The sequence below is a fragment of the Arachis ipaensis genome, chromosome B9 (assembly GCF_059453495.1).
Source record: "Arachis ipaensis isolate K30076 ecotype BB chromosome B9, ASM5945349v1, whole genome shotgun sequence".
Lineage (NCBI taxonomy): Eukaryota > Viridiplantae > Streptophyta > Magnoliopsida > Fabales > Fabaceae > Arachis > Arachis ipaensis.
In genome coordinates, this window is record NC_142444.1 from 28,529,480 (window position 1) to 28,601,568 (window position 72,089).

A 72,089-nucleotide genomic window follows, 5' to 3' on the forward strand; every position below is an offset into this window, starting at 1 on the left:
ATTTTTATTAATTATAACAATTTTTCATGATTATACGATATTTATTAATATTATTTTTTAATCACACATAGTATATAACAATATAATAGATATAGAATCATCAATTAGTTATTAAAGTTTAAAAAATAATAATAATTTTAATATAAAAAATATCAAAAATATTTCTTATAAATAATATTAAAATTTTATATAATTATTTAATAATAACTGAATTAGCCGATTCAACCAATAATCTACTGGTTAAACAAGTGAACTAGTAAACCAATAATATTACCAACTCAATTACCAGTTCGGTTTTGACAACTATGAATTCGCACATCACACGCACCTCACAGGGTTCACGTGACAAAAACTCACTCTGCTTGATCTTAACGGACTTCACTATTAGATTTAGAAGACCTAATGAATCTCGCAAAGCAAAGATTAAGTTCGCATTGTCACTTGTTCTTTTGATAGGGAAGGCTTAGTCTATTGTAGAAATAAAACTGGCCAGATTGGATATTTACTTCCTATTTTTCATTCACCTTCACAATTCACCATTGCTTGAAAGAACTCTAGAAAATTAGTTACTTAAAAACAATATCAAATCCAAGGCTAAAGAGTTGAGCATCTCTCCTTTGGACTATAATTATATTGTTATCTGTTCTAGTGTCAAGGATGTCGATAGCACCTGTATCTAATACCACATTAATTAAGAAACATAACGCTAAAAATCAGTAGCAAAATTCAATATAATAGGACACTGGATCCTTCCAAAAGGGTTGAATTCCTTCATTGAGGTGGCGGCATCTGGCTATAGGAAGGTGGTGGAGGCATTGAGGGTTGAGGATATGCCATAGGTCGTCCATCGTGTTGTTGTAGCGGCAGTGGTTGTGGTCGCCAAACAGGTGGTTGACTTACCATTCCTGTTGGTGGTGGAAGAGCCGAAACAGCTTGTGGAGGTGGCTGGAATTGCTGAACCTGAGGTGGGGGCATTCCAGGCGGGAGTCTAGGCTGCTGTTGATGCCATGCTGGTTGCCCTGCTCTTGGCATTGGCTGAAATGCTGCTGCTTGAGGGGGGGGTGGTGGTCGGAAGGCAGGAATGGGAGGTGGAGTAACTCCATTAGCAGAGGGGTGAGGAGGCACCAGAACAACAATGGTACCATTAGCCTAAGCAACATTGGCGAGTGTAGGAGGTGCACTAGCGAATCTCGTATGAGGCCTACTCTTCTGGGCTGTGGGATTGCTTGCAGCCAAAACTCTTTCTGGATCATACACAAAACATAAGAAATAGGAGAAACAAAAGAAATATGTTTAATTACAGAATTAAAATTATTACAATTTTATGAACCTAGGTTTGAAGTACACCAAATTCAAACTTCTTTTACTTTTATGTCTTGATTCAAACTGTGACTAATAATTATTTAAAATGTTCATTTATTTTGTGATTTTTGGAGATAATAAATTGGCAAAGTTCAATTTTTTTATGATGTATATAAACTTGTATATTTGATTTTACTAGTTCTATTGGTATTAAAGTTGGTTATGATGGTAATGGTAAAAAGTTATCAAAGTCTAAAGCTTAGCAATATAGAAAATCTTTTTTTTTTGGACAACCCTTGTTTTGATAAAAATGCTGAAGGTGAAAAAAATTATGGAAAGAAGAAAAATTTAGGAACGGAGCACCATTTTAATTTTAAGAGCTGAAACTAATGTATGACTCTTAGATAAAATATTTATCGCTGTGTTTTTCTTTTTTTTTTTTGTATGCTTAATGACATATGAGAATTGTTCTAAAAACTTAACCCATTTGACCTGCCTCTTTATTTAGCATGCGCCTTGTCCTTTTTAAGTATTCATGATCACTATGAATTACTAATTCTTTGGGGAACAAATAATGTTGCTAGTTTTTCATTACGTTCGAAACTCTTATCTCTTTAGTTTAAAGCTGTTTATTTACATTTGTTTAGAAGTGTGTTTTAACTTTACCTAAGATATCACAGAAAATATTTTCAAAAGCTTTTTAATGTCAATTTAAATCTCAGAAAGTATGTTTTAATATTTGTGTATGTCATAATATGTTTTAAAGAAATTAATAAAAAACTTTCGAACTTTCTTTGACATATTCCGCTACATATTTAAGCCTTGAAAAATTTTTAAGTTTTTATTTAAGATTCAAGAAAATTTAAAAAAAAAATGATTCATTACCTCCATCTCATAATCTTATGCGTGTTTACCGATTTCATACCCAACAACTAAATACCTCTTCTTGTAGCAAGTTCGCACTACACAAGTTCTGGGAGATAGTGGCGGTTGGCCAACCGCTCCAAAAGTGTTTAGAAGTTTCCATGTGTTTTGCTTGTTCGAAGCCTTCAAATAGCTGTAAAAGCCAATTGCCCTCCAAAAATGAGGTTCTCATACCTTCTGAAGCATTGTATCTATATCATTAGTTGATGTAGAGAACATCTCCAGTTCCAAAGTACTATCTCACAAAATGGATAACGCTCACAATCTCTATCTGTCATCTCCATCATAATTAATACCCAAAACATTCCCCATGCCTCCTCTACCTTGAAACATGTTCATTTCTACTACCTTTTGCCTTGTTTTCCATTAGGAAACCAGGATTAGGAGCTTGCTGCCTAAAGAGCTTATTTTAAAGCTCTTACTGTCCATAGGTTTCCAAGCCTATGCTAGTTCCAGCTAAGAATCTTCATTGTGACCAGTAGGGCTGCCCCTGCTGCTTCTACTGTAACTGAGTTGAAAATGTTGTGTAGCTTCTTTGATTGAGATTTCTCATGTGCAAAAATGTTGTCACTATCCTTGTCAATCTTCCTTTTACCATGCTTACAGGTACATCATACTGATGTACCTCTTACCTTGCCATCTTTTTCCATTTCTTGAAAGTTCGAACAGACTTTTGGGATTTATGGGGTTTGTCATTGTTGGTCTCTTCGTTGTTCTGCTCTTTTTCTTTTTGGTCAAATTTTTGCTTTTTTGGTTATTCATTCTCGGATTCTTATGATCTGTTGCAACTCTTGATTTTTCTACTTCTCATTAGATCCCATCCTTTATCCCTTTGAACCCTGCCTATAAACATGAAATACATTTGAAAAAGACACAATACAGTAAAATGTGTGCAAATAACTTGATAATAACCTCTATGCTTTTGCGCACTGTAACACCCTACCACACAAAGTCTTATGATTAAGTCATAAAACAGAGGTGGTGAGCCATTACGATCTCTAAAAGTAAAATTATATATATATATAATGTAGTTTGAAAAAGGTTTTATAATTAGGAGCCTTTGAAGAAAAGGGGTAAAGCAAAATCGTTATTTTAAAAAGCGCAACACTCACGAAATGACAGCGTATACAGAGCAAGGTAAGTATAAGCTATCATGGTAACAAACAAAAGAGTTCCAAAATACAGCTAACAAAGCTCAAGACTCGGCTCACGAAGATAAATCGGCCAGAGAACATATTTATATAAGAGGACCCAAAAGAACCCAAAATACAAAGTTTACAGAACCTGTTTCTCCAAAATCACCTCTAAGAGGAAGTTAATACATCATATACATAATTAGTGGAGATAATAAGTAGCTACATATATACATATAACCAAAATAAGCCCTAAAAGCACAAAGATCTTTGAAATCAGATTCCAGCATGCCTCAGCGAGGTGCCTTACGTCCTACATCTGAAAATCACAAAATATGTATGGGGTGAGAAACAAAGGTTCTCAGCATGGTAACAGTGCCCATATATCTAACATATAATGTCTTGGAAAAGCCAAAGGCAATCTTAGAACTTCCGTTATATGAATTAAATCTTATAAATAAAACTAAACCATAAAATAAAATAGGACTAGCTAAGGGTCTTCAGTCAATCTAAAACTCCCCTTTCCAACTCCTCTGAACCTCCCAACCACCACCGAAATCAATTGTTACAAATACAATTATTACATACAAGAAAAATCACAGGTAAAAAGCACATACAGCAAATAAACAGGTAACAAATAGTTTATGCAATCAATTAGGCAATTCAAATAAGGCATACCAAACAAACACATAGATGCATATCATGCATGCCTGTACTATTGGCTGATGAGTCTCATCTGTTGGTTATAAAGCCAACCCGACAAGTTCTAGTAGCTAACCATTGGACTGTCCCTCTTTCGTGTATCCCTAACTCGAGTAATTCTCAATCATAATCATATAACACCCACACTGGTGTTTATCCACGGGGGCGAGCTCATCCGAAACTCTCACAGTGTCCGGCCACACTTACGACATAGGGTCAATAGAGTATCGAGTCTCAACTTAGAGCACGTGGTGGCTAGCCACTGCTTTCACCCAGGAAAACTTATATCTCAGATATTTGGAAGCACAACAATCACATTATCAATCAACAATTATATAGCCATAATTCAATATCAATATAGCCATTCAGCTCATAGCATAATTCATAATCAGCCATAATTCATTACCAACACAGCCATCCGGCCCATATCATAAACAGCACTTCCACCATCATCATCAGTAAACTTTTATGATCAATATCAAGTTACCTTCCTCACTGCCCTCATCATACTTCATTACCCAAAAACAACCTATCAGGCTTTAGAAAGAGAAAATAGGGTTTTAAAAGCTGGAGGAATGTCTTAGAAATCAAAAATTAAAATTTGGAAGAAATTAGGGCTCTGTGTACGCGAACCATGTCACGCATACGCGGGAACACAGTTTTTCTCAAGATGCGTACGCATCCCTTGTCCACATATGCAAGTACACTGGACAGAGACGAATGTCCGCATACACAGCCGTGTGCCCGCGTACGCGAGGTCCCATTTGGCCTATGATGCGTACGCGGCACCTGCCCGCATACGCATGCACACCAAACAGAAACGAATGGCCGTGTAAGATGGGGATTCGCGTACACATGTATAGCAGAAGCTTCAAAAAGCTGTTAAATCCAAGATTTCAGTTTTGTACCCCAAACTTTGATCATGTATAACTTTCTTGTTTCAAAACATTTTTCCTCTGTTCTTCGAACGGCATAAACATCTCGAACCAAAATTTTCTTTCTAAAAAAGTTTGATACAAATCGAAGGTCCAGAGACCAAGTTATGCTCTGCCAAAGTTGGGTCAAAATCATAGTTTTCATAAAACTTAATAAATAAACATACCAATTCCAACCCTTTTAAAATCAACCCCAAACCTTAGCCATTCAGCATCAAACCACTCTCAACTCATATTTTCAACTTTCTTATTCAATCCACAACCCACCAATCCTCCACTTTTAACCAATCTCAAATCAATAATTCAATTTCAAACAACATACCATATCAAACATCATTCCATATCTCAAGTTCTAACAGTACTCAATTTCATCAACCACTATACATACAAATCAATATCACATTCAATTAGATACTCATCAAGAAGATCTTCAGTCGCAACCTCCAAACATTAATCACATAATCAATACAATCCATTTCAACCAACCATCAACATTAACAATTCAATTCCTATCCTAGGGTCACTAGCCTAAGTTTTCACAATACATTATACTTTAGATACGAGAAACCGAAACCATACCTTGGCCGATTCCCTAATCAAACCCAAAACACTTTCAATTCACTTTTTCCTCAAACTTTCAAGGCTCAACATCTCCTAAACATATTTTTCGGTACCAAAAACCCACTCTAAGCTTCCAAGACCTCAATTAAGCTCCAATATCACAAGTTTTGACCTCCAGTTGATTTTCTTACCAACAACATTCAATCTAAACCATATATATCACTATAATTAATCTCTAAACTCAAAATCTCAACAATTTCACAAGAGAGTTAGGGTTCTTACCTTTCCCACAGCTCAAGTGAGTCACACCCAATAAAACTCGCAAGCTAATTCGAACCTAAACACCGAAATTAAACAATTTTTAACATAATTGTTCATTAAATTCAAAATTTAGGGAGGAGGAAACTGAAACACAGAAGTGCTTTCCATACCTTATAATATATTGGGCTTTGTAGAGCTCAACGTTGTGGTCGCGTGGCCATAAACAGTGCGGCGATTGGAGCTCCAGATCAAAAGTTATGTGGATTTAATTATCAAGTGAGGGTTTATGTTTTTGGAAGAGTGTTCTTCCCTTGTATGTATGGTTTCAGCGTGCTTGCTGAATGAGGGAGAGAGTGAGCTGAAGCTCACTAAGTTAAGTGGGTTAGTTGGGCCCACGAGCCCGTTTTGGGCCTGGTTCGACTAATTTGGCCCGTTCGACTCAATTTTGGACCAAATTCTTTAAAAATTAGTGTCAAAATTCTTGTTTTAATTTACTCTATCACATTAAACTATAAAATTCTATTTTCTAATTTTTCTGATTAAATATTTATTAATCAGTCGGGTTTTACATGCAAAAATTGACACGGTAAAATGAAATTTATCAAACCCATTACGGGATGCAGCGTGGTTTGGACAAAGACTAAGGTATACTTAACTCCATTATGTTACGTAGGCATGCCCTCATTTGTTATCCCTAATATTCAAATCATTATATTCGAGTCATAAGTCCATGATAATAAGGTGGTACGACTCTCAAGATGGATTATAATACATAAATATACATATAAGTTGAAAGGAAGTATTAAACTAGAAGCCTAAAAATGAGTAAAATAAAATCACAAATCGAAACACTCATGTATCGATAAAACAGAAGATAAAGCGCGTTTGGAAAGTGATATAGAGATAAAGAAGTAAAGAAGGATAAGATAAAGACATGATATAAATATATAATATAAGTAATTAGCCACTAGTCGCGACCTGCGAAGTTTAGGCCAGCTAGGATACAGAATAAAATCAGTTTGACAACAATATCTCCTATCTCTCCCAAAAGATACATAAAGGCCTCTATAGGCAAGTTTTCAAAAGGCATGAATACATAATATAAGTTTTTCAAAATAAGTACAAGGAGATTATAAACAAAAGTAAAGCAGAATTCAATGATCTTCGTCATCTTTCAGATGAATCACAACTCACTGCTGAGCACCTTGACCTACATCTGAAAAATAAGAGATATATATGGAATGAGAACCACCCCGGATCCATAGGTTCCAAGTATGGTAAAAGTGCCAAATAAATACTGCATAAGTGAAATCTGAAAGGGTCAAAGGGTTTAAGTGCCTGGTCACAACTTGCGTCGAAGGGTCAACAGAATCTCGGATCTCAACAAGGAACAAGTGGAGCCGACCCACTGCATCTACCCAAAGAAATCTGAAACGTAGATAATTTCTCAAATCTCAAATCATTCTCTACCAGGAGCAAGTGAGGGCGAATCTCTGCATCTATCCCAAGAGATTCAAACCAAGTCCGGAGCAAGTGGATCAATGCCTCTGCATCTACCCAGGCCAGTATATCACAATCAGAATCATGTTCAATATCAATCTCACAATCATTATCATTCTTTTTATCAATCTCATCTCAAATCATATTCAATCTTAATTAAACTCATCCATCATCATCCATTCATCTTCACAATCAATCATCGCATTCATTCTCATCATACATCATCTCATAATTTGTTCCTCTCATTCAATTCACTAACTCATCTCATTAATTCTCAATTCTAACTCCTCTATCCTTAATTACATCGGCTCTATACTCTTATCGAGGTTTATAAAGGGTTAGAAGGCTAAAAGAATGGTTAAAAACTAAAAAATTCACTTTTCAGAAAAATTGACAAAGTCGCGTACACATGCACATGCTTGCGTTCGCATGAGTGTAAATTTGACAAAGTCGCGTATGCATGTACATGTTCGCATACGCGGATGGTTTGGGCAATGGGATTCGCTCACGTAGCGTACGACGTCCGTGTACGCAAGTTTGCAATTTTGGCACTTCTGCATACGCATTGCCTCCCTCTGCGTATGTGGGAATCTGGTCAGTGCGCAACTTCCACATCGCGTGGCACATCTGCGTACGCATAATGTTGCATAATTTCAAAATGCTGATAAGTGAAATTTTCAATTTTTGAACCCAATTTTTAAACCTTCATATCTTTTTGTACAAAATTCATTTTTCATCCATTCTTGAACCGTTGGAAAGATCGATAAATAAATTTTCATAAAAATCTAGTTTTGTAAAATTTTCAATATCGAGGACTGAGTTATGGCCCGCCGAAGTTTATGAATAATCTGTTTTTACTAAAAAGTCGAATTTACCAATTTTCCAAAAATTCACAAGCCTCAGCCATTTTCAATCAACAAAATGAACCCAAACCAACTCAATTCACATATTCACACTCAACCAAATTCAAAACCTACATCATTTATTTATTTCAACTCAAATTCTATCCACTTGGCATCTCAATCCTCAATTCCCAATATCCTATCAATAATTCCAACTTTTCATACATTCATGATCAAATTCCATTTAATTTCAAACATCATTCACACAATACATTCAGCAACTTACCATGGCCTCCGGCCAAAAATTCACAACATCTGGTCGAATATTCATCAATTCAACATATATATAACTCATAATTGCATAATTCACTACCCAACACCAATTCCAACAACACATCAACTATGCATCATCACACTATTCTCATCTAAATCATTAATTATCACAACATATTATCCACACATATTAAATCCATAAAAAAACACAATTCAAACGTAATCCTAGGGGCATCTAGCCTAGGATTTCATACTACATTATATGGAACTTAAATGAAACTAAAACCGTACCTCTTTGGAAGTCAAAATCAAAATTTCTACTTGTGAAATTTCACTAAGTCTCCGCTCCAAACTCCACCGAATGCTTCCACAAGCAATTTCCAAGTCCCAAATGTGTACCCAAAAGCACCCAATACTCTAATATACACAATTTCATACATATATCAACTTAGGGTTTATAAAATTCATGAATCACAAGGGTATGAGGATTTCTTAGCTTAACCCACAAAATTGATTAATGAAACTCACCAACGGCACATACTAGAGCACTCATAAACAACCAAAATCACAAAATTTCTCAAAACCCAAAGCTTAAACTCGAAAATATAATATACTGTGAAAATGGGGTATAAGAACTCAAAAATCTTACCAATCTTTTTGGATATAAATGTAGAGGATGACGAGGGTTTCACGTAGCCGTAAACTGTGCGACAATCGGAGCACCATAGAGAAATTTATGGTGGATTGAATGTTTTAAAGGTTAGGGTTTCTCTCTTCTCCCTTCTCTTCATTCATTTTAGCATTGGAACATAAATGAATAGGGTGGTGGTGCTGAAATGGCTTTAGTAAGGGTATATATATGCTGTGCTTTGGCCTAATTTGGGCCCAGTTCATATATATGGCCCGTTGGGTCCAATTTTTTGCCAAAACTTTTAAGATTAGCGTTTTAATGTGAGTTTTAAATATTTTTTTCATCTCAATTACAAATTTTAATTTTTAACCTTTCTCACTCATAATAAATTTTCTCAATTGCAGTACTGGACAAATTTCAGCCGGTAAATTCCCAGTGTGCATTTTTACGCAAAAAAAACAATATTTTCTGACTAAAAAAATTCACTGAGTCCAAATATCATATTTAAATTATCAAATTACGATTGCTAAATTTGCTAACCATTTTGTCCATATTTAATTAATTACATAATTAATTACGATTTGACTGAGTTTTATATCATACCCACCTTATTTAAAATTTTGTCCTCAAAATTTAGTTACCTGTAAATAATTGTGGATAGTCCTTCCTCATATCGACTTCCAACTCCCAAGTATGTTCCTCAATGACTATCGACTCTAAGCTACCTTAACCAAGTGAACTTCTTTTCCACGGAGCTTTTTAACACTCGCATCATCAAAACGTATCAGGGCAATTTGAAAAGTCAAATTCTCTCTCAATTGAACTGATTCGGTCTCCAATACATGAGACGCGTCTGGAGTATACTTCCATAATAGTGAAACGTGGAACATGTCATGCAAGTTCAAAAGATTTGGTGGCAAAGCCACTTGATACACCACGGAACCAACCTTCTTCAAGATTTCAAATGGACTAATGTATCGAAGATTTAACTTCTTTGTTTTAGTTTCTTGTCCAATGCCCGTCGTGAGAGTAACTCTCAAGAAAACATGTTCACCCCTCTTCAAATTCTAACGGCTTTCTTCGTTGATTCGCAGAACTCCTTTGACGATTTTATGCAGTGAGAATTCTACTTCTCATCTTCTTGATTTTCTCCATCATCTCAGCTACCAATTCAGGACCTAGCACACTTGATTCTCCAGGTTCATACTAACCAGTGGCGGAACTTGAAACAAAATTTGAGGGGGGGAGGGCAGATAGAAAATAATTGTCAAAATATTTTTGATATGGACCCCATTTAAGATAAGCTCGTCTAATCTCATCTCCCTGGTTTGGGTGATATTGCCAAATTTAAAGCTGTTTTTCAAGATCTTGTTCCAAAAAGTTAAGGTTAAAGTCATCAGATGTAACTTTTTAAACTTTTGAAGGTTATATCTCACTTTCTTCGTGATTCATTAAAGTAGAAGAACTATCTACAGGTGTTGATATTGTAAAAGTTATATGTTCTCCTTCTTAATCAATTCTTTGATTTTTCATTATTATTTTATATAAAAATTTTAATATATATCCTGTAAAATATGTAAAGAAGAAGTTAGAAGAACAAATATTAAAATTTATAATATTTATTGAATTTTTTTTATCAATTTATACAAATACAATAATATTAATACTTATTGAATATTCTATTTTTTTTATCATATAAAAAATTAAATTAAATAAATAGTAAAATATAAAATAATATTAAATTAAATAAATAAAAAATATCTAATTTTTTATATTTGAACTTAAAGATAGAGAGAGTGTTGTTTATTGAACTTATTAGATAGTTTAAGTCATAGTAAAGTATTTAAGTCAATTGAACTATTTTTTATCTTTTGAAAAAGTACTATTAAGTTTTTTATAAAAAGTTTGGGGCCCCCTTATCTGAACTAAGCTCCGCCACTGGTACTAACACAAAGGTGATTAGCACTTCCCGTCCATGCAACGCTTTATAAGGAGCCATCCCTATGCTCGCGTGATAAGTATTCTTATAGGCAAACTCCACTAATGGCATATACCTATCCCAACTGCCGAGTTGATCCAACACACATGCTCTCAACATATCCTCTAAGGTTTGAATTGTTCTCTCGGATTGTCCATCCGTTTGTGGATGATAAGCGGTACTCAGACACAACCATGTGCCAAACGCCTTGTAAAAGGCTCCTCAAAACCTCAAAGTGAAACCGGGATCACGATCCGATACAATTGTAGTCGGCACATCATGTAATCTCACAATCTCCTTAGTATATACTCTCGCCAATTCATCTAAGGAATACTTCATTCGAATAGGTAAAAAATGAGCTGATTTAGTCAACCAATCTACAATCACCCAAATCGCATCAAATCCAGCTCGTGTCATTGGTAAACTGGTTATGAAATTCATAGTGGTGCCTTCTCATTTCCATTGTGAAACCTCTAATAGTTGTAACATGCCAAACGACTTCTGATGTTCAATTTTCACTTTCTGACACGTCAAACACTTAGCTACATACGCCGCCACGTCACTCTTCATTCCGGGCCACCAAAACATTCTTTTCAAGTCATGATACATTTTAGTAACTCTAGGATGAACGGAAAATCCACTCTTATAAGCCTCAGACAATACTTCATTTCGCAAGTTTTCCACACTTAGTACGCAAATTCTCTCCTTGTACCTCCAAATTCCTTCCTGATCCTTTTTAATCTCTTCCTATTTTCCTTGTCCCACAGTCTTTAACATTTTTTGTAACTCTTCACTCTCTTCTAATTTCTTAATCTCAATCTTAAAGTCACTCGTGATTTGCAAATGGTTCAAACCCACAACTTTGGCCACATCCTCCACTCCTAACCTTAAACTCGCAAACTTACTTAATAATTCCTCTTCCTTGAGCATCATCCATGCCACACTCAAAGACTTCCTACTCAAGGCATCCCCCACCAATTCGCCTTTCCGGGATGATAATTCAAGTCAAAATCGTAGTCTTTCATCAACTCCATCCACCTTCTCTGCCTCATATTCAACTCTTTTTGACAAAAAACATACTTCAAACTCTTGTTGTCAGAGAAGACACTAAACTTTAACCCCTACAAATAGTGTCTCCATATCTTTAAAGCAAACACCACAGCTGCTAGCTCCAAGTCATGCGTCAGATAATTCACTTCATGCAGTCTCACTTGCTGTGAGGCACAAGCCACTACGTTACGATGTTGCATCAACATGCAACCTAAACCCTTTAGTGATGCATCGCAATAAACTTCGAACGGTTCTTCGGCTCGGGTAGGATAAGTACTGGTGCTGAAGTTAATCTTTCTTTCAAGGTCTAAAACTCTCTTCGCACTCCGGCATCTACACAAACGGAACTTCCTTTCGCGTCAACTTTGATCTCGACAAGGCAATTTGTGAAAATCCTTTAATGAACCTCCTATAGTATCAAACAAATCCTAAGAAACTTTTGATCTCAGTTACGGTCGTCGACCTCTTCCACTCAGTCACTGCCTCAATCTTAGATGGATCCACTACAATTCCATCCTTACTTACCACGTGACCTAAGAACTTTACTTCTCTTTTCCAAAATTCACATTTCGAAAGCTTCGCATATAATTTCCTCTCTTTCAAGATTTGCAACACAACTCTCAAATGCCCTTCATGATCCTCTTCAATTTTTGAATACACCAGTATGTCATCTATAAATACTATCACAAATTTATCCAAAAAGGGTCAGAATACCCGGTTCATTTAATCCATGAACACAACAGGGGCATTCGTTATCCCAAAAGACATCACACGTACTTATAGTGACCATAGCGAGTTCGGAACATCGTCTTAGGAATGTCAGCTTCTTTCACTCTAATTTGACCACCTGACCTTAGGTCGATATTTGAAAACAGGCTAGCTCTTTGTAACTGCTCCATCAGATCATTAATTTGTGGTAAAGAGTATTTGTTCTTCACTGTTACATTATTCAACTGTCTGTAATCAATGCATAACCTCATGCCTCCATCCTTCTTTTTCACTAGCAACATAGGCGCTCCCCACAAAAAAACACTTGGTCGAATGAAGTTCTTCTCTATCAAATCTTCTAATTGCTTCTTTAACTCCACCAATTCCAAAGGTGCCATCCGATATGGTGCAATTGACACCGTCCCGGCTCTCGGCTCCCGGCACTAAATATATTGCAAATTCAATCTCCCTCTGTGGTAGAAACTCGAGTATATCCTCATGAAAAGCTTTGGAAAACTCTCACACAATTGGTATTCGATCTAAGCCTTGCTCTTTCCCTAATGAATTTGCAGCCAAAAGGATAAATCCTTGGTACTCTGCCCCACTACAATTCACTTTCACCGCATTCAAGTAATAACTTCACGCAACCACTGGTCTTTCTGATTCCTCAGACATAAACCGAATAGAACGCTCAAAGCAATCCAACAACACCCGAATCATCGATAACTAATCCAAACCCAAAATCAAGTCTAACTCAGTCATTGACAAACAGATAAAATCATGAACAAATTCTCGATTTTCCACCCTAGAAGGAACTTCTTGACATCCTAGTCTAGTCACCACAGTTTTGGAAGTAGGGGTATGCATATGCAAATCAAATGATAATGTCAACACCCTTAATCCTAATATAGCAACCTTATCAAAGTCTATGAATGAATGAAATTCTCCAGTATCATACAAATTAGTTAACACTTTAACACCAATGTCACATTTATTTCTGATCAAATTATCTGACTTAGTAGCATCATCTACCGTGATAGCATACACACGGTCTTGCTATTGGGCTCTACCAGTATTCCAGTTGGTCTTTTCAGGATAGTTCTAGGACATGTGACCAGCTCCTTCATAACTGTAACAAAGCCCCAGTCTAGCTCAATATGAGGTTTTCGGATGATAGCTTCCACATCGTCTACAAGTCAATTCATTTTGAGGTTGCCTTCCGTACCTCCTTCCTTGATAGTTGTTGTTCCCTTGGAAAGTAGCTCAACCACGTTGAGGTTATTGAACATAATCCCTCTCTTGAAGTTTCGGTCCCTGGGAGCAAAGGACCTCGCACCTCCTCGGTTGTAGTAACCACCACGACTAGTACTCGCATTCATATTCTTCCTAGAGAAATCTTCCACCACATGACTTTTGTTCACCAACTCCACAAAACTCTTAATCTCAAGAGGTACCACAGCTCGTATAATATCATCTCTCAAACCGTCCTAGTACTTCATGCACTTTCACTCCTCATACCCTTTAAGAGCTCCCTGACAAACTCTTGAGAAATGACACAGCTCCTCAAACTTACTTGTATAAGCAGACACGGTCATTGTTTCTTGTCTTAGTTGAAGTAGCTCTACCTCCTTGGCTTGTCTCACGGAATTCAGGAAATGCTTCTTGTAAAACTTTTCTCGAAAAACCTTCCAAGTGATCACCTCATTTCTGTTTCCTTGTTGAAGAAGATGGTAAGCTCCTTGCCACCAATGTTGAGCTTTTCCAGCAGTTGATAAGCAGCAAACTCCACCAATTGACCTTCGGATACGTGTTGCGCCTGCAATGCTCTCCCTATTGCTCTAAATCAGTTGTAAGCTTTCGTCAGGTTATTCGATCCTCTGAACATAGAGGGGTTAACCTTCAAAAAGGTTGCCAATGTCATTGGAACTTCAGTTGAGCTTCCTCCAAATTCGTTACCATTTTCATTCATTCTCTCATCGCTTGATTTGTAGTTGCCGCACTAGCTTGTATATTGTTGATAAGTTAGGTCATTGCTGCCAGAAATTCGGCCTTATTGCCAGTAGAAGCAGATCCCTTATTCTCCTTCCGTCCTCAACCCCGTCTATGAGTTACCATTTCGGGTCCTATCCATACAAAACAAATGATATCAAGGTGATCAGTCTCAATATCTCAAGTTAAGTACTTCAATTTTCCAAAAGTATACTCATGAACTTCATGCTAAACATATCAATCAGATATCCTAAATAGCACAAGCATAATTCAGAGTATGCATTGAAGCATAAGCAGTCCATCCCTCTGGCTCATGAGGACAAACTGCTTTGATATCATAATGTAACACCCTAATATTCAAATCCTTATGCGCGAGTCATAAGTCAATAATAATAAGGTGGTACGATTCTCAAGGTGGATTATAATACATAAATATACATCTAAGTTGAAAGGAAGTATTAAACTAGAAGCTTGAAAAAGAGTAAAATAAAATCGCAAATTGAAACACTCACATATCGATAAAATAGAAGATAAAGCACGTTTGAAAAGCGATATAAAGATAAAACAGTAAAGGAAGATAAGATAAAGATATGATATAAATATATAACATAAGTAATTAGCCACTAGTAGCGACCTACGAAGTTTAGGCCGGCTATTGTACAGAATAAAATCAGTTTGACAATAATATCTCCTACCTCTCCCAAAAGATACATAAAAGCCTCTAGAAGCAAGTTTTCAAAAAGCATAAATACATAATATAACTTTTTTAAAACAAGTACGAAGAGATTCTAAACAAAAATGAAGCAGAATTCAATGATCTTCGCCATCTCTCAGATGAATCACAACTCACTGCTGAGTACCTGGACCTGCATATGAAAAATAATAAATATACCCCCATGACCCGTGGGTTTTTAGTACGGTAAAAGTGCCAAATAAATTCGGCATAAGGCAACAGAGAGGGAAGTGAGAAGAAGAGTGATAAACCACTATTTTATGGTTTATCTTGTGCTAATTTGAGTGGTTTTTATCAAGTCTTTGCACACTTATTCACACAATTTGCATGATTTTACAATTCCTTTCCAATTTTGTTCTATGGTTGAAAACTTGCTTCCTAAGCCTTTAAATTGTGTATTTTAATTCCCCTCTATACCATTCGATACCGTGATCTGTGCGTTAAGTGTTTTCAGGCTTTATAGGGTAGGAATGACTTAGAGGAAGCTTGCAAAAATGGAAGGAAGACAAGAAACTAAGGAGACAACCAGCGAGGAGCGACGCGCACGCATGGCTCATACGTGCGTGTAATTTGGAGATTTTTATGGCGACGCGTGCGCGCACCTGACTATCGACACATACACGTGACTGATGCGTACGCGTCACATGCGCCACATGTAGAAAATGCAGAAGACGTTCGGGGTGATTTTGGGCTGAGTTTGGACCCAGTTTTTGGCCCGGAAACACAGACTAGAGCCAGGGGACAAGTAGAGACTCAACACACATTCTCATTCATATAGTTTTTAGTTTTAGATTAGAATCTTAGAGAGAAATAACTACTTCCTCTAGGTTTCTTTACATACACAGTTTTAGAGTTTTATGCTTTTGATTTGGATATTGAGAAGAGTCACTACCTCCGTTGAAGTTTTCATTATTCTAGTTTGTTTCCTTATTCCCTTACTCTTTTAATCGCCCATTAACCCTGTTCAGATACGTATATTTATGATTTTGGGATTTATTAATGCAAAGAACTCTTTTTACCTTTAATTAATTTTCAGTTATTATTTTATTTAGTTTATCATGTCTTCTTTTTATTCCCTTTATATGTCTAGGAAGGTTGTATTCATGTCAATGGAGTAGACTCCCAACTTGACTTGGGAGTTGATTAAAAGGAGACCTTTGAGTTAGAATACTCAAGTGTCAATTGGGAATTAGAAGTTGTTGGTTGGTTCTCTAGTCTCTAACTCTAATTCTTCCTTAGGAGAGGATTAGGAATTAGGAATCATAGCTGGTTAGTTACTTGACTTTCCTTTATTTAGTAAAGGATAACTAAGTAGAAGCAACAACCTATTACCATTACACTTGAAAAATTCAACAAGGATAGAAATTCCAATTAATCTTCTCCTGGTCAAGGCTTTTATTTTAATTATATAAATTCTCTCATTAATTTTCCTTGCTTTAATTAATTATTATTTTAATTTTCCGTTCTCCAGATCTAAAAATTCTCAGAAAAAATTTCTGATTAATAAAATAGCACTCTTTTGTCAACTCGTTGGGAGACGACTTGGGATTTCTACTCCAGTAATTTTGTTCTTAAAATTGTGACACTCTTTCTAAATTTATAAGCGGGATTTTAATCGGTTAAGAACTGTACTTGCAACACTATTTTCACTATAAATTCTTAATCGGCAATTTTCTGCTTGTTCAATGATAAACCCCAATTTTGTGATTTATCTTGTACTTAATTTGGAAAATTTTATCAACTTTTCTCACATTTATTCAATGAAATAGCATGGTTTTGCAATTCTCCCTGAATTTGTGCTTAAGTGTGAAAACATACTTTTTAGGCCTTAAAATAGCTAAATTCAATTCACTTTAATTCCATTTGATGCCTTGATATGTTTGTTGAGTGATTTCAGGTTCATAAGGCAAGTATTGGATGGAAGAAGTGAGGAGAAAAGCATGCAAAGTGGGAGAACTCATGAAGAAATGAAGGAACCGTAAAGCTGTCAAGTCTGACCTCTTCGTACTCAATCGACCATAACTTGAGCTACAGAGGTCCAAATGAGGCGGTTCCAGTTGCGTTGGAAAGCTAACACTCGGGGCTTCTAAATGATATAAAATTTGCCATAGTTTCCTGATGTATAGGGGCGCGCACGCGCACTGTAAGTGTGCGTGCCAATGGAGCATATGGTTCACTAAAGTGAAATCGTGGCCAGCGATTTGTAGCTCATTTTGGGCCCAATCCAACCCATTTCTGATGCTATTTCATGCAGAATTCAAGCTTGGGCAAGGGGGGAGCAATTTTTGAAGTTTTGGCATCATGTAGTTTAGTTTCTAGAGAGAGAAGCTTTCTCTTCTCTCTAGAATTAGGGTTCTTAGGCTTAATTCCATCTTAGATCTAGGTTTTGATTATTGTTCTCATCTTGTTTCTTCTACAATTTCATGCTTCTACACTTTGATTCTCTTAGTTTTCTTGTTAATTTCCCTTTTCTGCTCTCTTTTATGTTCATGGATGCTCATGTTGGATTTAGATCTCTTTTAATGAAATTTAATGTTTGATGTTCTTTTTATTGTTGATTTGAGTTGTTGATTTACTTTCTTGCAATTGGTAGTTGGTAAATTTATTATTCTTGCATTTTTACTATGCTTTCCTTTTGTGCCTTCCAAGTGTTTGACAAAATGCTTGGTTGGGCTTTAGAGTAGCTTTTGAGCATTCTTGGCTTGGAAAGAGTAATTGGGCAATCTTGAGTCATTAATACCCAATTTAGATTGGTGATCTAGAGTTGTTACACTACAAGATTTTTGTTTATTTGTGGCAGTTTTTTTTCTTATTTGTGGAGGTTTATAACCCCCACCAAATGGTTTGTAGAGGTTTCTAAAACCCCCAAAATTTGAGGTGCCACGAGGTCTTTTGTGGAGGTTTCTAAAAACCTCCACAATCTATTTAGTGGGGGGGGGGGTTTTATGTGTGTTTAGTGGGGTTTTATATTGGACTTTTGTGACGATTTTAAATCACTTTTGTGGTAGTTTAAAACCTCCACAAATTAATTTTTTAATTTAACAAAATAACTATTTTGTGAAATTTTCAAACCTCCACAAACTCTGTAATTATTTATTTATTTTAATTTCAAACTATTCATTAATCTCATCTCATCTACATACTCTCAAATTAAAAATTTATTTTTTTTAATATCAAAAATAGTAAACACACTCAAAGATAAGTTTTAAACACCAATTCGGTTCAGGAATTCCATAAAATCACCACAAAACAAGATAATCCAATTAAATTCAATACACAATTGTAAGCTTCAAAGTTAAGCCAATCTAGTCAAAAACAGATTAACATAGCCTACTACCCGTAAATGAATCACAATTCTCATGAAAGATACAGAAAAAATTTCAAAAGGGTGTAAACCAGTAATCACTAAAATAATACACTTCTTACCATATCAAATACAAATGCTTAAATATCATTAATCTTAAGTTATCCTTCTAGTGTAGTGACATCAATTAGAGAGTCAATTACCAATTGCTCTACAAAAACCAAATGTATTGTCAATAGTGGCACTAACCATGGAATGAGTGCTGAATCCAAAGCTAGCTAATAGCAACAACAGCAGCAACTTTGAGCTGAGACTTCATTTATTCCAACAAATACACTACAAGAGAGTCCAAGAGTGTTTATTTCAAGACATAAGTATTGGAAGTATATCCTATTTGTGTAAATATATATGGATAACAAGTCCAACAGTGTTTATTCCAACTCTTAACTCCACTACTATACTATACGTACATTACTTGTGTAAATATTTAAGACAATCATTATATGATGTTCAACTAATTAACAATATTTTCAAGACAATAAAATAACAATATTAGCAAGGAAAAATAAGTGAAACTATGTTAAAAAGCAATCAATTGTTTACCAAATTGTTGCTTAACTTTAGGAACACCAAATAATGAAGTACTAATCAATTTCACACTGCCATCTATATGATTCCTGTGATTCACTGTCTCTCTAATCTCCTTCAGGGCTTGTACCTTTTCTTCTGCTTTATGCTCCAATCTTTTGTACTGTAAACAGAACAAAAACCAACTCATACCACAATATTGTGCTCCAAAGATTAAAAACATGACAGAAGAGAAAAAAGAAACAGTGCACTAAAAACATTCCAACTTATGCTAACCTACACAAAGAAAAACACTACAGCCAATCAAATATGATATTTATAACACAGAAAATCCAGACTCACTTTTCCATTCAGCACTACAAGTACTTTTTCGAGAAGTCCCTGCATTTTTCAGACTGGTGACCCGCAGTTTTCAGACAACCCAAATATTCTTTCTTCTCCTGAAACAAACACAACACACAAAAAATTGATGAGAAATAATTTATCCCCTAATAATTCCTTGTAAACATCTTCCTTATGACCAAATAAGGGAAGAATTAATTACTTTCCTTATGACCAGGTCACATAAATGCATGTGGTCTAATGGGAAAATACTCTTTTCAGGAGGCACTGGACGGAGCCCTCTATTGCCACCAAATGTGTCACCTATTATAATCAATAAATGTATCAAACCAACTATCAATCATTTTCTTCACTATTTCACCAAATTCACACGATAGAAGAAAAAATTCATATTTAAAGAAACATAAATTTAAGCAAAAATTCCTCAAGCGCTTCAATTAAAATCCAACTAGTGCTTATATAAATCACTTAAACCCTAATAATAATAATAAATTTGGCAAGGAATAGAATAAGCAAATGGTACCTGCACTCATTTGTAGGAATGGAAAAGGTTTCGCAGAATCGGAATCGGAGAGAAATTTTAATTTTCATTTTGTTGATATGCTTCCTAGGACCTTAGGAGTATTATTGATAATGATTGTAGAGAAATTTCCATACCCCAAATGATTATAGTTCTCATCGGCTTAAGTCCCGTTTTAATTAAAAAAAAGTAAATAATAATAGTAATAAAGAGAATTGTTGCACATGATATCAAATTAATACTTAAACTATGCACATGATATCAAATTAATACTGATATTCAAATATTTATTTTTTTAAATATTTTAATATTGTTGCTGAATGGTTTCTTTTCTTAAATTGTGAGTCTAGCTGCACACATTATATATAAACAGAATTAAAATTTGAAAAGAGAGCAAGAAATAATAGAGAAGAAGAGTACCTCTCTTCCATGCTTCATCTCAAAGGCTAAATGATGAAAACAGAACAGTAAATAGAAATAAGAGAGCATACTTCACTTTCAAACTGATGCATAGACCCTGCAGTCAACCAAAAATATTATTGGAACATATAAAATCACAGGAAATAAGTAATATTTTACTCCTGGCTTAGAGGTCCATGATGTATCAATTTACAAAATGTAAACGAGAAAAGAAACATATATGTATATATTCCACAAACACTTCATACATCTAAGGTCTAACCTTCACTTTCTTGAGGAGTTCAGGATCAATATCAATATTATGTTCATCAACCATGTAATCTATCATCTTCGCTGACATTTTCTTATGGGACCTGAAAGTAATGTTAATTCAAAAGGATGAATTCTCAACCAACACATTGTTGCAGGTTTTAGAAAGTCAATTTAACTCCTTAAATAGAAATAAAAAAATTCAGAAAATATATTTTTTTGGAATGTTGTTGGAAGAAGTGGGAAACATGTGCTATTAATCATGTGAAGAAACTTCAATGTACGGAGAGAAGTCAGAAAACCTGAATTAACAAGCACATCATAGAATTACCATTTGTCACCATTAAAGACCCGGGAAAGGAACTTGCCCTCAAACATGTGGCTGAAGGGACCATGGCCAACATCATGCAGTAATCCTAGGCAAAATATCATATCATATTAGTAATAATAACAAAATAGTGGAATTAGAAGTAATAATAACAAAATATCATTCATATGTAGTAAGTTGACTCACCTAACTGCTTCAAATCATGAAGTCTGCATAAATTTTTTATTATGTGATCATAGACGTAGCCAATTTGAGATTTAACAAACACCATGCAACATAGCTGTTTCTAAATAAAATTAATTTATTAATTATGTTATTAATCAGATCTGAATTCTAAACTCATGTGGCTGCCTTGTTCATTGATACTGAAAATGTATTGTTTGAGCTTCAAAGATAATCTGCCATGGTCTTCTCAAATTTTTACTAAACTTGGTCCAAAAGTATATCACTATCATCTTAAATTTCAATTTGATATAGATGTCAAGTTTCTCTCACTGTATATATGTGCCATTGAAATATATAAGATTAGAAAAAATATTCAGTGTTATGTAAGGACATGAAGGTTGTCTAAATCTACTTTTTACTAACTTAAGATGACTATTAAAGCCTCAAAAGTTTTAACTAAAAGATGTTATGACAAAATAAACACTAATACACTAAACACTCAGAATGATTGAACAACTCTCTTAACAGTTATTACAATTTTCTTTTTCTCAACGTGTGTTATTTGAACAAAGATTTTCATTCTAGACCACTGGAGATACAGAAGCAGAGAAAAGTTTTTTTTTTATATAATTCATCAACACCTTTTCCTTCCAAGAACTTCAAGAACAGATTGTGTTGTGTAATAAGCTATAGCCTGAACAGTGATCATTGGATTCACACCCAATGCTGTAGGGAACACACTTGAATCTCAATTTATCAGTATCACGAAATATTAGTATCAAAATAAAAGAGTATCACGAAATCAAAATTCAAAAATTAGCAAATTAATTTATCAGAATTTCAATTAAGAGAATAAACAATTCATCAAATACTTGGAGTGCTTGATAATTTGAAACAATGTTATATCACATAGCAAAGCATTCAGAATTTGCGGATGAAAAACAACAAAAACGAATAAAAAGGAAAAAGAGAAGGAGAACCAGAAACTGAGAACGAGTGGAAAGAAGAGCGTACACAAGGGATAGAATGCCGATGGAGAACATGAGCGTCATTGGCGGAGGAGAGTTGACCGAAGAGGTACTTTCTCTCGATCTCAAAGGCTTGGGCGTTGCGATTAGATTTGGAAACGCGTTGGTGAAAGAGATGCCTTGGCTCGATCTCAATGGCTTTATGGCAGAAGTAGAAAGAAGATGAACTCTAGCGGCGGCCATGGCGGCGGAGGCAGCGGCGGAGATGGCGGTGGAGATATCTATCGCAAGCTTAGGGTTTCGATGAGCTTTGACTCTTCAGTTCTCTGTTCGAGTGTTCTCATGGATATTGAAAGAGTTTTAATTACTTGATAATTATAACGGTGGAGTTAGATTGTTAATCTGTGGGAGTTTATTAAAATGTCATAAATAAAATATATTGTGGAGGTTTTTAAAAACCCCCTTTAAAAAACACCCACAAATATATATAAATCTTGTAGTGTTAGTTAATATCATTTTCAATGACGCTAATCTCTTACTAATTCAAATAGTGAGTTGATTAGGATTTTTGACTTGAGATTAACTAGTCTTGTTTGACTTTCTTTAATGGAAGATAACTTATACCTTCTTCCAACATTGGGGGTGACGAAATAAGATAAATTCTTGTTAAGTATTGTTATGATTAATGACTAGGATAGAAAGCCTATAATCTCAAACCTTGCCATGAATGTCTCTCTTTATTACTTGCTTTCTTTAGTTACTTGCTTAATTTATTCTTCTTGTCATTTAATTCTTGCCCCTTTACTTTCTTATCCCTTATCAATCAAACCCCCTTTGTTCCTTATAGCCAATAATTGAGCACTTCATTGCAATTCCTTGTGAGACGACCCGGAGTTCAAATACTTCGGTTAATTCTTATTTGGGGTTTGTTATTTGTGACAACTCAAATTTTTGATGTGGGAGTTGTTTGTTGGTTTGGAGATATGCTTACAACGAAGTTCTTCTTTCTAAGAGAGAAATTTTAGACCTTCGAGCAAAACTCGACCATCATTCAATTTTTGGCGCCGTTACCGGGGAGTTGCAATAGTGTGCTAAATTATTGGTTGGTGTAAATATTTTTTTATTTGACATATTTGCATATTTTATTTTATTTTATTACCATGAGTTGTATGTTTCTTTCATTGAATGACGCGTTCATTGCCTGATTCGAGCTTAGCCGCGTTTGATCCTGAAATTGAAAGAACTATTTCACGTATTAGGCGAGCTCGGCGTCGGTTAGCCTCTGAGGGCGATGAAGTGGTTACCACCAATTCACCCATCTCATCTGAGGGCGAATTTGAAGTGCCATTTGAGGAAGAAACAAGCTCCTCTTCTAGTGATTCTATTTACTTACGTGCAGGTAATATGGCGGAGCCCCGAATGATTACTCTCCAGGAAGCAGGAGCTCCAGACTTTACACTGCAACCGTATCAAGCGCGTCACCCAAATCTGACTGCAGATTTTGAACTGAAGACTGTGCTAATCAACTTACTGCCCAAGTTTCATGGCTTACCTGCTCAAGAGTCCATAAAGCACCTCAGAGATTTTCAAACAGCCTGCTCAACTACTAGGCGTCATGGTGGAGATGAGACTACTATCTGGCTGTATGCTTTCCCGTTTTCTCTTGAGGAAAAGGCAAGGGAGTGGTTCTACACTCAACCTGAAGAAATTGTTACTAATTGGGATCTGCTCAGAAGGGAATTCCTGGAAAAATACTTTCCAGCTGAAGTCATAGACAGACTGAGAAAAGAAATTTCTTGCATTATCCAAGGCGAATCAGAGACCCTTTATGAGTATTGGGAACGCTTCAGGAATCTCTTAGACTCATGGCCCCACCACAAGATTGACCAGTTGATGTTGATTAGCTACTTCACACAAGGCATGAAGCCTCAGGATAAGACTACATTAGATGCTGCGAGTAATGGTTCTCTGAAGAAGTACAAGACGGCGATAAAAGCGTGGCAACTGATCACCGATCTAGCTGAGTCTACCCGGAATGTCAGGCACAGGAACAACCATCCTAAGGCTATTACGGAGGTTTCCTCTAGTAGCGAGACTGCTGCTCTCACACAGACTCTGGGAGAGATGACCAACATACTGAAGCAGCTGCAGCTGAATCAACAACAACCTCAGCCTCTCCCACAACAACAGTGTCAACAGTTGGTTCCTCAAAGAGTGTGCGGAATATGTGCTTGCTATTCTCATACACTGATGAATGTCCGCAGCTCCAACAAGAAGACAGCACCTTAGTAGCCACTCATAATTTCTATGACCGCCCGAATCAAGGATACTATCAACAATGCAGCAATTATAACCAAGGTAATAACTACAATCAAGGTTGGCAGGACAACTCCAACCAGGGATGGAGGGACAACTACAACCAAGGAGGCAGAGACAACGGTGAAAATCAGAAGTGGAACAACAATAACAATCAGTAGAACAGGTATCAGCAGAACCCCCATACCAACAGTAGAACCAAGGCCAGACGTACCGGGCGCCTCATCAAAGGCAAGCCCAAGCACCTCAGAACAACCAACAGCAAGCCCCTCAAATTACTTATCCCCCTTCCTCTTTCAATGATGAGATGCTTCATTCTATTGTACAAGGACAGAAAGACCTGCAGAATACACTTACCTCAAGCATCACTGGTCTTACCTTTACCTTACAAGCTCCCATCTCCCGGATGGAACCACCATCCAATCCCAACAATCAACCTTCTAGCTCCAATGCACTACCTTCTCAACCTTTACCCAACCCTAAAGGTGGAATCAATGCCATTACTTTGAGGTCTGGAACCACACCGCAAGAGAGGGGTCATGAGGAACCAAGCTCGAAGGAAGACATTCAAGTTGAAGACATTGTTGAGGAAGAGGATGCTGAAGAAGAAGAAGAAGCACAAGACATGGTTGAAGAAGAAGAGGCTCAACCAAGGAATGGAGTACCAAAAGAAGCTGAAGTTACAAGAGAAGCCATTCCCATTCCATTTCCACACCTTGCTAGGAAGTCCAGAAAGCAGATGGAGCTCGACCCCAAGATGGTGGAGATCTTCAAAAAGGTTGAGGTAACGATTCCCTTTTTGATGTCATTCGCCAGGTACCTAAATATGCAAAGTTTCTAAAAGATTTATGCATGAATAAAGATAAAATACAGGATTTAGAAACTATTCCTCTAGGTAGCTCTATTTCTGCTTTAATGGGTGATATACCAGAAAAATGTAGTGATCCAGGTCCATGTATGGTTACTATTACTATAGAGGGTGTAAAATTTTCTGACTGCATGTGTGATTTAGACGCGTGTGTGAGTATTATGCCATTATCTGTATATGATACCTTGAGGCTCCCTCCCTTAAAAAGGTCGGCAGCACGTTTTGTTTTGGCAGATAAAAGTATAATCTCGGTGGTAGGAATTGCTAAGGACGTGCTGGTGAACATTAAGGGGCTCATATTCCCAATTGACTTCTACATCTTGGAGATGTCCCCTAATGACTCAGGAAGACCATCATCCATCCTGCTTGGAAGGCCATTTCTGAAGACTTCAAAGTTCAAATTGGACTCCTTCTCAGGAACTTACTCTTTTGAGATAGATGGCAGAGCAGTGAGCTTCAACCTGGATGAAGCTATCAAGCACCCTCCAGAAGATCATTCCATCTTCCAGTGCGAAATCATTGATGAAACTGTAGCTGCAGTTCAGTAAGAAGAAGTAGAAGAGAGGCACATGGAACAAGGTGCAAGTGTGGGAAAACCCCCTGAGCTTACTGAAGATACCTTGCCCCCATCACTAGCTCCAGATGATCAAGTGCCTAGCCATGAGCAGAAAATGGAATTGAAGCCCCTTCCACTCCACCTCAAGTATGCTTAACTTGAGGATAATCAGAAGCTCCCAGTTATTATTGCAAGGGAACTCACTTTCCAACAGGAGGAGCAACTGCTTAGTGTGCTGAGAAAACATAAGAAAGCAATTGGGTGGAGCTTGGCGGATATAGTAGGCATCAACCCTCAAGTTTGTGAGCACCGGATATTTTTAGAAGAGGGAGCAAGGCCTGTCCGTCAACTTCAAAGGCGGCTGAACCCCACCATTTTGGAGGTTGTCAAGAAGGAAGTGACCAGACTGCTTAAAGCTGATATCATCTACCCCATCTCAGATAACAAATGGGTCAGCCCGGTACAAGTAGTGCCCAAGAAGTCTGGAGTTACAACAGTGAAGAATGAGCATGGAAAGCTCCTGACAACTAGAGTACAGAATTCCTGGAGAGTGTTGGTGCACGAATTGTGAATCACACTTTTCACAACTCGTACCACTAACCAGCAAGTGCACTGGGTCGTCCAAGTAATACCTTACGTGAGTAAGGGTCGATCCCACGGAGATTGTTGGTCTGAAGCAAGCTATGGTTATCTTGCAACTCTTAGTCAGGATATTACTTTGTGGTTATCAGTTGATTTGAAAATGAACAAAAGAGCATGAATTAAAGGTTACTTGTTATGCAGTAATGGAGAATATGTTGGAGTTTTGGAGATGCTTTATCTTCTGAATCTCTGCTTTCCTCTGTCTTCTTGTTCACACACGCACGTTTCTCCTATGGCAAGCTGTGTGTTGGTGGATCACCGTTGTCAATGGCTACCATCCGTCCTCTCAGTGAAAATGGTCCAGGTGCGCTGCCACCACACGGCTAATCATCTGTAGGTTCTCGATCATACCGGAATAAGATTTACTATCCTTTTGCGTCTGTCACTACGCCAGCAATCGCGAGTTTGAAGCTCGTCACAGTCATCCAATCCCTGAATCCTACTCGGAATACTGCAGACAAGGTTTAGACTTTCCGGATTCTCATGAATGCTGCCAATGGATTCTAGCTTATACGACGAAGATTCTGATTAAGGAATCTAAGAGATACTCATTCAATCTAATGTAGAACGGAGGTGGTTGTCAGGCACACGTTCATGGATTGAGAATGGTGATGAGTGTCACGGATCATCACCTTCATCATAATGAAGCGCGAATGAACATCTTAGATCGGAACGAGCGTATTTGAATAGAAAACAGAAATACTTGCATTAATTCATCGAGACACAGCAGAGCTCCTCACCCCAACAATGGAGTTTAGAGACTCATGCCATCAAAGAGTACAAAGTTCAGATCTAAAATGTCATGAGGTACAAAATAAATCTCTAAAAGTTGTTTAAATACTAAACTAGTAACCTAGGTTTACAGAAAATGAGTAAACTATGATAGATAGTACAGAAATCCACTTTTGGGGCTCACTTGGTGTGTGCTGAGGTTGAGACTTAAGCTTCTCATGTGCCTGGGCTGTTTTGGGCATTCAACGCCAGGTTGTAACCTGTTTCTGGCGTTGAACTCCAACTTGTAACCTGTTTCTGGCGCTGGACGCCAGACTGCAACATGAAAGTGGCGTTGAACGCCAGTTTATGTCGTCTATCCTTGAGAAAAGTATGGACTATTATATATTTCTGGAAAGCCCTGGATGTCTACTTTCCAATGCAATTGAAAGCACGCCAATTGGACTCTTGTAGCTCCAGAAAATCCATTCCGAGTGTTGAGAGGTCAGAATCCAACAACATCAGCAGTCCTTTTTTTAGCCTGAATCAGATTTTTGCTCAGCTCCCTCAATTTCAGCCAGAAAATACCTGAAATTATAGAAAAACACACAAACTCATAGTAAAGTCCAGAAATATGAAATTTGCCTAAAAACTAATGAAAATATACTAAAAACTATATGAAATTAACCTCAAAAAGCGTATAAAATATCCGCTCATCACAACACCAAACTTAAACTGTTGCTTGTCCCCAAGCAACTAGACAAATAAAATAGAATACGAATAAGTCACGAAGCAATAATATCTCAGAGTTCTTGAGTGAAGCTCAGATTCTAATTAGATGAGCGGACTAGTAGCTTTTTGCTTCCGAACAGTTTTGGCATCTCACTTTATCCATTGAAGCTCAGAATGATTGGCATCTATAGGAACTTAAAATTTAGATAATGTTATTGATTCTCCTAGTTCAGTATGTCGATTCTTGAACACAGCTACTTTATGAGTCTTGGCCGTGGCCCTAAGCACTTTGTTTTCCAGTATTACCACCGGATACATAAATGTCACAGACACATAATTGGGTGAACCTTTTCGGATTGTGACTCAGCTTTGCTAAAGTTCCCAATTAGAGGTGTCCATGGTTCTTAAGAACACTCTTCTTTTTGCTTTGGACCTTGACTTTAACCGCTCAGTCTCAAGTTTTCACTTGACACCTTCACCCCACAAGCACATGGTTAGGGACAGCTTGGTTTAGCCGCTTAAACCAGGATTTGATTCCTTTAGGCCCTCCTATCCACTGATGCTCAAAGCCTTGGATCCTTTATTACCCTTGCCTTTTGGTTTTAAGGGCTATTGGCTTTTTCTACTTGCTTTTTTTTGCAAGCTTTGTATTCACTGCTTTTTCTTGCTTCAAGAATCATTTTTATGATTTTTCAGATTATCAATAACATGTCTCATGTTCATCATTCTTTCAAGAGCCAACATATTTAACATTCAAGAACATCAAATTCCAAAGACATATGCTCTGTTCAGGCATTCATTCAGAAGGCAGAAAGCATTGCCACCACATGTAAATAATTAGAATTTCTTTTATTAAGAATTCGAAAAAATATTGCCTCCTTATTCTAAAGAAAATCTTCTATTCTATTCATGTTTAATGATGATGAGAAAAATAAATTATAGCTTAATTGGAGATAAAATCACTACTAATTACTACTATAACTTCTAAGGTAAAACTCAAATAAGAACAATTATCAGAGAGTTAAGGTTAAGATTAGAACTCAACAACCTTGAGTTTGGGATGTGGATGTTCCTCTAGTCTGTGGGGTGCTTGGTCCTTCAAGAGATAACTTCTGACGCTTCAGTTTCTTTAAGTCATGCCCTTGCTCTTCTTGTTCCCTGAGCAGTTTGCAGAGCATACTATTTTGATTTTGCTGTTCTTCCTTTATTTGGTCCATAGATTCTTGCAACTTGGTAACAGATGCTTCAAGCTGTTCCCAATATTCAAATTGAGGGACTTCCAGAAGAAATTATTGCGCCCTCCTCTTGATGGAGTCATCCTGTACTTGTTGTTTTTCCATTGTGGTTTTAGTGATTGGTTGCTCCACTGAGATGTACTCCGTTATTCCCATCCTTACTCCAGCATCCTTGCAGAGCATAGAGATTAGGCTTGGATAAGCCAACCTGGCATCCTTGGAGTTCTTGTTTGCAAGTATGTAAAATTCAGATGGAATCAGTTGATGAACTTCCACTTCTTTTCCCAACATAATGCAATGGATCATCACTGCTCTTTTAACGGTGACTTCAGAACGGTTGCTAGTGGGCAATATAGAACACCCAATGAAGTCCAACCATCCTCTGGCGACTGGTTTGAGATCTTCTCTCTTGAGTTGATTTGGGACACCCTTGCTGCTGGTGGTCTACCTGGCTCCAGGGATGCACATATCCTCTAGAATCTTTTCCAGGCCCTTTTTTGTTCTCATTATTCTCCTATTGAAGGAGTCTGGGTCATCTTTCAGTTGAAGTAGCTTAAAGATCTCCCTGATTTTGTTAGGGTGGATGTGAACAATCTTTCCTCTGACCATAGTCCGATAGTCATAGAGGGCAGTTCCAGATATTCTCTGCTTGTCTGTTTGCCACAGATTAGCGTAGAACTCCTGAACCATATTCCTTCCCACTTTTGTTTCAGGATTAGCTAGGACTTCCCAGTTCCTGTTTCGAATCTGCTCTTGGATCTCCTGATATTCATCTTCTTTCAGATCGAAATTGACTTCCGGGATCACTGATCTTAGACCCATTATTTTGTAGTAATGGTCTGAATGTTCTTTGGTTAAGAACTTCCCTTGATTCCAAAGTAGTTTTGGAATACTCTCTTTCTTGCCTCTTGGAGTGGGTTATTTTCCTTTAGGAGCCATGATCTTAGTGGGTATAATTTAGTGATCACGGATAAACACACCAAATTTAGAGGTTTGTTTGTCCTCAAGCAAAAGAAAAGAAAGGAGAGGGATAGAAGGAGAGCTAGTGTCGAATAGTGGATGAGAGGAGGGAGGCCGAATGTGGATTTAAAAGGGAGGGGGGTGGGTTTTCGAAAATTTTAAAAAGATAAGATAGAAGATATGATTTATAAAAAATAAGTATGATATGAAAAGATGTGATTTAAAATTGAAAAGATATGAAAGATATTTGAAAAAGATAAATTTGGATTTTGAAAAAGATAATGTGGAGATTTGAAAAAGATATTGATGAGTTGAAAAGATTTTAGAAGGAAAAGAGATAGATTTGTTTTGGAAAATTTGAAAAAGAGTTGGATTGGATTGAAAAAGAATTTGTGTTTATGGATTAAGATACATTTGATATTTTTAAAGTAGGGTTTTTAGAAATTAGGGTTTGTAACATGTTTATGCAAGAAATCATGAATTGAAACATGAAAATAAAAATTAAAATAAAAAAATGTGAAATAAAAACGAATTTACCTCCTCCCCACCATCCTGGCGCTAAACGCCCAAATGCTGCTTCTCCTGGGCGTTCAACGCCCAGCTGTTGCTTCTTTCTGGCGTTGAATGCCAGGAACTCCTTTGTCACTGGGCGTTTTTCTGAATGCCCAGGATGCTGTCAATCTGGCGTTAAACGCCCAGAAGCTACTTCTTTCTGGCGTTTAACGCCCAGATGGCTATCATTACTGGCGTTAAACACCCAGTAGATGCTCCTTTTGGGCGTTTAACGCCCAGTTGTGCCTCTTACTGGCGTTTTCTTGCCAGTGAGCTCTTTTTCTCTGTTTTGTGTGCTGAATCCTTCTGTAACCCTGTGAACCTATGCAATTGACTCCTTACCTTATTAATGTGAACTTTATATAAACAAATAAAATCAAGAATAGGGCAAAACAACAGAAAAAGTTTTCCCAATGGCTGGGTTGTCTCCCAGCAAGCGCTTCTTTATTGTCTTTAGCTGGACCTTGCTGAGCTTTTAATCTAGCCTCAGCCTTGAGCACTCTTGCTCAACACTGCCTTCAAGATAGTGTTTGATTCTCTGTCCATTAACAATGAACTTCTTATCAGAATCAATGTCTTGAAGCTCCACATAACCATATGGTGATACATTTGTAATCACATATGGTCCCCTCCACCGGGATTTCAGTTTCCTAGGGAATAGCCTGAGCCTAGAGTTGAACAACAGAACCTTTTGTCCTGGTTCAAAGACTCTTGATGACAGCTTTCTGTCATGCCATCTTTTTTATTTCTCCTTATACAGCTTGGCATTTTCGAAAGTAGTGAGTCTAAATTCCTCTAGCTCATTTAGCTGGAGCAATCTTTTTTCTCCGGCCAATTTGGCATCAAAATTCAGGAATTTGGTTGCCCAGTAGGCCTTATGTTCCAGTTCCACGGGCAGATGACAGGCCTTACCATATACAAGCTGGTATGGAGAGGTCCCTATAGGAGTTTTGAATGCTGTTCTATAAGCCCACAGAGTATCATCCAAGCCTCTTGCCCAGTCCTTTCTACGAGTACTTACAGTCCGTTCCAGGATTCTTTTTAGTTCTCTATTAGAAACTTCAGCTTGCCCATTTGTCTGTGGATGATATGGAGTGGCCACCTTGTGGCTAATCCCATACCGGACCATGGCAGAGTAAAGCTGTTTGTTGCAGAAGTGAGTGCCCCCATCACTGATTAGTAGTCTAGGGACACCAAACCTGCTGAAGATATGTTTCTGTAGAAACTTCAGCACTGTCTTAGTATCATTAGTGGGTGTGGCAATGGCCTCTACCCATTTTGATACATAATCGACTGCCACCAGAATATAAGTGTTTGAGTATGATGGTGGGAAAGGTCCCATGAAGTCAATTCCCCATACATCAAACAACTCAATCTCCAAGATTCCTTGTTGAGGCATGGCATAACCATGAGGCAGATTACCAGCTCTTTGGCAGCTGTCACAATTACGTACAAACTCTCAGGAATCTCTATATAGGGTAGGCCAGTAGAAGCCACATTGGAGGACCTTGGTGGCTGTTCGCTCACCTCCGAAATGGCCTCCATATTGTGATCCATGGCAATGCCATAAGATCTTCTGTGCTTCTTCTCTAGGCACACACCTACGGATTATTCCGTCTGCACATCTCTTAAAGAGATAGGGTTCATCCCACAAGTAGTACTTTGCATCAGTAATTAATTTTTTCTTTTGTTGCCTGCTGTACTCCTTGGGTATGAACCTTGTAGCTTTATAGTTTGCTATGTCTGCAAACCATGGTATTTCCTGAATGGCGAATAAATACTCATCCAGAAAGGTTTCAGAGATCTCAAAAGAGGGGGGGACGCCCCTTCTATTGGCTCTATCCGGGACAGATGATCAGCCACTTGGTTCTCTGTCCCTGACGAACGTGATTCTTGTCAGTAAAGAATGTCATAAAAACAGTCGCGTTGTAGATATAGTCTCTAAACCGACAAAAATCCCTTTCGTGCAAACGTTTTGGTTGTCACAAGTAACAAACCCCTTGAAATTGATAACCGAGTATTTAACCTCGGGTCGTCTTCTCAAGGAACTACAAGGAAGTATGTTCTTATTATTGGTTATGGAGATTGTAGAATTGGGGGTTTTAAGAATGAGGGACAAATATGACAGTTGATTTAAATAGCAATTAAATTAAATAAACAAATACTGTAAAGCAAACTTTTGGCAAGGTATGAGAAATTGGAAGTCCAGGCTTAGTTATTCTTATCAACAACAATGAAAGTCAAATCTTAATTCCACTCAGTTAACCTTTGCTAAGGCAAGGGAAGGTCAAGGGACAAATTGGTTTGATCTTCAAATCCTATTTATTTCCTAAGAAAAGATTGGGATTATTGAAGTTCAATTCAATTGGCAAGATAACAATTATCAATTATTCTGTTGAATTAGATAAATCCTGAGTTACTGATTTCTTAACCAGAACCAAAAGAGGAAAAGTAAATCTACTGGAATAAAGATGTCTTCAGAGTAAAAGCAATAATAGCATAAATGAGAGAAAGCAATATTAAACTGGAATACCTCAAATAACATTAATTCAAATAATCTGGAACATAGAAGAATTCATAAATCAAATTGCAAAATTAAATAATCAACTAAAGTAAAGGAACATTAAACCTGGATCGAGAGTTACTCCTAAAACTAAGAGAAGTCCTGAATCCTAATCCTAAGAGAGAGAGAGGAGAGAACCTCTCTCAAAACTAGATCTAAAACATGAGAAGTGGAAAATTGGTGAGCTCTCCCTGAATGGATGCATTCCTTCACTTTATAACCTTTGGTCTATGCCTTCTAGAATTGGATTTGGGCCAAAAAGGGCTTCAGAATTCGCTATGAGCGTTTTCTGCAATTTCTGGTGCGTAGCCTCTGTCACGCGTCTGCGTGGGTCACGCGGTCGCGTCGTTCGGAGCTTTTCCTTGCCACGCGGTCGCGTCAGTCATGCGACCACGTCATGTGCGTTCTGCTTAAGGCGCGCGGTCGCGTCAGTCATGCGGCCGCGTCGCTGCTGATTCGCGCTTGGCACGCGATCGCGTCGTCCATGCGATCGCGTGGATGCCAGTTTCTTCAAGGACTCCATTTTGCGCTTTCCTTCCATTTTTGTATGTTTTCTTTCCATCCTTTGAGTCATTCCTGCCTTAGAAGATCTGAAACTACTCAACACACTAATCACGGCATCGAATGGAAATAAAGGTAATTAAAATAATTAATTTAAAAGTATAGGAAACATGTTTTTCACATACATCACATAATAGGGAAGGAAAAGTAAAACCATACAATTAACATGAATAAGTGGGTAAAGAGTTGAATAAATCACTCATACTATATAAGCACAAAATGCATCATAGAATATGGGTTTATCAACCTCCCCACACTTAAACAATAGCATGTCCTCATGCTAATTCCAAGGTAATAAGTAAGGTTAAAGTGATGGAATGTTATGCAATGCAATCTAATCTAAATGCAACTACCTAAATGAATGATGCATCATGCAATTCTAATTTATTCACTCATATATAAAGCTTACAGGTAGTTAAATTAATTCACATTCTCAAGGAGTCATATATATATATAGCCAAGCCTTAGATAATCAATAAGCACTTTTACAGTTGAGATGGGAGAAAAAGCATTTTATGAACTTGCAAGACAATTAGATAATTCAAACAGAGATAAATGTTAATGAGCTATTGAACCCTCACTGGAATTGTGTTTACTCTCTAGTCACTGAGTATTTATTGGGTTAATCACTCTATTCCTCTTTTTATTCTTCCTTTCTATAACTTTGTTCTTCATCTAACCAATCAACAATTATAGAATACAGTCATACCAAAAATCATGAGGTCTTTAATTAAGGTTGTAATGGGGCCAAGGTAAAGGTAAGGATATATGTATAAGGCTAAGTGAGCTAATAAGTGAATCCTTAATTAGACTAAGATCTCACCTAACATACATACTTAGTAAAATAAAACTTCTTTACCTATTTTCCCATTTTTTCCCACTTTTGGATGTTACATGCTCATATTTCAACTTTTATTCTTATTCCATGTGCATTGCTTTTATTTTTGCATTTGGGGAATTCTTTTGTATCCCCTTTATTAAATACTGAAATTTTTTTTAATGCACATGATAATTTAATCACTTTGATTTTTCATGAGCATGCTTCCCAACATTTCTTATTTTGAGTTATTTTTATTCTTTTCAATTTTTTTTCTTTCTACCTCTTGTTTTTATCATCCATGTTCCCAATAGGTTTCCCACATTTTAAACTATTCATAATTTTCTATCTTAAGCTAACCAAGGATTCAACTTGGAATTTTATTTTGTTTTTCTGCTTAAGGCTAGTAGTGTGGCTAATAGAATAAAAAGGGATTTAAAGGCTCAAGGGGGCTAACAAGGGTGATGTGAAAGGTAGGTTATTTTTGGGATAAGTGAGTTAAAATCAAATAATGGCCTCAATCATTCTTTTGGTATGTATCTATATTCTATATTCTATATTCTATAATTGGACAAATAGATTAAAACAAAATAAAGAACATCAGAATATCAAAGAAGGGCGGAACACACAGGAATAAAAATTATGGTTCAAATGTAACCATACAATTAAGCTCAAAAACTCACAGGCTATGTGTTCTCTAGCTCAAAAATCATTTTTCACTTATGTATGTCATGCAGGTTTAGTTAAAAATTCTCATTATTTTCAATGTAAAAATTATATTGAATGGCTTTAAAGTTCTAGTGTTTCTCCTTGATGAAGTGTTGTTAACTTAACTACATGATGTAATGCTATATATACAAGGTTTATGGATTTAAATCTGTTATGTTCAAGTTCCTAGCTTACTTCCTTTTTATATTTTCAATTTAAACTAAGCTATCTTATGATAAAAGGGTAAACTATACTGAATAATCCACTAATAAGTTAGAATTGCAAACTAAACTAAATAACTAAGATATGAACTACAGTGCAAGATGCAGAAATAGAGTAAAAATACATAAAAGCAATGTATAAGTACTCATAAAATAAAAATAAAAATAAAGAGAAAAATATAGAAAAATATCCAAAATAAAAGAAAAAGAGTCTGTAGTGGTTCACCAAAATAATACGCCAGAGATGGCGACCTCCCCACACTTAAAATGAAGCATCGTCCCTGATGCTCACTCAAGCAGGGTGTGAAGGGGTGTCATCACTGGAAGGGATGGTAGCTGGTGTCTCTGTGGTGGCTAGCTGGGGGTCTGGCTGCTGTAGAGGAGGGACTGTCTGAATGGGGATCTCAGGATCTACAGCCTGCTTCGCCTCTCCCTGGGCATGGGTCTCTGCCTCGGGCGCATCCGCCTCCTCCTCAGATGCCTCAGAAGGTGTGTCAGGCTCGGAGGGGATGTCGCTGGATCGTATCATCAGCTTCAGGTGCTCATAGCGTCGCTTGTTGTGACGCTCCATCTGGTCAAGTTGTCGAAACAAGCGGTGCACCAGATGATAGGCAGGCTCTGTGGCAGGTGGAGGTGCAGTGGTGGTGGCAGGGGTAGATGGTGCAGCAGTGGAGGAAGAGGGACCGGCAGATGGTGTAGCTGTATCATCAGCAGTAGCAGTCAGGAATGGGGGTCTGTAGCCCAAGGCCAGGAAGTTCCTGCTGTGCGGGATAAGCTTCTTGTACTCTGCAGCAGGTGGCCTCTCATCAGCATCCTCCTATGGCACGTCAGCTCGACGGCCCAGCTGTGTAACCAGATAGGGAAATGGGAGAGTGCCGCAGACGTGGACCCTGGCCATGTAGTGCCGGATAAAGCGTGGCAGGTACAGGTCCTTGCCCTCCATCACACACCAAAGGAGGGTGATCATAGCGGGCTGGTATCTCAGTCTCGTGAGTACTCGGCATAATGTAGTTGCTGAAGATCTGATGCCATAGCCGAGCCTCATCGTTCAGGTAAATCCGCTTGATCCCTTTGGGCATGGTGGTGTTCTGACCCATGATCCAAGGAACTGATGGGTCAAGGGCAATCTGGGCCTTGACTGCATCCCAGTCAAATCGCATATAGCGCATATCCTCCTCAGCTTTCTGATAGCCATCTGTCTGATCAGTCTTAGGCAGAAGTTTTAGAACCTCTTCTATTGCCTCCTCAGTAACCAATATCTGCTTTCCTCTGAGGTTTACTGCATCTAGGAAAGTTTTGAAGTAGTTGCAGTAGAATTCTCTAACCTAAGATGCATTAACCTCGGTCAGAGGTCTCTCCAGAAAGAACCAGCCTCGTTGTTTGATCTGATCAGAGGTGTATTGCTGGAGTTCTTCTGGGATCTTCAAAGTCCGCTCCAGGTATAGGTTCCTAGAGTTTGCAAACACCGTATACTTCAGCTCACAGTATCGGTTTACAAACTTTACTGGGTCAGTGGCGGGAAGTAGCTGGTCAGCCTTCTCCTGCGGGGTAAAGACTTTCTCCCGCAAGGAGGCATCATGCATGAGGTCGATGATAGACACGGAGGCTTCGCCTCGTTTCCTTTTGCCAGAAGTGGCCTTGCCTTTGCCCCTTCTCTGGGAATCTGACATCCTGAAAAACAGAAAATCAGGATATAATAAAAATAGGAAGGCAAATAGGCAAATAATCAAAGAAAACACAAAGTGGCAAAGGAACAATAGGAAAATGAATATGAGTTAGGTAATATGTGCATTTAGGATTGTATAGGAGTGAAAAGTCTGAAAAGAAGAAATCACAATCCAAAATGTAATTGAATACAAATTAAATAGAAAAATTAACATCATGCCTTGGTTAGAATGTTAAAAGAAAGTGAAAGAAAAGCAATAAAAGAAGTGTTGAAAAGGTTAGGTTGGTTAGAGTTAAAATTAGTATGTTAGTGAAAAATGGGTTAAAGTAAGAGGCATAATGAAAATAGTCCACGTAACAAGTAATCACAGGGAGAAGCTATAGGTAACTCATATTCAAACAGGTAAAACAGTTTGATGATGATTCAAATAGAGATAAAGAAAGCAAAAATAGGAATCAAACATCAAAAGTGCAATTTATGAACCAGGAGATCAAAGAAAATAAGAATGCGTGCCTAAGTATTCATGAATTAGTTTGGTTAAGGAGGTGGAGAACAGAGTTTAAAATTCCAAAACCAAAACATGAATGAACGTCAAAAAGATTTATAAAAATTTGGGCAGCATTCCGGCTAAAATTGGATTTTCCCGGAAGATAAACAGCAATCAAACAGTTCATGTGAATTAAAAAAATCAAGCTGCAGTTACATATAAGGAATATAAACATGAAAGTTCAATGTAAAGAGTAGCAAATGCAGGAAAGTACAGCATATGAACATGAACACAGCAACAGCAGAATTGCAGATTGGATAAAACAGAAACAAGAACAGTGTAAATAAACAGACCTAAATCCATTAACCACATCCTAGGCTACCTAACAACCTAAAATCCACTACAACATGCATATCTAACTATCCTAACATGAACATAAACGGAAGAATAGGAATAAACTATGAACGAAAAAAAAGGGTTGCGTGTTGCGGAACCTGGTAGGCGTAAGAAGGGGGTTGGGGGTGGTGGCGGTGACGTCCAGCGCGGCGGCTGGCGGCGGTGGGCACGGCGGATGCTGCTGTTAGGGGGTAGGGGCAGGGAGGGGAGAAGAGGGGGTGGGTAATGGGGTAAGAGGGGAAGGGAGGGGGGAAAGGAGTTGGTGGTGGTGGTGGGTCGCGGCGGGTACGGACGGCGGCGGTGGGTGGTGGTTCGCGGAGGGCAGTGGCGGAGAGAGGGTGGAAGAGGAAGAAAGAAGAAGGAAGAAGGGGGAGAAGGAAAGGGGTGGGTGGCGGTGGCGGCTGGGTGGTCGGCGGCTTCTGGGTGGTGGCGCAGTGGTGGCTGGGTGTTGGTTGTGGCTTGGAGGAGGAGAGAAGGAGAAGAGGAAGTGGGGGAGGGGGGCTGCGCGAATGTAGGGTTTTGCGTGACTGGGGGGTTATATTTTTGAATCCACACGGCCGCGTGGAGCACGCGGTCGCGTGGTCGGAGCGAAAAAGGTGGTTGACGCGATCGCATGGGTGACGCGATCGCGCGGAGGGCAAAAAGAGTAAATGACGCGATCGCGTGGGGCGCGTGATCGTATGGAGGGGGTAAAAGAAGGGATGACGCGATCGCATGGGGCATGCGACCGCCTCGCTGGAAAGTGTGCTAAACGCACGAATCCAGCGTCGTTCCAGCGTAACTCTCTGTCTCCTTTTTGGGATTTGTGCCATCCACGTGACGCGGTCGCGTCGCTCACACGGTCACGTGGGATTGGTTGTGTGCATGTGGTGCGATCGCATGGGGCATGCAATCGCGTGGGCCATTTTGTGCTAGACGCACAATGGCCGCACGATTCCAGCCTAACTTTCTGGACGTTGGATGTTTACGCCGAATTCCAGGTCACGCGGCCGCGTGGATGACGCGGTCGCGTGGGAAGTGTAGTTCGCCATTTGACGCGATCGCATGAGTGATGCGGTCGCGTCGCGCATCCTTTTTTTTTTTAGCATATGCAGATTGCGGAATGCAATATGCAGAATGCAATGCTTGATGTGAATGCTATGCATGATTCCAGGTTCACTAAAATAAAATAAAATTCAAAAACAAACAAAACTAAATAAAATTAAAATTGCAAAAGAAACGATCATACCACGGTGGGTTGTCTCTCACCTAGCACTTTTAGTTAAAGTCCTTAAGTTGGACATTTGAAGAGCTTCCTGTTATGGTGGCTTGTGTTTAAATGCATCCAGAAATATCCACCAGTGCTTGGAATGCCAATAGCCTCTGGGGTCCCAAACTAGGCATGTAAAGCTTCTGAGCAGCTTCAAACAGATTTTCAGACTTCCGGGGTGACGAATGTCAGAATAGATTCCAGGATCCCAAGCCTTGGATCTAAATTTGCCTCCGTCTTGATCTATATTTTTCCATTCGGGCGATTTAGAAAGTAAATTCTCACCATAGTGACCAAACGCTTTCCGAGGTCCATTCAATTGAGCTTGATACTAATCCGTGCACTTCAAGTTGAAGCGTGGAACCTTATTGAACCTTGTGCACCAGCTCTGAGCACGAGCCATTTTCCTCTTACTCTTAAAGCCGAATAGAGCTCTAAGTTGGCCATCTGTTTCAAGTAAACCATATTCAAGTGAATAAGTAAAGTTAAAGGTTAAGGATTGTACCCACTTGAAGCTTGTATTAGGCGGTAATGGCCTTGGGGTAGGTGATTCCAATGGTTCTGTGAGTTCTACTCCCTTGTGTTCTTCTGTGAATTCCTCCACTTCCTTGTAAGGTTCTTCAAATGCATCTGAGCCCTGGTCAAAGTCTTCTATGTCTTCCTCATCACTTGAGTCATATATGGGAGGTTGAGAGAAATCTACCTCTGCATCATCTTCGTATTCATTTGGGGAAGATTCTTCGATCTCAGAGAATTCACTTGCGGGTGCAAGTTCATTACTAAGAGAGCTTGACTTGCGACTATCATTATCAAGAGAATTTGTGTCCTGGGTTGTTCCGTCTAGTTCTTCATAAACGACTTGCCTTGGGGATTGTGCAATATCCTCCTTAGCATTAACTGCAAGGTCCTTGATGGAGTTCTCCTCAGCTGTGGATTCCCATGGAGGTTCAGCGTCTCCTAGATCTTTAACCAACTCTTCTTCTTGTACAATGACAGCTTCTTCTACTTGTTCAAGTACAAATTCCTGCTCTGTCTTGTCCACTGGAGTTTCTAATATCTCCTTCGTGCCACGCTCTTCATTAGATTGTCCACATGGGGCTGTGGTTGGTCCTTGAATGTTCGCGCGTCTAGAAACTAATTGAATTACTGCTTGCTCCAGTTGTCGAATAGTTGCTTGAAGTTTATTTACTGTTGCCTTGAGGCGAACCTCTGATTCTCGGGGTGATGGATTTGGACATGAGACATAGGGAAGTGGTGGTGCTTGGGAGTGATTGGATTGGAACAGGGGTGGAAAAGGATCATACGGTGGCGAATGGTGAAGAGAAGCTTGTGAGTGTGGTGGTTCGAGGTTATGTTGAGAGGATAGTCTATAGGCACGGGGTGGGGCTTGTTGGTAGCCACAAGGTTGTCCACCATATCTTTCAGTTGGGTATGCATTGTAGAATGGTCGGTGTCCATGATATCTTGGAGGGTGTTGTTGCCTAAAGGGTTGATTAGATCCTCTTGGCTCCATCCATCCTTGATTGGCCTGACCTTGATACATATTCCTGTTGCAGCTTCTATTTCCTTCAACAAAGTTAGAACCAAACTCAAAGCGAGAGGGGTGAGAGTTCATAGTAGCAAATAAAATTAAAAAGGAAAAACAAAAAAAATAAACAAGCAAAATAAAAAATATTTACAATAACCAATAATAAGGCACACGTTAGCAGTTCCCCGGCAACGGCGCCATTTTGACGAACGTGATTCTTGTTAGTAAAGAATGTCATAAAAACAGTCGCGTTGTAGATATAGTCTCTAAACCGACAGAAATCCCATTCGTGCAAACGTTTTGGTTGTCACAAGTAACAAACCCCTTGAAATTGATAACTGAGTATTTAACCTCGGGTCGTCTTCTCAAGGAAAACTGCAAGGAAGTATGTTCTTATTATTGGTTATGGAGATTGTAGAATTGGGGGTTTTAAGAATGAGGGACAAATATGACAGTTGATTTAAATAGCAATTAAATTAAATAAACAAATACTGTAAAGCAAACTTTTGGCAAGGTATGAGAAATTGGAAGTCCAGGCTTACTTATTCTTATCAACAACAATGAAAGTCGAATCTTAATTCCACTCAGTTAACCTTTGCTAAGGCAAGGGAAGGTCAAGGGATAAATTAGTTTGATCTTCGAATTCTATTTATTTTCTAAGAAAAGATTGGGATTATTGAAGTTCAATTCAATTGGCAAGATAACAATTATCAATTATGCTGTTGAATTGGATAAATCCTGAGTTACTGATTTCTTAACCAGAACCAAAAGAGGAAAAGTAAATCTACTGGAATAAAGATGTCTTCAGAGTAAAAGCAATAATAGCATAAATGAGAGAAAGCAATATTAAACTGGAATACCTCAAATAACATTAATTCAAATAATCTGGAACATAGAAGAATTCATAAATCAAATTGCAAAAGTAAATAATCAACTAAAGTAAAGGAACATTAAACCTGGACCGAGAGTTACTCCTAAAACTAAGAGAAGTCCTGAATCCTAATCCTAAGACAGAGAGAGGAGAGAACCTCTCTCAAAACTAGATCTAAAACATGAGAAGTGGAAAATTGGCGAGCTCTCCCTGAATGGATGCATTCCTTCACTTCATAACCTTTGGTCTATGCCTTCTGGACTTGGATTTGGGCCAAAAGGGCTTCAGAATTCGCTATGAGTGTTTTCTACAATTTCTGGTGTGTAGCCTCTGTCACGCGTCCGCGTGGGTCACGCGGTCGCGTCGTTCGGAGCTTTTCCTTGCCACGCGGTCGCGTCAGTCATGCGACCGCGTCATGTGCGTTCTGCTTAAGGCGCGCGGTCGCGTCAATCATGCGGCCGCGTCGCTGCTGATTCGTGCTTGGCACACGATTGCGTCGTCCATGCGATCGTGTGGATGCCAGTTTCTTCAAGGACTCCATTTTGCGCTTTCCTTCCATTTTTGTATGTTTCCTTTCCATCCTTTGAGTCATTCCTGCCTTAGAAGATCTGAAACTACTCAACACACTAATCACGGCATCGAATGGAAATAAAGGTAATTAAAATAATTAATTTAAAAGCATAGGAAACATGTTTTTCACATACATCACATAATAGGGAAGGGAAAGTAAAACCATGCAATTAACATGAATAAGTGGGTAAAGAGTTGAATAAATCACTCAGACTAAGCACAAAATGCATCATAGAATATGGGTTTATCAGTCCCTTTTCTGTCTCTTATTTATATATCAAACTCTTGCAGAAGCAACACCCATCTTATAAGCTTGGGTTTTGAATCCTGCTTTGTGAGTAGATATTTAAGAGCAGCATGGTCAGTGTATACAATCACTTTTGATTCTACCAAGTATGATCTAAACTTGTCAATGGCATAGACCACTGCAAGTAATTCCTTTTCTGTAGTTGTGTAATTTTTTTGGGCATCATTTAAAACACGGCTAGCATAATAAATGACATGCAGAAGCTTGTCATGCCTCTGCCCCCAGTACTGCACCAATGGCGTGATCACTGGCATCACACATTAATTCGAATGGTAATGTCCAGTCTTGTGCAGAGATAACTGGTGTTGTGACCAGCTTAGCTTTCAGAGTTTCAAATGCCTGCAGGCACTCTGTGTCAAACACAAATGGTGTGTCAGCAGCTAGCAGGTTGCTTAGAGGTTTTGCAATTTTTGAAAAATCCTTTATAAACCTCCTATAGAATCTTGCATGCCCCAGAAAGCTTCTGATTGCCTTAATATTGGCAGGTGGTGGTAATTTTTCAATTACTTCTATTTTAGCTTGATCCACCTATATTCCCTTGTTTGAAATTTTATGTCCAAGGACAATCCCTTCAGTCACCATAAAGTGACATTTTTCCCAGTTTAAAACCAGGTTGGTCTCTTAGCATCTTTTCAAAACCAGTGTCAGGTGATCAAGACAGGAGCTGAATGAGTCTCCATATACTGAGAAGTCATCCATGAAGACTTCTAGAAATTTTTCCACCATATCAGAGAAAATCGAGAGCATGCATCTCTGAAAGGTTGCAGGCGCATTACACAGCCCAAATGCCATCCTTCTGTAAGCAAACACTCAAGATGGACATGTGAATGCTGTTTTCTCTTGATCCTGGGGATCTACTGCAATTTGGTTGTAGCCTGAATAGCCATCCAAAAAACAGTAATAATCATGACCTGCTAGTCTTTCTAACATCTGGTCTATGAATGGTAAAGGAAAATGATCCTTTCTGGTGGCTGTATTGAGCCTTCTGTAGTCAATACACATGCGCCACCCTGTAACTGTTCTTGTAGGAACCAGTTCATTTTTTTCATTATGAACCACTGTCATGCCTCCCTTTTTGGGGACGACTTGGACAGGGCTCACCCAGGGGCTATCAGAAATAGGATAAATAATCCCAGCCTCCAGTAATTTGGTGACCTCTTTCTGCACCACTTCCTTCATGGCTGGATTTAGCCGCCTCTGTGGTTGAACCACTGGCTTAGCATTGTCCTCCAATAAGATCTTGTGCATGCATCTAGCTGGGCTTATGCCCTTAAGGTCACCTATGGACCACCCAAGAGCTGTCTTGTGTGTCCTTAGCACTTGAATTAGTGCTTCCTCTTCCTATGGATTTAAAGCAGAGCTTATGATCACTGGAAAAGTGTCAACTTCTCCCAGGAATGCATATTTCAGGGATGGTGGTAATGGTTTGAGCTCAGGTTTAGGAGGTTTTTCCTCTTCCCGAGGAAATTTCAGAGGCTCTTTCAATTCCTCTGAATCCTCAAGATCAAGCCGAACATCTTTAAAGATATCTTCCAACTCTGATTCGAGACTCTCAGCCATGTTGATCTCCTCTACCAAAGAGTCAATAAAATCAACTTTCATGCAGTCTTTTGGTGTGTCTGGATGCTGCATGGCATTGACAGCATTCAACTTAAACTCATCCTCATTGACTCTCAGGGTTACTTCCCCGTTTTGGACATCAATGAGAGTTTGTCCAGTTGCTAGGAAAGGTCTTCCTAGGATGAGAGTAGCACTCTTGTGCTCCTCCATTTCCAGCACGACAAAGTCAGTGGGAAAGGCGAATGGCCCAACCCTGACAATCATGTCCTCAATCACGCCTGATGGGTATTTAATGGAGCCATCAGCAAGTTGGAGACATATCCGGGTTGGTTTAACTTCTTCAGTTAAACCAAGCTTTCTGATAGTGGATGCAGGTATTAGGTTGATGCTTGTCCCAAGATCACATAAGGCTATCTTGGTGCAATTACCCTCTAATATGCATGGTATCAGAAAGCTTCTGGGATCTTTAAGCTTTTCTGGAAAGCTTTTCAGAATGACTGCACTGCATTCTTCAGTGAGGAGAACTCTTTCAGTTTCTCTCCAATCCTTCTTATGACTCAAGATTTCTTTAATGAACTTGGCATAAGAAGGTATTTGCTCAAGTGCCTCTGCAAATAGAATCTTTATTTCAAGAGTCCTGAGATAATCTGCAAAGCGAGCAAATTGCTTATCCTGCTCCTCTTGGCGGAGTTTTTGAGGATAAGGTATCTTGGCTTTATATTCTTCAACCTTAGTTGCTGCAGGTTTATTTCCTACAGAGGTGGTTGGAGAAGCCTTTTTAGAGGGGTTGTTATCAGCACTTGTGTATGTCTGATCCCTCACTGGCATTTGAATGCTAGAGTTAGAAGCTGGAGAGACGTTGGACGCCAACTCCTCACCTGTTCCTGGCGTCTGAACACCAGAACTGTGCTTCTTTTGGGCGTTTAACGCCAATTCCTTGCTTGTTTCTGGCGTTGAACGCCAGGACTGAGCAACGCCAGCTTTCCACCCAATTTCTGGCGTTTGATTGCTAGAATTATTCCTCTCCGGGATCTTACTGTCCTCAGATGGATTTTGGGTAGTTTGCTCATTTCTTGGCTTCCTGCTACCTTGAGGAGGGGCATCTAATGTTTTCCCACTTCTCAATTGAACTGCTTGGCACTCTTCTGTTATTTATTTTGACAGCTGCTGCTTTGTTTGCTTTAATTGTACTTCCATATTTATATTAGCCATTCTTGTCTCTTGTAGTCTCTCCTTGAATTCGGCTAACTGTTTTGTTAGAAAATCCAATTACTGATTGAATTCAGTAGCTTGTTCTGCAGAACTGAGTTCAGCAGTTACTGTTCTAGCCTCTTCTTTCATGGAAGGTTCACTGCTTAGGTACAGATGCTGATTTCTGGCAACTGTATCAATGAGTTCTTGAACTTCTTCAATTGTCTTTCTCATGTGGATAGATCCACCAGCTGAGTAATCTAGAGAAATCTGAGCCCTTCCTATAAGCCCATAATAGAAGATGTCTAACTGAACCCACTCTGAAAACATTTCAGTGGGGCACTTTCTTAGCATCTCTCTGTATCTCTCCCATTCATCATAAAGAGATTCATTATCTCCTTGTTTAAATCCTTGGATGTCCAGCCTTAGATGTGTCATCCTTTTTGGAGGGAAATATTGATTCAGGAATTTTTCTGACAACTGTTTCCATGTCCTTATGCTAGCCTTAGGTTAGTTATTTAGCCACCTCTTAGCTTGGTCTTTTACAGCAAATAGAAACAGTAATAGTCTGTAGACATCCTGATCTACTTCCTTATCATGGACTGTGTCAGCAATTTGTAAAAAAATGTGCCAGAAACTCTGTAGGTTCTTCTTGTGGAAGACCGGAATACTGGCAACTTTGCTGCACCATGATAATGAGCTGAGGATTCAGCTCAAAGCTACTGACTCCAATGGAGGGTATACTGATACTACTCCCATATGAAGCAGTAGTGGGGTTGGCATATGATCCCAGAGTCCTTCTGGACTGTTCATTTCCACTTAAATCCATGATGGAGAAAGGGAGATGATGTAAAATAAAAAAAATATTTTTATCTATTTATTTATTTCAAAAATAAAATAAACTAAAATAAAATAAATAAAGATGGGTGAAGATTTTCGAAAAATGAAGAGAGAGAAAGCAGAAAAATGGTTAGGAAGTTTTGAAAAAGATATGATTGAAAGGATTTGATTGGAAAAGATATGATTTGAAAAAGATATGATTTTTAAATTTGATGACTAATTTAATGCTAATTTTTCGAAAATTATGAGTGGAATGAAGAAAAGATATTTTTTTTATTTTTGAATTTTATGATGAAAGAGAAAAACACATAAAAGACACACAACTTAAAATTTTTGGATCTAATGCTCCTTGTTTTCGAAAATTTTGGAGGAAAAACACCAAGGAACACCAAACTTAAAAATTTTAAGATCAAAACACAAGGAAGACTCAAGAACACTTCGAAGAATCACAAGAACAACAAGAACATGAAGGTAGAACACCAAACTTAAAATTTTTAGAAAACCAAAATAAAATTTTCGAAAACCAAAGAAAAATCAACAAGAAAACACCAAACTTAAAGTTTGGCACAAGATTTAATAGAAAAATTATTTTTGAAAAAGGAATTTAAAAAGAAGATACCCAATTACCAAGAACATAGACCAACGCTCTAGCCAATTGGCCAGTAAATGTAACACTTGTTTTGAAGAAGTATTTTTAATAACTAAGAATAAATTTTTTTGAAAACTAATGTTTTGAAAAGGCACACGAAAAACAAGAAAAGAAATAGAACAAGAAAAACTAAAGATCAAACAAGAAAAATAAACAAGAACAACTTGAAGATGAAGGAAGAACAAAGAACACATATTTCGAAAATTTTAAAAGAAAAAAATTTTTTTTTCTAATCTAAGCAACAAAATAAACCGTCAGTTGTCCAAACTCGAACAATCCCCGACAACGGCGCCAAAAACTTGGTGCACGAATTGTGAATCACACTTTTCACAACTCGTACCACTAACCAGCAAGTGCACTGGGTCGTCCAAGTAATACCTTACGTGAGTAAGGGTCGATCCCACGGAGATTGTTGGTCTGAAGCAAGCTATGGTTATCTTGCAACTCTTAGTCAGGATATTACTTTGTGATTATCATTTGATTTGCAAATGAACAAAAGAGCATGAATTAAAGGTTACTTGTTATGCAGTAATGGATAATATGTTGGAGTTTTGGAGATGCTTTGTCTTCTGAATCTCTACTTTCCTCTGTCTTCTTGTTTACACACGCACGTTCCTCCTATTGCAAGCTGTGTGTTGGTGGATCACTGTTGTCAATGGCTACCATCCGTCCTCTCAGTGAAAATGGTCCAGGTGCGCTGTCACCACACGGCTAATCATCTGTAGGTTCTCGATCATACTGGAATAAGATTTACTATTCTTTTGCGTCTGTCACTACGCCCAGCAATCGCGAGTTTGAAGCTCGTCACAGTCATCCAATCCCTGAATCCTACTCGGAATACCGCAGACAAGGTTTAGACTTTCCGGATTCTCATGAATGCTGCCAATGGATTCTAGCTTATACCACGAAGATTCTGATTAAGGAATCTAAGAGATACTCATTCAATCTAATATAGAACGGAGGTGGATGTCAGGCACACGTTCATGGATTGAGAATGGTGATGAGTGTCACGGATCATCACCTTCATCATAATGAAGCGCGAATGAACATCTTAGATCGGAACGAGAGTATTTGAATAGAAAACAGAAATACTTGCATTAATTCATCGAGACACAGCAGAGCTCCTCACCCCCAACAATGGAGTTTAGAGACTCATGCCGTCAAAGAGTACAAAGTTCAGATCTAAAATGTCATGAGGTACAAAATAAATCTCTAAAAGTTGTTTAAATACTAAACTAGTAACCTAGGTTTACAGAAAATGAGTAAACTATGATAGATAGTGCAGAAATCCACTTCTGGGGACCACTTGGTGTGTGCTGGGGCTGAGGCTTAAGCTTCTCACGTGCCTGGGCTATTTTGGGCGTTCAACGCCAGGTTGTAACCTGTTTCTGGCGTTGAACTCCAACTTGTAACCTGTTTCTGGCGCTGGACGCCAGACTGCAACATGGAACTGGCGTTGAACGCCAATTTACGTCGTCTATCCTTGAGTAAAGTATGGAGTATTATATATTGCTGGAAAGCCCTGGATATCGAATTTCCAACGCAATTGGAAGCGCGCCAATTGGACTCTTGTAGCTCGAGAAAATCCATTCCGAGTGTTGAGAGGTCAGAATCCAACAGCATTAGCAGTCATTTTTTTAGCCTGAATCAGATTTTTGCTCAGCTCCCTCAATTTCAGCCAGAAAATACCTGAAATTATAGAAAAACACACAAACTCATAGTAAAGTCCAGAAATATGAATTTTGCCTAAAAACTAATGAAAATATACTAAAAACTAACCAAATCATACTAAAAACTATATGAAATTAACCCCAAAAAGCGTATAAAATATCCGCTCATCAAGTGTGCATTGATTACAGGCGCCTCAACCAGGCTACTCGCAAGGATCACTACCCCCTGCCATTCATTGATCAGATGCTTGATCACCTGTCAGGTAAATCACACTACTACTTTTTAGATGGTTACACAGGCTATTTTCAAATTCATATAGCTCGTGAAGATCAGGAGAAAACTACTTTTACATGTCCCTTTGGAATGTATGCATACAAGAGGCTGTCGTTTGGCTTGTGTAATGCACCGGCTACTTTTCAAAGATGCATGATGAGTATTTTCTCAGATCTTATTGAGGACTGTATGGAAGTTTTCATGAATGACTTTAGTGTGTATGGTGATTCTTTCAACCTTTGCTTAGATAGTTTAGCTAGAGTATTAGACAGGTGTGTTAGTTCATACCTTGTATTAAATTTTGAAAAATGTCACTTTATGGTAAAACAAGATATTGTTCTAGGACACGTTGTTTCTAATACTGGTATTTCTATAGATCCAGCAAAGGTAGATGTCATTTCTAGTTTACCTTACCCCTCCTCCGTGAGGGAAGTCTGTTCGTTCCTTGGTCATGCAGGTTTCTACCGAAGATTATCAAGCACTTTAGTAAGGTAGCATTGCCTTTATCCAGACTGCTGCAGAAAGATGTTGAGTTCGAGCTGAGTGAGGACTGCATGGAAGCGTTTGATAAGCTGAAGATCGCCTTGACTCAAGCTCCGATTGTGAGAGGACCAGACTGGAGCCAGCCTTTTGAGATTATGTGTGATGCCTCCAACCATGCAGTAGGAGCGGCGCTGGCTCAACGCGAAGGTAAGGATCCTTTTATAATTGCTTATGCTTCTAAGACCTTAGACGCTGCTCAGTCTAATTATACTACCACTGAAAAAGAGCTTCTGGCTATTGTTTTTGCTCTGGATAAATTCCGAGCCTATTTACTTGGTACTAAGGTGGTAGTATACTCAGACCATGCAGCTCTAAAATATTTATTAGCTAAAAAAGAGTCCAAATCGAGGTTAATACGTTGGATATTGTTGCTGCAAGAATTTGATTTAAAAATCAAGGATAGGAGTAGTTCCCAGAATTTAGTGGCGGACCACTTGAGTCACCTAGAGCACATTAAGAGTGACTCCACTCCTATCAATGATGTTTTTCCATTTGATAGCTTGCATGCAATATCTAAAGTAGTTCCTTGGTATGCACCTGTTGCTATTTATCTAGTTAGTCATACCTTCCCTCCTAATTTTACTAAGCATCAAAGGGACAAGCTGAAAAGCGAGTCCAAATACTATGTATAGGATGACCCATATTTATGGAGGTATGGTGTTGACCAGATAATTAGAAGGTGTGTGCCTCAATCAGAATTCTAGTCTATTTTAGAGGCCTGGCATTCTTCTGAGAGTGGTGGACATTTTGGCCCTCAAAGAACAGCTAGAAAAATTTTAGACTATGGATTCTGGTCGCCCACTTTTTTTAAGGATGCTACTGCCTTCTGTAATCTTGTTCCCCTTGCCAAAGATTTGGTAATATATCCAAGAGGGATGAGATGCCCCAACAGCTTATGCCATTCTGTGAACTTTTTTATGTCTGGAGCATTGACTTTATGGCTCCATTTCCAAACTCTAGTGGTTTCTTATACATACTGTTAGCTGTAGATTATGTTTCTAAATGGGTGGAAGCAATTCCTACCCGTACTGATGATGCTAATGTTGTTGTCTCCTTTGTTAGAAACCATATTATCTATCGCTTTGGATCACCACGAGCAATCGTGAGTGATCAAGGCACTCACTTTTGTAACAGGAGATTAGCAGGTCTACTAAAGAAGTATGGGATTGTTCATAAGGTAGCAACAGCCTACCATTCTCAGACCAATGGGCAAGTCGAGGTGTCTAATAGAGAGATAAAGTGCATACTGGAGAAGATAGTCAAGCCTCATAGGAAGGATTGGAGCACCAGGCTTGTAGATGCGCTTTGGGCTTATCGGACAGCATACAAGACACCCATCGGAATGAGTCCCTTCCGCCTAGTATATGGAAAGGCTTGCCACCTCCCAGTGGAGGTGGAACACAAGGTTTTCTGGGTTGTGCGGGAAGGCAACATGGGATTTGAGAAGGCTGGTGCTGAAAGAAAGCTACAACTAGTAGAACTGGAGAACCTTCGACTCGAGGCATTTGACAACTCCAGACTATACAAAGAAAAGGTGAAGGCTGTGCATGACAAGCATATCAAGAGAAGACATTTCAGACCTGGGGAGCTAGTTCTCCTTTACAACTCAAGGTTGAGACTCATGCCAAGCAAGCTGAGATCAAGGTGGGAAGGCCCCTATAGAGTAGAGAAGGCAGAGCCATACGGAGTCTTCCACCTAAGTCATCCTTCAAGCTCCAAATTCATCAAGGTCAATGGACATCACTTGAAGCTGTATCATGGTGAGAAGATGAAGAACAATAAGGAGCTCGAGATCTTCCTCTAGGAGGATCCGCCAACAGAAGCAGACTAAGTTTGTGGATCGTCCAACTTAAGGACGTAAAAGCAAAGTGCTAGGTGGGAGACAACCCACCATGGTATGATCGTCCCTTTTCATTCTTAGTTTTATTTTATTTTGTTTTTCACAATATTCATTCATAATTTCTGCATAACAGTCTGCATTCTGCATTCTGCATAAAAAAATTCGACGCGCGAGCGTCCTCGATGCGTACGCGTCATATGTGAATGCGAGGATAATAAGAATTGACCTGAGAGTTGGGCAGGTGTGGCGCTGGAAGTGTGCTTTGCACACAAGCAAGTCCACGCGTACGCGTGCGCGTCAATTGTATTTTCGCCAGTGCACGCGTAAGCGTCCCTGACGCGTACGCGTGACCCTGGAATTCAGCGTAAATGAGTGGTTGGCCAGAGAGTTGTGTTGGTGTGGGCTGGAACTGTGCTAGAAGCACAAACCCCATCACGCGTACGTGTGCGCGTCATTTTCGCTCCATGGCCATCCACGTGTGCACGTACCTGACGCGCACGCGTCGTGTCTATTTTTGGCCCACATGCGTAACAACCCGAGAGTTGTGCGTGCGCGAGGCTGCCTTCGCGCAATTCGCACAACACAAGGCACGCGTCTGCGTGCCAGATGCTTACGCATCACTACCAAAATTGCGCGACCCACGCGTACGCGTGCTGTACGCGTACGCGTCACATGCGATGCACAATTAAACAAGCACGCTGCCAGATTTCAATTCTTCCCTCCCCCAATCCTAATTCTCTTTTATTCCTAATCCTTTCTTATTTCTTCTTCCTTCTTCCTTCCTTATTCTTTCTTACTCTCCACTACTTTCTTCTTCCCTTTCTCACCTTCTACCTCAGGTTCTTGTCTTCTTCCCATCTATTTTTTTTCATTCTTCCTTCATTATTGCATATTACTAATTTATCTTTCTTCTCAATCTTTACTGGCTTAATTATTTGTGGTTTATTTTGCATTCTTTTTCATGCATTCTTATGTTGGTATTGGAGTTTTATTTGGGTATTACCTTATTTTTATTACGCTTGTAGATATTATGAGGAGTAATTTGACAATTGACATTTAAATTTGACTCTCATATACATTTGGATTCATTATTTTCATTCCTATTTTCACATTGCACACCAAGTGTTTGTGAAAAAGCTTTTATGGCATTTTGAATCTTATTTTATTCTACTCTTACACTTTAATGTCTCTTTTTCACAATACTTGTACTCCACATGTACTTGGGATTATCATTCACAATTGTCATCATAACAAGTGCGCTTTAATTTGGCACATTTAATATTCAATGCTTGAGTTATGCTTCTCATACCTATTCCTTGCATGCTTTTACCCTCTCGCATCTAATTATTATGAATTGCCTTCTTGCTCTTAATTGATGTCTTACCTACATGTTGTAGCTACCATGTATTTAAGCTATTATCTTTTCTTTGCCATTCATTATCACTTGGAATTTCCACCTTTTGGTTTTGGTTATCTACATTTAACATTCTCCCTCTTTCCTTCTTCCTTAGGCATGGGCACCAAGAAAGGAAAAGAAAAGGCCACTGATAAGACACCAGCAAGGAGAGGAACCAAGAGAGCACTGGCTAAGGCACTTCTATCTACCAATGTCAAGCCGCCAACAAAGTGGGTAAAGAGGATCATTAAAGTTGATGAAGCAAAGAAAGCCTTTCTCGCTTGGGACTCCACACGGTTCCCTAACCGTTATTGCTAACTGATGTTCCCCATCCTAGCCGAGAGAAACTACAATAATGAGCACATACTCATTGTTCCAACACACTTTGTTGATTTTGTGGAGCCCCGCATAGAGAGGAGACAGTGGGATTTTTGAGGAGACAGCCGTGGGAGGCCAACTTATCTTGGGTAGTCGAATTCTACTCCAACTTCTACTCACCTACCCTGCAGACTGTCTATGTCCATCAGCACCAAGTCCCTGTCTCCGAAAGTGCCATACAGTGAGCACTGGACCTTCCACCTAGCCTAGAGGGATTGGATGCATATCAGAGGCCTCTCTTAAGTGCCAGATGTATCAGTTCAACTGGGATAATGTCCTTAGAATTATAGCCCAACCGGGCAGCACCTGAATCTATGGGCCGCATCGGTCAAAACCCAAGAGCATCTCAGCCCAATCATTTACCTTGGAGGCTCGCGTGTGGGCACAGATTATGTCCCACTATATCTTTCCGAGCACTCACGAGTCGACCTTCACAGCAGACATGGCTGTCCTCATCTGGTGTATCCTGACAGAGCAATCTCTCAACCTGCCCCGACACATCTGGCAAGCCATGGGACACGTACAGATAGCAGGTAACCTGCCTTTCCCCGCATTGGTTTCAGATTTAGTCTCTGCAGCAGATGTGTCCTATCGGGTAGGAGACACGAAGGTCATGATCCCTAGAGCCGACCAGTATGTCCCGCATGGGAAGTACATCAGACCACCACTTTCTTCTGCGAGCTGGCCTGCAGGCACATCTTTGGATACTCTTCCTTCTTCTACTCCACCATCATCCACACCACAAGCACCATCAACCCATCAGATGTTCCTTCAGATCCTTGAGAGGTTCGATCGGCAAGACCAGTGGATGGAGCAAATGGAGCGCCGTAACAAGTGCCGATACAACTACCTGAAGAAACTCATTGTTGGTACTCACCCACCTCCAGAACAGAAGGACACCCCGAACTCCCCTTCATCCAGTAGCACATAGAGCCATAGTAAACCAGACAGCGGAGGCGATGCTTCCAGCCCTACCTTGCTCCTTACTGATGGCACAGAGGACCGTGCCAAGCTTTAAGTGTGGGGAGGTCAGTCCTTGACTTTCGGAGGTAATTTCTCTCTCTTAACACCAACATTTGACTTTTTCTTTTGTTAGATAGGATAGATTGCATGATAATAATTGCTTACATGTATGTTCTGCTTGGTTAAAGTAATGAGTTTCTTTTCAAGACTCTAGTTTATAGTATTTCACTAATTTAAATTGAAAATTTGTGTTAAACTTGTTTGAAGATTGTAATTTGGAACATGAATTATGGCTAAGAACACACAACCTGTGAGATTTTGAGCTTAATTATATGGTTACAATTATTTAACCATAAATTTTATTCTTGTGTGTTTTCTTCTCTATGATTGTAATCTATAGTTTGTTCCATTCTATATGTCCATTGTTTAGTGTATTTGCATACATACATGTGATTGAGGCCATCATTTGTTATTAGCTCACTTATCCTACATTGCCTACCATTTCAATTACCTTTGTTTGCCACTTTGAGCCTTTTAACCCCCATTTGTTCTATATTTTACCACATCACTAGCCTTAAGCGGAAAAATAATTAATTACCCCCAATTGAATCTTTGGTTAGCTTAAGATAGAGATTGTGTATCAATTAAGTGAGGGAAATTGTGGGAACCTGGGTTAATGTGAATGTGTTATGTTTCTACTTTATCTGAATATTGGGAATTTGGGTACCTACTCATGTGAAACCAGAAAAATTAAAAACCCATGTGCATTGATATGTTATGTTTGCTTTCATGTTCAAAAAAAAAATTTTTTTTTTACAATATAAACAAATAAATAAATAAATAGGGGACAAAATTACCCCAATGTTAAGTTTAATAAAAGATCAATGCATGTGTGGTGAAATTAAAGAAAATTTGATATATGAGTATGTGAAACATACAAAAGTGGAAATTTTGGGTAGTTAGGCATGATTTTAGAGTTATATAAAGTGTGTGTATGTTAGCTGAGAGCTTAGGTTAGTCAAAGATTCATATTATAACTCACTCAGCCATACATATATCCTCACCCTTACCTTAGCCCCATTACAACCTTGAAAAGACCTCATGATGTTTACATGTGTACACTAAATATTTGTTGATTGGTTAGATGAAGAACAAAGTTTTAGAAAGCATGACTAGAGAAGAGTAGAGTGATTGACCCTAGACACTTGAGAGACTAAAGTGCATATACACTACCAGTGAGGGTTCAATGCCTGATTCTATGTTCCCTACTTTCATGAGCCATCTTCTTACAAGTTTACCTGCCTTTTACTGCATGATTTGAATTAGTGGAATCTGATTTATGTTTGTCTTGGAGAACTTGTTTACTTTTAACCAAGTAGACAGAAACATCTTAGCATATAGTTGCATTCATATATAAGTTGCATTTCATGAGTCTTACTTTTCCCCATTCATTCCCTTGTCTCCTTGAGCTTAGCATGAGGACATGCTAATGTTTAAGTGTGGGGAGATTGATAAACCACTATTTTATGGTTTATCTTGTGCTAATTTGAGTGGTTTTTATCAAGTCTTTGCACACTTATTCACACAATTTGCATGATTTTACAATTCCTTTTCAATTTTGTTCTATGGTTGAAAACTTACTTTCTAAGCCTTTAAATTGTGTATTTTAATTCCCCTCTATACCATTCGATGCCGTGATCTGTGCGTTAAGTATTTTCAGGCTTTATAGGACAGAAATGGCTTAGAGGATGGAGAGGAAGCTTGCAAAAATGGAAGGAACACAAGAAACTAAGGAGACAACCAGCGAGGAGCGACACGCAGATGACTATCGACGCGTACGCGTGACATGCGCCACGTGCAGAAAACGCAGAAGACGCTGGGGGCAATTTTGGGCTGAGTTTGGACCCAGTTTTCGGCCCGGAAACACAGACTAAAACAAGGGGACAAGCAGAGACTCAACACACATTCTCATTCATACAGTTTTTAGTTTTAGATTAGAATCTTAGAGAGAAATCACTACTTCCTCTAGGTTTCTTCACATACACAGTTTTAGAGTTTTATGCTTTTGATTTGGATATTGAGAAGAGTCACTACCTCCGTTGAATTTTTCATTATTCTAGTTTGTTTCCTTATTTCCTTACTCTTTTAATCGCCCATTAACCCTGTTCAGATACGTATGTTTATGATTTTGGGATTTATTAATGCAAAGAACTCTTTTTACCTTTAATTAATTTTCAGTTATTATTTTATTTAGTTTATCATGTCTTCTTTTTATTCCCTTTATATGTCTAGGAAGGTTGTATTCATGTCAATGGAGTAGACTCCCAACTTGACTTGGGAGTTGATTAAAAGGAGACCTTTGAGTTGGAATACTCAAGTGTCAATTGGAAATTGGAAGTTGTTGATTGGCTCTCTAGTCTCTAACTCTAATTCTTTCTTAGGAGAGGATTAGGAATTAGGAATCAGAGCTAGTTAGTTACTTGACTTTCCTTTATTTAGTAAAGGATAACTAAGTAGAAGCAACAACCTATTACCATTACACTTGGGAATTCAACAAGGATAGAAATTTCAATTAATCTTCTCCCGGTCAAGGCTTTTATTTTAATTATATAAATTCTCTCGTTAATTTTCCTTGCTTTAATTAATTATTATTTTAATTTCCCGTTCTCCAAATCTAAAAATTCTCAGAAAAAAATTCCTGACTAATAAAATAGCACTCTTTTGTCAACTTGTTGGGAGACGACCTGGGATTTCTACTCCCAATAATTTTGTTCTTAAAATTGTTACACTCTTTCTAAATTGATAAGCGGGATTTTCCTCGGTTAAGAACTGTACTTGCAATGCTATTTTCACTATAAATTCTTAATCGGCAATTTTTTGCCCGTTCAGAGAGCTTGAGAGAGAAGAAGAAGAGAGGGAGAACGGGAAAGGTTGACGCTAGCTAGGTCTTCTCCGCCATCGCCAACCCAGAGAGGGAAGTGAGAGGGAGAGAGAGACGTGAGCCAGTGAACAAGAGGAAGAAGCCATCACCGCTGTCTCCCCTGGAGACCATATCTGCCGCCTCTAGTGCCACCAAGCTATTGTCGATTGAGGGTGTCACCATGGAGCTCAAGGATGACATCACAGAAGCTGGGTAGAGCCGTCTTGCCACTATTGAGATTTTGCTTTGCGTTCTGCCCTGTTCAGCTCCATTCTGCATTCTGCCAGTTTCCATCATTGCTCCTAAATCTGTCTTGTTCGATGGAGCTCGCCGTTGAGCTGTACTGCTACCGTTAGAATCACCGAAAGCCTTTATTGTCTAGGATGTCATTATTGTTCTATTCTGTCTTTCCTTGGTATGATTGAATTCTGTTATGTTGGCATTATTTTGTTTGTTACTGCCTTGATGATAATATGCTTAGTTCTACCTTTGCTAAGCCTTTTAAGGCCATTCTTGCTATGTTTTGTATGCATCCAGAGGAGGTTGTTGGATCTGAGCTACTGCTTGCTATTTTGTTACCGTAACCGTGACACTTTTGTTGGAAGTTGCACTGTAGATGCTGCGAGGTTCCCAATTTTCTGGTCTTGGCAAGTTTGACAAATCAAGGTAAGGACTTTTCTTAAAACACACTTTTATTTTAAGGAATTGTTATAAATCGATATCCATGAGAAAAATATATTTTTCTGTGATTGTGCGAATCTTATAGATTGAATTGGACAGTACTTGATAAATGTGTGTTATTAAATGCTCAAATAGAATGTGGCTGACTTGTGTGACTAATTGGTGAAGTTGATTTCTTTGTGGTTATGAGCTGTAATTGATTTACTAATTGTCAAAAAATATTTGATTAGTATATGCTAAGAATTATTGAATGTTTTGAATGGTTGACAGATGTTTGGTTTAGATGGAACCCTTAAAGGGTAAGAAAGTTCAAATTTTAGGAGAGGTGCTGCCAAAATTTTTATAAGAATTTGAGTGAAAATTGAATAATAATAATAATAATAATAATAATAATAATAATAATAATAATAATAATAATAATAATAATAATAATAATAATAATAATAATAATAATAATAAGTGCTATTTTCAGAAAAACTAAAGACTTTATTTTAAAGTTTTATTTGAAAATTTTGATTGAAAAATTATGTTTTGAGAAGTTTTTAGTGAATTTAAAGAATTTGAATTTGATCGGTGAAACAAAATAATTTTTGAGTCTTTTTGAAAAAGTATTAAATTAAAGAAATGAAGTTGAAATTAGTTTTGGCCTTTGGGTACTTCATTAAATAGAAATGAGTTTTGTTTGACTAATTTTGATCAAAGGACTATATTTTTGTGAAGTTTTAGAGAAATCTAAAGTAATAGAAGTGAACTGAAGAATTAACTTATTTAAATTTGAATAATCATGGAAGGAATTATGTTTTTGGGGTATTTTAGTGAATTTAAAATAATTGTTTAAGAATAAAAATGACTATGTTCAATTAATATTTTGACTCTTGGGTAAATTTCGTAAGTTTGGTTAAAGAAAAGGTTTTGAGTCGTGTGAATGTTTCAATGTTGTTTTGAACTGTTAAGCCTCTCCGGCAAGTTTGTAAACCCCTGTAACCTCCGTATGGAGTCTAAAAACCATTTTTAAATCTTTGAATATACTGCGGGTGAATATAACAGATTGAATTGAGTAATTCCTTGATAAGAGCTTTGTTAAGTGAAATATTTTGATGTTATCTTGGGGATATATGTGAAATTGATTTTAATGGTGATATGAGATATTGCTCAGTGTTATTGTAAACAAGTGAGGTTGAGGATTTTCTCTTTTGTTGCGGTGGACATGTTTGAGGTTGAGGATTCCCTCTCTTATCGCATCGGAGAATTGGATAGAAGTTTGATGATTTCCTTCGGTTTAATTCCCAACTGTGGTAAGGGCGGTGATTTTATCTCACTCATGGCTTGAGGATAATTATCCTTATGATAAATGTGAACATAAAGAATTATGATTTTGATTTCGATTTTGATTATGACTATGATTATGATGAGGTTTGATTGAAATATGATTATATAGAGTCGTAATTTTGATTATAATCTTGGTTATGTTTGATTGTGATTATGATTGATGTTGTGGAGATGGTGGTTCGTTCCATCCATGGTGAGGATGGTGGCTTTGTCCCACTCACGGATAGACAAGTTGAGGTTGAATATTCTCTCTCTTATGTTATAGTGGACAAGTGAGATTGAAGATTCCCTCTCTTGTACATCGGAGATTCGGATAGAAGGTTAAGGATTCTCTTTGATTCAATTTTTGATTGTGGTGTTAACGAGTTAGGATGAAGATTCCCTATTGTTTCATCACAGTCTCTTTCTAATTGTGAAGTATGGCAAGCACTATATCCCAGATAGCGCGACCTCCAGTGAGATGGTGGAAGTTTGAGGATTTTCTTCCAAAAAGTTGAGGATTTCCTTCTTGTTGTTCTTCCTGGGGATGCACCACAGAGAGATTATGTCCAGGTTAGCTACTGGATGTGTCGGGTCTGGTAGTTTAAACGACGAGTGAGCTCACCACCAGTAGGACAGACATGCATCATACTGCGTTTGTTTGAAATTGCTGGGGTCTGCATAATTATTTGGTTTGCTTGATTGATATTCTGTTAACTGCTAATTTTATTGCTTGTCATAGTTGTTCTTTATGTGTGATTATTTGATTGTCTATATGATTACTTGTGATTGTGACTTGTTGGTTTGGATTATGGTGGAGTACGGTAGCTTGTACGAGATTGACTAGATGATTGAATGAATTTTGGTTGGAGGCTATGATATGATTGAATTATATCTCTTGATGTATATTAATGTGTTATGGTGTATTTTGGGCCGGAGGCAGTGATTGTTTGAACGTGAACGAGTTTTGGACTGGAGGCCGTGATTGGATAAATTCTTTGTAAGTTTGGTGAAATTGTTTCTTTGGTATGTAGTGAAATGTTACAAAATATTGTTGAGATTGAAATTTTTGTAAATGAAATATAAAATTGGATTTGGGATGATTAATTATTATTGTTTGAAAAGTTGTATGAAGACAGAATTTTAAAATGAGATTGATGAGGGTTACAGCTTAAATTTGATATAAATCGGAGTTTCAATGTTTTTGCTTTTGGATAGAAAATCACATGATTTAGAATTAGTGAGTAATATGCCCAATGATCGAGATTTAAGGAAAGGATAGTTTGGCGAAAAGATCCATAAGACGAGCAATGATTGCTGTTGTAAAATAAATTCTTTTTTATATATCCTTTTATGACAATTCTGAAACCCCTATGTTAAGACCGTGTGGTTAGGTTCTCACTCCCTTACAACCCTATCTTTTTCAGGAAACAAACGAAAAGCCTATGAAAATTTTACTGAGTATTCAGTTGTACTTTAATTGTTTCATTTTTTTAGATATTTTTTCTTGTTTTTGTTATTATTATTATTACATTTTGTAAAGAATGATAGGAGTTGTGAATATATATATATATATATATATAAAAGAAAAGTCATTAATAAAGTTTTCAGGTAAAGGCTCCTATTTTTTATTATTATTATATATAGAAGTTGTTGTAATATCCTCGTTATCAGAGTGACGCAGCACAACCAAAAGCGTAACATTCTAATGATGGAAGTATTACAGTAAAAACATTTTACCATCTTTTGTCTCCAAAATTCAGCCCTCAATATCACATCAAAAACACATTAAACAATCTTAGAATTAAACTCTTTAGAAACTCCACAAACCACCGACCATGAAACTTCCAAGAATAATTAGTTTCTAAGCTTATAAACAACATAATAACATTACTAAACAACTATTTCATCACTCAATTCAATCGTCAAACATTAATTCCATAAACACACATCAAATACACATTTTTCACATAATTAATTCAACCAAACCCTTACTTCTTTTGAAGGCTTAAAATTAGTTCTCCTTAGGATCGGATTTCCTACGTCATTTTCTTACTACAAGAAAAAGCAACATTTGTAATAAAAAAAATTGTTACAAAAAATCGAAATTTTGAAACAAAAAAAATTTGTAACAAAAAAAGGGTCGTTGCAGTATGTCCCGTTACAAAAAGTTTTCGTAACAAAAAATAGAACTGTTACAATTCAAAGTAATATTTTGTAACAAATTTTTTTGATGTAGAAAACCAAAAGTCATTACAAAAGTGATAACAAATTTTGATCTTCAAAATATTTTTGGCGACAATATGTTTTTTCTATCATAATATTTTGTTACAAAATATAGCTTGATTTTGTAACATTTTTTCCTATAGTTACAAAACACTATTTATTTTGTAATAATTTTTTAATACAAATTACACACATAATTTGCCAAATTATAATTTTTAATTAATTAATATATTAACTAATTTACTCAACAAGTCAACATTTATATAATATATAATGACATAGATAGTTCAAACTTTAAAGTACAAACTAACAAAACACATTGAAGAACCCTAATGAACTAGATAGATACATCGGACAAGAAAAACAAGGAATTATAAATCTCCAAAATGTAAACTACAAATTACAAACTCCATTATGTTCATATAGCTCTGATCCATTCTCATGGAGAAACTTCTAATAAGTTCCACACACCTGAAAACACCACCAACCAAAAAATACTAGTTTAAGAAATAAGATTTGTTTTTCCTTTAAAAATGCATAGGAAAAACAAAAAACTATACTCGTATTATTCAACAATGAATACGAACTCTAAAATTCTTACCATGTCCTTTCCCAACTCTTTTTCAGTTGAGCAACATACTCAGCAATTCTTTTGATGGCTTCCACCTATCGATGTAACAAAAAATTAGAAACAAGATATAACACCAATTATAATTTTTTCTATTAACTTTTATCTAAAATATTTAGAAAAACTTCGGCAGAACCTCCTTTAAAACTTTGATATTTCTACCGTCTAGGGTTCCATAAATAACAACCAATACAGAAAGTAACATTTCAAAGAGAGATAACAAGTATATCAATACTCAATACTCTTAATTGTTATTATCCTATTCCGCAACATATGCTATAATGTACAAATACTTTGTTTCTGCTCAAATATATGTACCATAGGCGTATCTGCATCATATACTATTAAATTAAACTTCCTAATTGTGACTATAGTTTTGATAAATTGGCCATATTTACATATTCCTATTTGTGCAAAATGGGAGGCCAGACTAGCTAGCTTTAATTCTCTTACAAGAAACTAGTATAACTTGGAAAACAACAATGATAAAGCCATCAAGAGATTCTATTAGTTCCTACTAAACAAAACAATTAGATCAAAACTAAAGGTGAATTTTAAGTATTAAGAAATCAACTGTCTCTCTTAAATCTCCAATTCAATTATGCCAGTAATCCAAAGAGTTGACTTACTATACAATGAACGAGTGCAGAAATAGAAGGAAAGATGAAGAGGTACTAGAGGGCAGAAAAACAGTTAGTTTTTTTGTTTCTGCAATTGTGAGCACGCGCTGACGCTGCGAAAATCCTTTTGCTGGTTCAAATTGCCATTTTCCTTCTCAGTTCTAATAAAGAACATTGACAATTAAAAAGGATGATCAACACAATGCAAGTGAAGAGTGACAATTGAGAAAGATGATCAACACAGCAGAGCCACAAAACACACAACCGCACACCAGAACTCAGAACCCACTGCAGCAGCAGCAACACAACCAGAAAATCAATAACAGTACAAAATTAATACTACCAACAGCATTCAGCATTCAGCAACAAAAATTATCATTCAGCAACAAACGACATTTGATTTGATTTTCATTTTTAGCATTCAGCAATAATCATTACAAAACAGCAACAAGTAATCCCTAATCACACTAAACCTAAAATCAATAAAGCTAAACAAAAATTTCAATAATGATTTGATTTCCATTTTTAGCAGCAGCAAGAAAATTTCAACAAAAATTTCAGGAATTAAAAAAAGAGCAACAACACAAAATCAATTATTTGATTTTCCATTAATCCATTCACAATTTCACATTCAAAAATCAGCAACAGAGCATAAAAGGAAGAGAAGAACCAAAGAAGTGAAAGCAGTGCCGCTAACCTTCGACGGAGATACGGACGGTGACTGGCGAGACGACAGCGAGTGGCGACATAGCAGCGAGCTACACCAAATTCGAGAAAAGCCAGAGAGGACGGGGACAGGGGGAAGGAGGACACCGAGCTACAAGAGAGGACGCGGAGGCACCGACAGCATGGATGGCGGTGGCACTGCGACAGAACCGCTACAAGGAGAACTTAGGGTTTTGGTTGGGTGAGTTTGAACTTGGCTTCAGAGTTCAAAGGGATAGTGATTCACGAATTTGCGGGCTCCCTCTCTCCCTCCGCGTGCTCGCACCGGTGATGACCTCCTCGCGGCTCCACGGTGGCGACGATGGCGAGCCTGCAGCAGACGCAACGACAGTTCTCTCCCCCTCGCACAACTAGAAAATGGATAAATACAGACAGATTTACAGACAGATTTAGTCTTTATTACAGACGGATTTTCGGTTACCGACGGATTTTGTCCCTCTGTAAAAGCCCCGTCGGAAATTATTTACTGACGAATTTTTTTTCCGTCGAAAAATTACCGACGAATTTTTACTATTTAACGACGGATTTTCCCTCTGTAAATTCTCCCTCCATTTCCTGAAGGTGACAAACTTACAGACGGATTTTCCGTCTGTAATTACAGGCAGATTTTCAGACGGATTTTCCATCTGTAATTACAGACGGATTTCAGACGAATTTTCTATCTATAATTACAGACAGATTTTCAGACGGATTTTCCGTCTGTAATTACAGACGGATTTTCCGACAGATTTTTCGTCTGTAATTTAAACTTTGGAAAATCATGATTACAGACAAAAAATCCATCTGTAAATCCGTCTGTAAGGTAAAATAGAATTTTTTTTACTTTTTCTAATTACAAAATAAACTTGTTTTCATACAAAATAAATATAAATTTAATACAATTTTTATCTCATTTATATTCTAATATTTACAATATTTCAAAAAATAAACAAATTCATCGTATTAAAAATAAACAATATTTACAAAAAATTATTCAATATGAATTGAAGATACAGCTGAAGTGATTTCATTTGTTCTAGGGTCAACACTTTCTAAAGAAACGCCACAAGGATCTTCTTTAACCAGAAGGGCAAGAACATTGAGTGAGCTCCATGTTTTCATCACATTGCTGCTTGAATCTCCAAAAGTAACAGCAAAGACAGCATCAAATCCTCCTGCTCCTGGAACTCCAGCCAACAACACTCCTTCCAAGTTCAGTGTAGCATCTAAAAGTTTTGTTTGTGGTTCTGGTTCAATCTGCATGAATTGCAAGGAAAGAGTAGTGATATTCTACCAACAGATATAATTTATAATTAACATCATTCAAACAGAAGAAGCCTAATAATAAGTGCCAAATCAATGAAAGGAACTTACAGGAACACCTGCAGCCTCACCCATTAGGCGCATATGATATCTAATCCCAAGCATAGCTTCTTTTGCACCTAGCAATGCTTTAATAACTGCTTCCTTGTTGGGTTCAGAAGCTTGCTCTATCCACTGTGAGAATTGCATTTTCAACATCTACACAAGAAGAAAAGCAAGAACATGAGATCCTGAAGTGTAGTCTCAAGAACATGATATCACATATGTGCATTAGAAATTCAGTCACACCACTTGAAACTGAAAACCAGGCAAACAGTAAAGTTGGATATATAATCTCTTTCAAACCCATCAAAAGTCAACTTAATTGTATAAGTCTAATAGTAAAGATGTCCTATCTCATTAAAATAACTAATAAACAGGAATGTAGAAATTTAATCTAATGCAAGGCATACCATAAGGCCAAAATGTTCTAGTTATTTAACAGTGAGCATTATCAATCAGTTTACTCTACATCCACAGGAGTAAAAATTCTAATTTTGATGTTACTTCCATTAATTAAACAACCACAAATGATTTGAAAGAAATACCTTTTCTGATCTGAGCTTGTTGCAGCTATCAATCACAGATTTATATGCATCCCATTGTTCCTTTGCTAATTTACTCAAAAAGTTTAGTTGAATTTCTAACTGCGAGTTCGCCTCTGACTGTCTTCTTCAAACTTTCTTCGCGTTGTCGTGCTTCAGTTAAAGCAGATTTAGTCATGGCTGAATCATGTTTATGCATTAACTCAGAAGACTCAGCCAAGGTCTTAACTTGCTCATACTTGGAAGCCAATTCCCTTCTCTCCATTATGAGAAGGCCCATGTGATGCTGGTGATCATATATCTACATCAAAGTTGCAGGTTAGATAAAAAGTAAAAGTAAGAAATGAATAATGAGTTTTCTAGGCAATTGTATAAGGCCTCAAACCATACATTTCTCACTGAAATGAAATACACCATACACTTCAGAGTTTTCACTTGAAAATGCAATTCAATAGATAATTAAGTGAGGGGCAGAAGTTGATTTGGTGTAAGCAGTAACAAAACTATTCAACTCAGAGCTCTGTGATCTAACTTCCTAGAACTCTTAGGCTGAGAAGCTAAATATTCAAATTTGAACCGCTTTAGTTACATGGTCCCTATATCAAAATCCAAACTTCAAAGCATTCTATAAAAAGACATATGGCCATTAATCCTCAGGTTCCAAAATTTCACTAATAATCCAAAAAACTACATTTTTTTTAAACAACCATAACATCAACATTTCTAGTTATTTAGCTATTTACCAATATAGAACATGGCATTATTAATTAAGGAATTCTATATTGGTAAAGAAAGCATATAAAGGCAAAGAAGGGGAAAAGGTTGACTTACCAACCAGTGATCTAAGAAGCAAAGGGTGCCCATGATGGACCAGCAACCTGAGGAAGCTCAATTGATGAACAGGAACGAGTGGCGAAAGCAATTGAATCTCCGCTTGCATTTGAAAAGCATTATTATTTGACCCTCCTATCAGTCATCAGTTCCAGCCAAACAGGAAAAAAACAAACATTCAGAATAGAGACATACCACTTGCAAAATATCATAAAAAATTGCACCAGAAAACAAAATAGATTCAATTACTCCTCTATGCAAATTGCACCATAAAACAAAATACCGTAATATTTTCTTGAATGGCATTGATGAAGTCGTGTCAGTGAGGGAGTGAGTGTATAAGAGAGAAGTTCATGCTATATAATGAAGGGTAAACTGTAGTTCAACACTTACAGGCAAGGCTTTTATATATTCCAATATAAGCTTAAAACTTCTCAAATCCTGTTTCGTTTCAGCATTTACTTCGACAGGCTTCTAAAACAATAATGAATATAAGATGAGCAATGGTTGAAAATATTGCCTACTTTGAAACAACAAAAATTAACATGGGAAAAAGACAGATCCGGAATAAAATAGAATTAAAAAAGAAAGGAGAGAAAGGTAGAAGCAATGGTACTCTAACCTGGCACATAAATAAATATAGTAAACAAAAGCTATAACTTTACCTATTATGACTTAGAATTCAAAGCAGGTTAATAAAAAAAATGTAGAATCAATGGACCATAACTTCATTAGAAGGCAATGATTGTTACCCTACAAAATCCCGCTTTTGTACTAATTCTTGCAAAATATAACTTCCTAGTACACTTTCATAACAGGCAAGTTCATTGTCAATTCTTTGAGGACTCAAATCAGTTTATTTGTGAATTTGGTTAAGAATATAAGGACTTGCTAACTAGGCATTTGAGATAGATGCATTAAAAATTCCATTTGGAGCTGTTCCTAACACAGTTTCTTCCAATTCTTCCACGGAAGGCCGTTAGAAACAGGCACTTAACATGCACTAATGACATTGCGTTTAGATTCTCTTTTTAAGATAGTAAACACATTAATTCATTTATTTCATTTACATAAACAAAATTCTTGACAAAGTTATGCTTAACCCTAAAAAAAAAAGAAAAAGGAAAGAAAGGAGCATGATAAGGCCCTCAGAGACATTGCGTCGAACACATGATAGATGTGAATATATTATAACATTATCTCCAACATAAACATGAAAGTTAACACCATCAAAATAAGTAGAAGCCATGCAGGTGCACACATTACAACTAACAAGTATTTATTTGAAGGAATGATATATCGATCACAAACAGTAAACGGGAAAAGATGGAGATTTTGAAGCACAATGAAGCAGAACCACCACAAATGTACAAATTTCATCATCTACCGTTTATACACCACAATGAAATCTAACCAGAGAAGATTCTAATCGCTGCACTTCCTGAAGACAAAAATCATTCAAAATTAAATTGAAATAGGGAGTGAATAAATAAATAAATACATAAGTTGTCTTGAAAGAAAAGCTAGGGTTCGAAGAGACAGACAAGTTTACAAAGTGAGAGTAAGATTGATAATGTTGTTGCTAGGGTTTGTTGGTTTGTTAGTGTGTAATGGTTTCGATTCCTGAAGCCATACCTGAACAGCACAGGAACTATGATTTCAAATGAGAAGAATTCAAAAATTGAAAGCCATGCAAAACCATACCTGAACCGGTGGATGAGGATGACCAGCGAATGGAAGTTGCTGTCAGTGATGAGATCGTGGACGGAGCGATGGAGAGAGCGGCGGCGGTGAAAGAAGCTCCTGTGATGGAGAGAACGTGGACGGAGAGAGGAAGAAGCTCTGAGAGGATAGGATCTGAGAGGATGGGTTCTGAGAGGATAGGAAGAAGCTCCTATGAAGGAGAGTGTGGAGTGTAAATGCATCGCGAGAGGATAGGATGTGAGTTAGGTTAACTTAATATTTTCGAGGGAAAATTTTAAATTACAGACAGATTTTCCGTCTGTAATAATTTAATAAAACGCGCGTTTTGTCTACTTAATAATTTAATAATTTCTCTTTTCCGTCTGTAATTTATGCTAATCTATTTTTTTGTTTTCCGACAAAAAAATCCCTCTGAAATTCCGTCTGTATTTCAGTGGGATAAAATCTGTCGGAAATATTCGTCTGTAATAACTAGTTTTCTAGTAGTGTCGGCGATCTCTGGCCTGACCCACGGCTCTTCTCTCCATGCATCTTCTCCTGGCGAAATCGACGGCAACGGCGAGGCATGTGACGGCGGCATCAGTCCCTTTTTCCGTCGGTGGCATCCCCCTTTCTCCTCTCTTCCTTCTCCTGGCGCAGTTATTTCTCGGAGCTCTCTCTCTTTCCTCTGTTTTCTGTGTTGTGTTTGTGTGCGTGTTAGGTTAAAGGGGAAAGGGGTGGATTAGGGTTAGGATATGTAATTGAAAATTAAGGTTTTTGATTTGGGAATTTAGGGTTAGATTTTTATAAAGAAAAATGGATAAAATAGATATTTTAATAAAATTGAATGATAGAATAATAATTTTAAAATTAAATGTATTTCATTAAAAATATTTAAGAATACAATTTATTAATATATTGTTCAATTTTAATAATTATTTTTAATTTAAATTATAAAATAAACATATTAATTATACTTTATAAAGTACAGTTTAAATCTAAAATATTAATTATTTAATTTAAATTATTTAACTCTTCACTATTTTTTCATTACCAAAAATTTAATTTTAAATTATATAAAATAACCAATTATATAAAATTCACAAAAATATTAATTAACTTAATTCTAAATTTTCATAAAACTAATTTAATTATTTTAGATTAATTTCTAAAAATAAAGAATTCAAATTAATAAAATAAACCATAATTTATTTATAATAAAAATTACTTAAATTAAATTATATAATTCTTTCATTATTAAATTTTAATCTCTCTCATGTAAGATATTAAATTATAATAAAATTACATAAGAATCTTGATTAATAAAATTACATTAGGGAAAATGGCGAGAATATGGGTTAGAGTTTAGAAAGCGTGTGTAAATTAGGTTATTATTTATTAGTGAGGGTTAGAATTAGGCTTTTTACTTTTTACATTTGTTTTTATTTTTAAATTTTAACTATTTTTACTTATGTTTAACAATTAATTTTTTAATTTGAAAATTTAATTTTTACTCAACATTTAAGACTTGATTATTAGTAAAAATTATATACTAATTTTATAAAAAAATATAAATAATATATACGATTTAAAAATTAATCATTTAATCTTTATTTTTTATAAAAAATAATTAATTAATACAAATAATATTTTAAAAAATTAAATTTTTGAACCAAAATAAAATTATCTTAAAGATTTTAATATTTTAAAATAATTTTTTTTGTTACAAAACTTCTTGTATTTTGTGACAAATAAATAACTTGTTACAAATAATATTGAATTTTGTGATAAATTAATTTTTTGTTACAAAATAATTAGAGTTTTTGAAATAAATGGATATTTTGTTACAAAATATTTTGAACTTTTACAACAACTTCATCTTTTGTTATAAAATATTATAAATTTTGCAATAAAACACCAATTCGTTACAAAAGCCAATATAATTTGTAACAAAAATAAGTCGTTACAAAATAACAAAATATTTTTTAACAAATTATATTATTGTTACAAAACATTATTATTATGTAACAATTACTAATTTTTGTTATAAAAAAATAATTTTTTGTAATAATTTTAAATTTATTACAAAATTTTTGTTACAAATATTCCATTTTTTTGTAATGTTACTTAGTTTTCAATCAAAATTAACTTTTAATTCAAAAAATCACATGAAGGCGAACCTTCACCATCAATAAATAAGAATTTTATCATCTTTCTCAAACTAAAATAGATGATTTTTTACTTTTCAAGACTTTTAGATAAGAGTTCCTAAGCAAGAATATCAAAAACATCAAGTTTTTTCTATGTTTAGTCATGGTTAAAATTTTCAAGGAGATGAACAACCATAATATTTTATCTTATCTTATAAAATTTGGTACGAAAATGAAAAAGCGGAGAAAAAGAAAAACACTTTAATCGGTTTAAAATTTTAATTGGAGTTTTAAAAAGGAAGGTGGCCAAACTTAAAAGTTAAGAAGACATGAAAGTAAAAATTTGTTTTCTCTCTTTTTCCTTTTTGAAATTTTGTGGAAGATGGTGGAGATGGCTGAATTCTATATATCTTGGGAGTTATAAGAGTTATTCATCAACTTTTAATAATAAAATATTATTAGAGAGATAATTATCAAAGTTAGATATATTATATCACAATTATTTACTCCAATAGAATAAATATATAAGCTACGAGTATATATTAGTAATATAATTATCTCAACTATAAAATATCTATAATAATACATTAGCATAACTAATTAAGTTCATTGGAAAGTGTCGTATTAGTCCTAACTCTGCCAATTTCTGCTACCCTGCCAAGTCTACGTTGTCAAACGAACTATCGTCATGTCCAATATAAATCCATAAGGTTAACAAAAGGTAGGTAGATACTCATCTGAAATTTATCCATTTTTGCCTGTCATTTTTATTTCCAAGGAAGATAACGCTCCTTACAGGCCTCGTAAGTAGGGTGCACATGGGGCCGGGTGAAGCCGGGTTCGCTGTGATCCGAACTCGACTCTAAATAATGACCGGGTCTATTTATGAGACCCTTACCCGACCCTAGACCCGATGAAATCATGTTACTTTCGGGCCACACTTAAGCCGGATTTAGACCGGATGAAGTCCGGGTCTTGATCAACTTTATCACGACATCACCAAAAATTAGATTCTACATCTTTTGAACCTCTAAATTTTGAAAAATAATTATTCCATAACAATGCAACATTCGCATAATAATAATTTAGAATCTAATAATAATAATTTAAAGTTTCATAATAATAATTATATCAATTACACATTAAACATTCAAAGTTCAAAAGACAATTAAAACAAAGTTAACAACCAACACAAGATTAACATAATAATAATAATTTATAGTGTCATACCAACCAATAACAACAAAATATTAAGTAGCAAACAACTACACGGGTCCAACGGGCCGGGGCCGGGTGACCCGAGACTTGGCCCGAACCCAATTTAATAAATAACCGGAGCCATCTATTGAAATCTCGGGTCTGACCGAACCATAACGAAATCGGGCCAAATTAGCCCCGAAGTCATCGGGTCCGATCCGGGTCTTCGGACCGGACCGGGTCTTGTGCACCCCTACTCGTAAGCATCATCTGAATTGTTGCTTTGAGAAACTCCTCTCCCCAAACCTTGCTGTGTAGAGATTATATACAATCAGTGACTTCTATTAAACCACCGGCAATCTTACGAATAAAAGTAATAATAATTATTCAATAGTAAAATTGAAAAATTGCATTACTAATTAACTTGTTTTAAAAGGGGAATAATAAAGCTCCTAAAAATATCTCAAATCAATTTGAATTAATTTAGAACATTATTATATACTCCTTAAGATTTGATATAATCAATTGTTGTGTTTATCTATATGGGATAAGAGACAAAGTAACCTATGAATATATAGCGGAGTTGGAAAGGTCGATTCGAGGCTCCTAAAGGGTGAAAACAAACGCAATCTTCTTAGGCAACACACGAGAACCATTCGAATTGAAGAAGCTCCTCTTAATTGGTATCTTAGAAAGTTAGATCCTTCAAAAATTTAGGTGCTTACAATTTCAACCCGTGAATTTGTAACACAAAAAAAGTGTATGCATTAATTCATTATGCATCAGGATCTTCCCATCTTTCAGCCTGGCATGGCTATAGTGATTGATTTTGCACCTTTACTAATTAATCCTCCCTTTATGTATTTATTTATATTTTTGGTTCTGAATCAAGAAAAGAAAGATTGGAATTGGAGAAAAAGAAGACAAGACAACGGGAAGAATCTCCAAAATTTGTTTGGTTAGTACATAGGATTCTCTTTAGTTTTTTCATTTTTGTTTTCTCTTTT

At 37.2% G+C, this 72,089-nt stretch overlaps 2 protein-coding genes and 3 pseudogenes across 2 annotated transcripts; all 5 read right to left on the reverse strand.

Moving 5' to 3' along the window:
- Positions 1–771: 771 nt before the first annotated feature.
- Positions 772–11,459, reverse strand: LOC107615312 (uncharacterized; annotated as a pseudogene).
- A 2,493-nt stretch (positions 11,460–13,952) lies between these two features.
- On the reverse strand, positions 13,953–19,604 carry LOC148544119 (uncharacterized; annotated as a pseudogene).
- Positions 19,605–19,752: 148 nt separating this feature from the next.
- On the reverse strand, positions 19,753–20,289 carry LOC148544120 (uncharacterized; annotated as a pseudogene).
- A 426-nt stretch (positions 20,290–20,715) lies between these two features.
- LOC107618689 (uncharacterized) lies at positions 20,716–21,377 on the reverse strand. Its single transcript, XM_088498052.1, has 3 exons — positions 21,277–21,377; positions 20,959–21,049; positions 20,716–20,793 (listed from the first exon to the last, which is right to left on the reverse strand). The coding sequence occupies exons 1-3, from the start codon at positions 21,375–21,377 to the stop codon at positions 20,716–20,718; spliced, it is 270 nt and encodes an 89-aa protein (XP_088354178.1).
- Positions 21,378–64,304: 42,927 nt separating this feature from the next.
- On the reverse strand, positions 64,305–64,835 carry LOC107619601 (phosphomevalonate kinase, peroxisomal). The gene is made up of 2 exons (XM_021111500.2): positions 64,689–64,835; positions 64,305–64,571 (listed from the first exon to the last, which is right to left on the reverse strand). The coding sequence occupies exons 1-2, from the start codon at positions 64,833–64,835 to the stop codon at positions 64,305–64,307; spliced, it is 414 nt and encodes a 137-aa protein (XP_020967159.1).
- Between the last annotated feature and the right edge of the window lie 7,254 nt (positions 64,836–72,089).

What these genes read in the sequence shown, in the direction of transcription:
- LOC107619601 (XM_021111500.2), bottom strand. Translation starts at nt 64,835, where the DNA reads ATGTTGAAAATGCAATTCTCACAGTGGATAGAGCAAGCTTCTGAACCC. An exon ending in GTGAGGCTGCAGGTGTTCCT is followed by an intron (nt 64,572 to 64,688) that starts GTAAGTTCCTTT and finishes CAATTCATGCAG; the next exon opens with ATTGAACCAGAACCACAAAC.
- LOC107618689 (XM_088498052.1), bottom strand. Translation starts at nt 21,377, where the DNA reads ATGATATTTTGCCTAGGATTACTGCATGATGTTGGCCATGGTCCCTTC. An exon ending in GTCTTTAATGGTGACAAATG is followed by an intron (nt 21,050 to 21,276) that starts GTAATTCTATGA and finishes CATTACTTTCAG; the next exon opens with GTCCCATAAGAAAATGTCAG. An exon ending in AACTCCTCAAGAAAGTGAAG is followed by an intron (nt 20,794 to 20,958) that starts GTTAGACCTTAG and finishes GGTTGACTGCAG; the next exon opens with GGTCTATGCATCAGTTTGAA.